Below are 72089 nucleotides of genomic sequence, written 5' to 3' on the forward strand. Positions count from 1 at the left end.
TGACAACTATTTTTTAAAAGATATCTGAGAAGATATCAGCAACCACCAAACCATATGTTCACTTTTGATCTTTGTAAAATCTTTGTGAAAATGGTTTCTGCAACCATTAAGAGTTAAAAGTATTAAATGCTGCAGAAACCAAGAAGTATAGAAGCTGAGAAGGGATCATTAGACTCATCCACTAGGAGATTACTGGTAATTTTGAAGAGAAAAGTTTCAGTTGAATGAGGAGGTCAGAAATTATATTGTAGAAGTTTTAGACAAGAGTGAGAAGAGGTGTGGAAGCTCCTTCGGGGAGGAAAGATATAGGACAATAGGTTGTGGGGATGGTAGGATCTAGTAAAACATTTTAAGGACAGAGGAGAGAGAGATAAGCATGGTTGGAGGCAGCAGGGAAGAAAGTAGGCCAGAGGGTCAGATTAAAGATTAGAGAGTGGGGATGACAGTGGTGGCAATCTGCTGGAGTAGATGAGAGAGGATGGAATCTAGGTATGTGTAAGGAAATAGCCTTGGCAAGAAGAAGGACCACATTTCATCAGAGACTGGAGTGAAGGAAGATATGGAGGGGATGATGTTAGAGAGATGTCATATGAAGAAAAAGGGAGAGTAAGGAGCTCTTGGCAAACAGCCTCAGTTTTCTGGCTAAGTATGAAGTGAGGTCAAGCACTGAAAATAGATGATGGGCTGGTCCTGAATTGAACAGGCAGAGGAGATCAGGCTATATCCTATTTGAGAAATTGAACTATACTTTCAAGGGTTAAAATAAAAATTGCTTGCTGCCAAACACAACAAAAAACCCCAATCTTCTCTCTAAAACACTAATTTTTTTGGATGTGGTTATGCAGTTCCAAATCATGGAGCATGGCGATATAACAAAAAAATCAAAATCACAAGTAACCCAAAGCACAGTATAAAGATATACGCTGGGTGTAAGTAGACTGAAGTTTATAGTATAGTAGAGAGCATGAAACAAATATGTACATAATTATAATAAAAGTTAATAATGTACATGATAAATATAATATTTATGATACACAAAATGATATATAACAAAATACCATGTGCCTTTTATTGTTTAGTCATGCCCAACTCTTCATGACCCCTTTTGGAGTATTCTTGGCAGGGATATTGAAGCAAAGTTTTGCCATTTCCTTCTCCAGCTCATTTAATAAATGAGGAAACTGAGGCAAAGAGGGTTAAGTGACTTATCCAAGGTCACACAGCTAGTAAGTGTTTGAGGTCAGATTTGAATTCAGGGAAATGAGTCTTCCTAATTCCAGTCCTAACACTCTACCCATTTCACCACCTAGCTGCATAGTAGAAGTTCAAATAACTACTTTATTTGGTAGCTTCAAGAAAGCACAGATCATTAGTAATTGGGAGGATTAGGGGAGGCTTTATAGAAGTAGAATTGACTTCATAGGAGATAAGAAGCTCTTAAGAATGACATTCTAGAGGCAAATGAGTCCAAAGAGGAAGAAAAGGGGAACTGTCTGTGGAAGCATATTTTTAAAAAACCCCACTCCATTTTTAGTTTCTATCATTTTAGTTTAGTATCATTTGTCCAGCCCCTTTCCAAAAATTTTCCCTTTAGTCAAGTGGGAGGAACAAAAAAGCAAAGGCTTCCCTTTGAATGGAGGAAGAGTGATAACCAAGCTTAACTCTGACCTTAGAGAGTGATCATTGCCTTCCCACCCACCTGGAGTGATTGACACCATGACCCACCTAAGGACATCATCTTTTCTTTTGAAATTGAAGATTAAGATATCATCCACAGGGTGAAATTTTTAAGGAGAAGTGGTCTAGGTCAAGGAACTAAATAATTCTGGAATGTTAACTCACAAATAACCCCTTGATCAAGAGAGGACCAGCTCCTTGGGCCTCATCACCCTGAAATCCCTGACCCCTAGGCCTCAGACAAGTAGGAGCCTCCACCATGGTTCTAACCACTTCCATGTTGGTCCCATCCCAAACCCCTCTGCCCTAATACATTTGCAGCTGGGGGCAGTACTGTTCACCTGGGGCTAGGAGGGAAGCCAGACATGCTCTCTTATCTAGATCCTGGGGCACTGCCACATCTCAATAGCACAAACCTATGGGGAGGGGTAGAGGGAATGGGATGGACTGCAGCTCTGAGGAGTAAATCTACCCGGAGGAGTTAGTGCCCCAGACTCAGACTCTTCCACTCTCAGCCTCTGGCTCTTCCTGAGAAATTCCAAAGAGGGGTGGGGAAAGAGCTCATCGCACCCTCTACTACATCTCAAAAGCATAACCTTGTCTCCTTTGTCCTTCCCTTCCTTTAATTGACCTTGGTCCTAGTAGCTGGTTTCTGATATAACGGATAGTGGACACATTTCAATAAACTCAATAAACATTATCATTAGTAAGTGCCACCTCCCCCCCCAAAAAAGTATGTCATGAGTACATTCTTTTTTTTTCTCAGAGAGCCAGTTATTAAACATTTGTCAGCATACCCCTAGGTTAGGGTCATTCCTCAGGGTAGATGGGACAGTGATAATGGATGACCAAGAAAGCAAAATTATTTGATCCTGAATTTGTTTTTTTGCCAAAGAGAATTATCTTTGGACTGGCAAAGAGACAATAAACATGGTTAGTAGGAAGTTGAAACCTGAAATAAATAGAGATATGATAAGAGATCACTCTCAGTGAAGTCAAGTCTTTAATCCTGATTCAACTGCATTCCAGGGTAGTGGAAAAAACCAGCAGAAGTATTAGCTGAGCTTCTGTCAGTGATCAAGGGCAGGTCTTGGGGGAAGATGACAAGTTCACTTTGGGAGATGTTAAATTTGAGATGATGGAGGGAAAAAAGGACATCCAGATGGAGATTAGTAAAAAGGTGGAAATGGAAGACTGTCTTAATGCTCTAAAAAGTCATCATAATTGAGCCTTAGGAACAGAAAGGCAATAGCTCCTGGCAGTGGCCCCAATAAAGACCCCAAAATTTGGGATGGGCTGAAGACAACATATTAAACCAAGGGAAGCCCAGGCTTCTAGGCTGGTTTTCCTCAATTGGTCCTTTAATATGGCTACTCAGCTAAAAGTATTGACAGAAAGCAAGAGAGTCAGGTTATTGAACAGCTATGTAATTCTGGGAAGTCTGGTTAAGTGATTTTCCCATCATGCCTGGGTAAATGTTGCCCTATGTTGTATATGTTCAAAGGAAAGTCTTAAGCATTGGGCTGCCTCATATTATAGGTGAGGGTATACCAAAAGATTGAGCTATAATGATCAAGGGCAGCTGGTCTTTGCAATATCTCCTAGCTCTTGCCTGTTTTCTAAGCCACACTTTTGTTAAAGGTCCTCACCTTTCAGGAATTCACATTTTGGGGATATGACAAAACAGGTACATAAATAACTACCATTTAAGTTAGTGTGGGATAAGTGCTGTAAGAATGATATAGATATCAAGTCCTTTGGTGCTATAGGGGTTTGCCATTTCATTCTTTAGCTCATTCCTTTTAACTTCTATTTGGAATTTTATTTTTCCCAGTTACATGTAAAAACAATGTTTAACATTCTTTTTTTAAAACTTTGAGTTCCAGATTTTCTCCCTTCTGCCTCCTCTTTCCCTTCTCCCCATTGAGAAGGCAAGCAATTCAATAGTTATACATATATAGTCATGAAAAACATATCCATAATAGTCACGTTGTGAAAGAAAACACAGATAAGAAAAAAAAAGAGAGCCCTGTGACCTTCCTTGCACTCCTTTCTCATTTGGATGAAACAGAAAATCACATATGATGAGCAGGTATGGAGGGATTTAGATCTATATCACAGATCTCATTACATTATCTTTCCTCTCAAACCCACCCTTCTGCTAAAATTGCTTCTTCCTCTTGAGAGCATCGCCATCCTTCCAGTCACCCAGGTTTTCACAACTTTGTTTTCATCTTTGACCCCTCACTTTCATTTACCTCATTCACATTTACATATCCAATCAGCTGCCATCTTGCCATCTACCCCCACATCTCTCATATCCATCCTTTTCTCTCCACTCACACAGGCTCTCACCACCTCTCACCTGGAATATTGTGACAGCCTCTAATTGGTTTCTCTGCCTCAGGTCTCTTCCCACTGCAATCCATTTTCCACATGGCTGCCAAAATGATTTTCTTAAAGAGCAGGTCTGACCATGCCACTCACATACTTAATAAACTCCGAACACTTTATTATCTCTAGGCTCAAATATTATCTCATCTTCATCTCATCCTTTAAAATTTATTTCATCTTTATTAGGTTTATTTTCATGTAATTTTCTAATATGCATAATTATTAGCACAGTAGTACATGTATATACTTTATAAATAAATAGACCAATTATTAGCAGGGCTTACTTGACCATGATTTTTTTTTCACTGAGGTCACTTAGGTGCCCTTGTTGGTAGATTACATTATGCTGTTTGTGCCAAGTCCTGGACCATGGCAGAAACTCCTATATGATATCTATAAAGATTCAAAGGGGTTCAGCCCAACAATCCATTCAGGAAACCCAAGAATGCCCTTAACACTAAATCTACATTGAGGGTAGAATTATATACTATGAGAGCTGTAAGAGACATTACTGATCATCTAATTCAAGTCTCTCATATTACAAATGAGGAAACTGAGGTCCACAGGTCTTACATGGTCACACAATTAGTATAATGTACTCAATACTATGTAATTTCCCTTTCCTTCTCTAAAGAACAACTCTGGTGACTTTGAAGCATGTAGGTATCACTGAGTTGTTAAAAGTCATGCCAATATAATAGGAATGCCAGCAGGTCCTACCAAGCTAGAAAAGCTTCAGGTACTAATTTGGTGTTAGGTTGTTTATGGTTTGACACTAACCTAGCTAAGTGGTGAGAAGCTCATCATTGGAAGGTTGGTTACCAGATGATGAATTCATTTGGCCACAGCAACTTGTGAAAGTTTGCTTCACTATGGAGGGCTGCAGTCTTTACCAGTGGAATGAATGCCCAGGCAGATGAATTCATGGCTCTTTTGATGTATTGAACTACCTTTGCATAATTCAGAAGGTATATCAAGATCTTGATGAGAATCTTTAATTACTGTTGTAGTGAAAAGGTCAAAGATTACCAGTGAATGAGAGGGTCTTCCTGATTAAAAGAATACGTGATAATTTGTTTCATTTTCAGTCGTAATCTTTTAGTCATTTACTTCACATATATACAAAGATATAAAAATATAAAATTTATATTTTATAATATAAATAATACAATATATGTAGTTATATATTATACATAATATAAAAATAAAAAATAAATATAAAAAAGATATATAAAGACACATACATATAGTAGGGAAATTATTTAATGCTGATTTTACTTCCATTGTGTCAGGTATACTTATGGGGAGGAGTGTCTTTCACTTATGCTTGTTTTCTGTCCTTGATCATTTCTATGAACACCTAAGGCTCCAGAGTTGAGATTATTTTAAAAAAGAAAATTCTTGATCTTTGATAATTCATATGACTTCTGAGGTCACTTCTAGTTAAAGATCTGTGATCCTACAAACTCCAAATGTGGAAGCTTCCTCCACTGGCACAGATTGGTAATTCTGTAACTGACTGTCTTAGAAAGCTGTTTGCTCCATTAAAAGGTTAAATGATCTGCCAATAATCTCACAGCCAATGTATGTCAGAGTCAGGGCTGGAGCCAGGTCTTTTTCATTCCCGAGGCAGCTTTTTATTCCATTTTTTCTTTCTTGGGATTAATCAGGTAAATGGAGAACTGAGATAATTATATGGATAATTTGGGCCCCAAGAGAACTTTTTTTTTTGTTGGAATTATCCAGGAAACCAAGCCAAAGTTGAGGCATCGTGGATGAAACTGGAGTTTGTATCATTCAGATAGTCGTTAAGAGTGCCCTTTCTCCCAATTTTCACATGATAAAATCTTTCTCTTCCTTCGAGATCTGATTCACATGCCATTTCCTCTACGAAGCCTTCCCTAATTTTGGCAGCTAAAAGTCATCTTCCTCCTCCTCAGATTTTCTTAGAGCACTTTGCCTCTCTCTCCTAACACATTTTACTTAGTATTATAGTTACTTGTCTGCAAGTTGTAGTTCTCATATATATAACCCCCTGGAAATAAGAACTATATCCTTTTTTATCTTTGTTTTTGAGTGAACAGATTAGTATCTGGTAGATAGTAGGCCCTTAATAATTTTTGTTGAATTTAATTGCCCAATTTTTCACTTCATCATGTAGACCTTTTACTATTAGATCCAGAAATATATGGATACTCAGGAACATGAGCTAAAATCACAGAACATTTGAGAGGGCAGGAAATCGAAGATCATTTAGTCCAGTCTCATCATTTTATTGTGATGCCTGAGTCAGAAATTCTTTTCTTGACACAAAGGGCTTGGGCAAAGGTGCTTTGGGCACCTTCTCTGGCTTGTTGGACTCATCTGGGAAATTCAATATCTGGCACCCCTCAACTGTACTATCCAGCTTCTCTTAGGAGCACATAGAATCACAAGACTATAAACATAAGTAATCTTAGTTAAAATTTAATGAAGACAGATAGACCATAAGTTCCCCAGTAGCCTTTAGAGTAGGGACTGTCTTTTATCTTTATTTGGATCTCCAGCACTTAATATTTGACTCCTGGTACACAGAAGATGTTTAATAAATGCTTTTTCCTTCTTTCTTCTCTCCTTTGCATCCCCAGTGTTTATCATAGTGCCTGGCCTATAGCAGGTGCTTAATGAATGCTTGTTGACACACATGTACGTTGACTCAATAGAATGCACATCTATGATCTTAGGAGATAATGATTTTACTCCTCCCCCCTTACCCCCAAACACACACATTCACACACAGGAAATGAACAGTTCTCCTCAAGAGACCTACAGGCATAATGCGTCTTCATCTCCATGCCATATTGACTTAGGTAGGGTTCCAGTCAAGGAGGGCCAGAGTTTGCCTTCTGTCAGTGCTGGTGTCCTGCTCTTCTTGGGATGCTGTTTCTCGCCTCCTGTAGCTCTCCTTTGCTTCCAGTAGGTGGCAGTCCTTCCACCACTGTCCCTCAAAGCCTCAATTTTTTGCTGCTCAGCTTTCTACTTCCTTGTGTTCTACAATTCAGCTATCTTCCACCAGATGGTTCTTTGTTGACAACCCTATGTTGTCTCAATCGTGTGTCAGCACAGTTTGCCTCCTCTCTCTCCCAGAACCTAGACAAGGTCTCGTTTGCTTAATAACATACTACATGTTCTCCCTCTGATGAAAGCATAGGTCTGGTTTATTCAAATTACCTGTGGCTGAATTCCAGAAGGGAAGGATTACAGAATAAATCCTCTCCAGCTGGGACTTGAACTCTGGTCTTCTGTCTAGAGGCATATAGGTGTCATAGAGGATAGAGTGTTGGACCTGACCTGAGTCTGGCCTCCGACACTAACTAGCTGTGTAATCTTGGGCAAATCACTTAATCTCCTTCTGCTTCAGTTTCCTCATCTGTAAAATAAGGAAAGCAATAGCACCTATCTCCAGGGTTACTGGGAGGATCAGATGAGATATTTGTGAAGTACATAGTACCTGGCACAAAGTAGATGTTCAATAAATGTTTGCTCCTTTCTCTTCCTCTGAATCCTTTTCCAGTGTTCCTTCCACTATAACACAACTATCCATGAAATAATGATATACTTCGGAAATCTGCCTCTTGATATGTCTACCTTGCAGTCTGGGTAGGGCAGCAATTCCTGTTAGGATTTATATCTGGTGGATTTTCTCACTCATTTTTATTTGTTCCACCCAGTATTTTGACTTCTAATTAGTTCTAAATTCATTAAGATAATTTTCTGAAACATAGTCATTAATGGCCCTTTTAAAAACCAGTTAATATTTATATAGAACTTTGTGGTTTGCAATTAGATTATTGGAAATGCTCCTGGAATTTGCACATATTTAAATAATGCCCACAGTTACTCATTTCACAGACATTCAGAGTTGGAAGGGACATCAGAGATCATCAGACAGGAATCATACTTGAAGAAGGAATCCCCCTCTATCTGACAAAATAGTCATTCAGCCTCCATATAAAGACCTGCAGTCATGATAAATGTAATAGCACTACTAGGATCTGAGAGGTGAGATAGCATCAAAGAAAGAAGACTAGACTTGGAATAGGGAAAACTGAGTTTCAGATCTTATCACAGATACTTGCTGACTCTGGGACATGGCAAATTTTTTGGTCTTTCTGTGCATTTGGCATCCTCATCTGAAAAAACTCAATGGTCTCTAAGGTCCTTGCCCTCTCTAAATTTATGATCCATTTTTGGACAACTCTAATTGTTAAGGAGTTTTTTTCTTATGTAACCCAGGCTTCAATTCTGGAACATATTGTATAATACTCTCTTAATTGGTGGAAAGAATGGTGGCCTGTCTGCCTGAGGAGCAGAGTTGATTGGAGAGTTTTGGAAAAGAGAGTCGCACATGTGGTTCTAGATTCTCTTTGGGACTTACTCCAGGAGGGGAAACAGGAAGACATTTTTGCAGACATGTAAGGGAAAGTTGGCTCCTTAATGTTTCCATGATTTCCAGTTTGCTTCCCTAGAGAGGTCAGAGAATTTCTCTTGGATAAAATTGGGACATTGTTCTTTGCTGAGCAAAATTTCAGCTCTCTTTCATCTAAAGAGCTTGTGTATTTTCTGGTATAGAAATTCCCTTATTTTTGCTTGCATAAATGGATTTACTCACTATTCACTACCTGTGAAAGACATATAATTAGCATGTGGTGGGAAGGAATCAAGTCTACTAATGTAATCTAGTAATCTTCTTTAAGAGATAGTGATCATGGAAGCTAGTGGCTTTGTTGCTTTTGAACCTAAAAAAAATCACACTCTTAGAACAGAAATATTTAGAGTGCTGGGTAGATATTCTAGTTTGGTACCCTTTTCAGAGAACAGAGAAATTAGCTTCATGGTTTTTTTTTCACTCCTCCTAGTAGGAATCAAAGTGTCCCTTAGGAATAGGTAGACAAGAACCCCTATTCCCCAAGATATCTATCCAGGACTCCCTGAGGGCTGCATTTAGACAACTTACATGGACATATACATCTTACATGGGCAGTGCACATACCTATAAGTACATCAACTAGAAACCTGCTTCCTAGCAACTTTCACCTATTTCTTCTAGTTCCACTTCCTAAGGCTATGAAGAATAAATTTCATCTCTCTTCCATATGATAAAGAAAAGTTACTAAAAATCAATGACTTCTCTGTTGGTTTCACAAGAATTGAAAATGTTAATCTTACTATTAATCCTTTGCCTATTAAAATGTTCAGACTTATTTTACTCTTTATTATATATTATAATATATTTTTAAAACATGATATAAAAGATAAGGAACAGGTACCCTTCTTAAGTAGAACTATTTTGGGCCTAAAAAGTTCACATCTATGGAGCTTTTTAAATTGTTTATTGAAGCAAAGTGACGAACTATGGAAGAGTAATATGTTAAAGCCACGCGTTAAGAAAAAGATAAGCAATTCAAGAAAAAATACTGTGTGAGCTTTGGATCACGAACATTATTTATCATTTATGATGAAGATTTGGAAATGCCTTTGCTCAAATTTTCCTAAGACATTCTATTCAGGGAAGGTATTGACCAATGGTACTGGAGGTGAAAATTCAGAGTTCTAATTTCATCTCTAATCTGACATGCTTTCTTGACTTTAGGTCAATCCCCGTCTCTCTTTAAACACAGAGCAAAGCGTTTAGCTATTCATCCTGCTTTTTCCTGCCTGCCTTGACAAGATTAACTGGATAACTGCCAAATACATATCTGTTACTCAGAAACAGTACTGAGATCAAAATTGTGGGTTCTGCCTAAGAAACAAATGAGTTAGTCTTGGCAATTATGATTACAGGGTGTCTCAAATCAAGCAGAATATATAGATAGAATCAGACAGAGAGTGAACAACCTCTGCCCCAGGATCAGAGTTCATGCTGTTTACTAGTGCCGCTCTTGCTGACTTTTCCCCGAAGCTTAGAACGCAAAACATTGGAAGGGACTTTAGTTATTACAGCCCAGTTCAATTCATTACTTGAAAAGAGGATGAAACAAGCATAGAGGTAGTTTTAGCTCAGCCCCTCTTTCACTTTTGTTTTTACATCATCTTCATTTTTAAATATATTCTTCTACCCTCCTTTAACCAGTGAGTCATTTGCAACAAAGAATAAAAAAGGACAAAAGATAGCAGCTTAGCAAAACTTATCAATATATTAACCAAATCTGAAAATGTGTGCAATGTTCCACACCAATCAGAATTCACCTACCTCTGAAAAGAAATGGGAGTTCATTTTATCTTCTTTTCTCCAGGATCATGGTTGCTAATTATAATTATCCAGCTTTTCATTTCATTTTTCCATTTTTCCCAAATACATTGTTGGAGTCATCGTATATATTAGTATATGAATTTACTTTACTTTCTTAATTCTTCAAATTTGCAATTCTTACAACCCTAATATTCTACTACATTCATTTACCACAATTTGTTTAGCCTTTCTCTGAATGATGGGCATCTGCTTTGTTTCCAGATCTTTGCTACCATAGAAAGTACAGTTATGGTTATTTTGGTATAGAGTTTTTCTGTCTTTGAAGTCTTTGAGGTATATGTCTAGCAACAGGATCTCTGAGTTATCAATAACATTTAGTTAGTTATTTTAGTTAGTTATTTAGTATAATTCCAAATTCCTTCCTAGAATGATTGGGCCAATTTGGAATTCCAGCCTCAATATATTAGTGTTTATCTTTCTGCAGCCCCCACAATGCTGACTGTTTTTATTGTTTGTCATCTATATCAATTTGCTACTAATCACCTCATTTTACAGATGAGGAAACTGAAGACTAAGCAAGGGAAGGGTCTGGTCCAAGTCCATCCAACTACTTAAATCTGGAGTTGGTACTGAAATCTGGGTCTTCTCACCTGCAGTATTCTTTATACCAAGCTGTCAGAATTATGATATCTGATTTTGGACCTCAGAGTTGATTTATTATTATTATTTATTTTAAACATTCTTTCCTTTTTAAATTTCAAGTTCCAGATGCTCTCCCTTCTTCCTACTCTTCGCCTATTCACTGAGAAGGCAAACAATGATATCAATTATACATGTGAAATCATGCAAAACATATTTCCATATTTGGAACTATTTCTAATCTTATGTTTCAGAAGATATTGAGTCTGTAATGGGAGAGAAAGCCACTTTTTTCTCAGTTATCACCATACCTCCAGGTGTCAGATGTCAGGCATACCTCTGGCATATCTGCCACACTTAAACCTATAAAACAATTGCCTTCATTATAGAACCTAATGAATAGAAGAAATGGACAGGAAGGAGAACATGCAGTAATGATGAATGCCAGAGCTAGAAAAAGTCTAAGAGATTATCATCTAGTTCAGTTTTCTTGTTATAAAAGAAATAAGCCATATCATACCCACTGGTGAATTAGATGAGTCCTGCTAGTAACATCTGCCTCCATCTCTAAACCCATTCTTTACCACCCTCAACTGGGCTAGATAACTTGATATTTTGCCGAAATATGATTAATTTCCTCCCAGCAGTAGGCTTTGGGCAGATAGTGGTCTTTGATGGGCTCTTGCTTCCACTTGAAGCATATATGACACTTCCTGTTTGAGTTATAAATGACTTAGTTTTACAGTTGTGTGTTGGACATGTTATGCTCATTGATCTGATTATTGCCTTGTTTCTGACCTAACTGCCTTTCCCTTATTTCTGGTTCCTGTCCCTTATTCTTAAGGCTCTTTTCTGATCATTTCCCTAGTTTAGTTTGCTCCCTGGTCTTTGGTTTCCAACCATGCCTCGATTCTCTTTCTGCTTTCCCCCCTGCTCTATCTGTTTGAATGGAGATCATCCCTGGTCCCAGCATGGCACTTTCAAATGTCTAAAGTTACTTCTGAGTCTTGTTCAGTTGAAATTCAATGTCAGTTTGCTCTAGAAAACTCTCAGCTTTGGTAAATATCCTTTGTACAATCAATAAACATTTATTAAATGGATATTGTCTTGGGGGAGAGAGGTAAAATAGACACAATTTCCATCCTCAGCAATTCCAGTCTCTAAAACAGGGAAAAGACAGAAAAAATAACCACAATACAGAGGAGAATGGAAAGAAGTAGTCCCTGTTTCGAAGACAGATCTTTGCATTTCTCTGGTTTTTACCTGGAACTATACATTTTAAGGACCCTAATGATACTAAAGGGCTGAGAGGAAGTAAGAGCTGAAAATGAAAGGAATGTCTTGAACTGTTGTGATGTTTTATTATATTTTTATTTTTCTCAATTAAAAAACATCTATTTTTATTTTCTACCTCTTCCTTCCTCATGGGAAAAAAACCTAAATCTTTGTAACAAATTTCCACATGGAGCATATTATAAAATGTTTGCTCCGTTCTGTGTATTATTTCAGTCAGGATGTTCATCACAGGCCCTTTGCGATCATTGCTGATGGCATTAAGCGGAGTTCTCATATCTTTTAAAGTTGTTTTTCTTCTAACAACCACAGTATTGTTATATAACATACTCTCCTGGTATTTTACTCCACGTTAGTTTTCATGATTTCTTATGGTGCAGCAGTATTATTATAATTCATATGCTATAAGTTGCTCAGCTGTTCTTCAGTTTATGCTCACCTTCTTAATTCCAGTTCTGTACTGAGTTTTTTGTTTCTGTTTTTAAAGAAATAATTTGTACTCCTTAACAGGATCAAAACACCACATGCAGCAATATATTAACAATAGTTAACATTTGGATAGCACTTTAAGGCTTTCAAAGAGCTTTTACATATATTATTTCAACTGAGATAATATCTGTAAGAATGTATGACCTAAGAAAGAACCAACTAAGCAGGAGTTACCCTGCCTGTGAGAGACTTTGCTCTCTCTTGGGCCAGAGATTTGTCAGAGCTCAACCAGTGATGGAAAGAAGATATTGTAAGGCTTTCTGTTGAGAGGAGACACTAGAGCAAAGACAGGGAGGCTTCCTAACCCTCACAGTCTCCTTCATGAATTATTGTGATATTGGAGTAGGGATGGGAAGATAAGCAATTGCTCTTCTCTGCCAGTGGCTTCCTGGAGAACTCATTCCTAAGAAAAGCAAATGTGAGAACCCTGGTCTTTAAGGGGGTGACAAAGGCTGGTCATGCCTCCACTTTATTTATGTGAATGACGTTGGTTGAAGTTTTATTATCGCATCATTTTAATTACAATTTCTTGCAGTAAAGGTATCTTTAAAGATGCTGTGAGCTTATTTTCCTTCTGAGTCATGCAGAACGGAGAAGCAGTTAGGAATCTTAATAGGAAATGAAGCAGGAACTTTATTTTTGGACATTTTCCCAGAGAACCAATCAGGGGCACAACAAACCAAATCTACAGCAAATTGATGAAATGTTATATGTGATTTTATTTTAACATTTACAAACCATGGATTGGAATCTGGAGGAACTTGGGCCAGAGTGGTAGTGTTGGGGGAGGGCCAGGTGCTTGCTGCTGTTAGTGGCGATTCCTAGACTATCTGTAGCTACATCAATCAGCTCTTTGCAGGAGGGATGAGGATACTCTTTGGGGCATCAAGGGTACAACCCTTTCATACTTTACAGGTGGAAATCAAACACAGTTCCCTCTCTCTATAAATATTGTGCAATTAAAAAAGTTTGAGAGGCAGAGTTCTAGGTACTTTAGTTATTTTATTAAGGCCAGCATATTTAAGATTCCTAAGAAAAGCAAATATGTCAACCCTGGCTATCTCTCTTAAATCAAAGATAATCATGGGGGGGGGCCGGGGGGGGGGTTCAGGGCTTATATATTCTTTTGGAAGAAGAGTGGCAATCAACTCTGATTGTTTAACAATTAATGAGAGAAAGAATATTACAAAAAGGGGCTGAGGGTGACATCATGTCACCCTTGAACATAGAGACTATCTCTATACCCATACCACCATCAGCCTGAAGTAATCTACTCAAAGAATGCCCCACCCAAACCTGAGCAGAACACAGTGGCTTACCCCACCAGTCTGAATGAGAAAGCTAGTCCAATTTCATTATCAGCAAAGTCCTTCAAGAGACAACTTTTAAAAATCAGGACTTTAGGAAAAAGGGAGAACTCTGGATCTCCCCAAATCGTTGGTTATTAAAAATCATTTCTCTTAACATGTAAAAAATAGCTATAAAGTGTTATGAAGAAGACAATGATCTTTCTTCAAACTCTCTAATACATTGAATTAGAACATAAGTATATTACAGTTGCATGAGCTTGTGTCTTATCCCCATACCAGAATACAAAGGTCTTTAAAGACAAGTACTAGGTTTCATTTAATTTTTTCTTATCTGGTACCTAGGTAGATACAATTCTCTGCATACAGTTGGCTCTCCCTCCCTCCTCCCCTCCCTCCATCTCTCTCTCTCCCTCCACCTCTCTCTATCTCTTTGTCTCTCTGTCTCTCTCCATCTCCTTCTCTCTCTCTGTCTCTGTCTCTCTCTCTGTCTCTGTCTCTCTCTCTCTCTCTCTCTCTCACACACACACACACACACACACACACACACACACACACACACACACACACACACACACAATGTAGTACAGATGAGAAAGGACAATCACTGTAAGTTGATAGAATTTGGAAGTGGAGATCAGGGTAAAGTTCCATGAATAAAGTTTCATTTGAACTGGGCCTTAAAGAATGATTAGAAATTAGATAGTAAAAAAACGGAAGGAAAGGAAACTCTAAGCAAAAGGAACTGTGTGAACAAAGACACAGTAGTGGGAAAGTGAGAGCCATTCTGTAGAGGGAATTCTTGTTTGGGGTTAGATTGGACTAAATAACTTTCTAATGCTGGAATGCTGGGATTTTGTAAATTAGGTCAGTCCAAGCTATCCAGTTTGTTTGCAGTCACTGACCAAATGAACTCGATAATAGGATAAAGAACTGAAAGGTAGCTTAGAGATAATTTGATCCAATCTCTTCATTTAAGAGATAAGTCAACCTAGGTCCAGAGAGTACCTGCCAGACCTTCACTCCTTCTGTCACTATATAGAGACTATCATATAAATGTGACTATACACAGTTGCTGAATTGGTGGCATCATGGATGAGAATAATAAAAGGATGAGATTATTTCTTTTTTTTAAGCACAGACATTTTTATTATTTTTTTCAGTTCCAAATTCTCTCCCTACTCCCTCCGCTATGCAATGTGTAGACAAGAAAATTAAAGCCTATTATTCTTTTCCCCCAAAATTTATTCATTTATTTGTTTTCAGTCTTCAACAATCACTTCCATAAGTTCCAAATTTTCTCCCCTTCCCTCCCCAAGAAGGCATGCAATCTTATATGGTCTCTACACATACATTCCTATTAAACACATTTTAAAAAATATTATTAATTTATTTGTTTTCAGTTTTCTACAATCACTTCCATAAGTCTTAGATTTTCTCCCCCTCCTTTCTATTTTCCTCCCCCCTCCCTCCCCGAGATGGCATGCAATCTTATATGGGTTCTACACATATAATTCTTATTAAACACATTTTCCCATTGGTCATGTTGCCTAGAAGAATTAAAATGAATGGGAGAAACCATGAGAAAAAACAAAACAAAACATAACACAAGAGCAAATATTCTGCTTCATTTTGCAATACCATTTCATAGTTCTTTTCTGGATGTGAAAGGTATTTTGCCTCAAGAGGACATTGGGAATGTTTTAGGCCCTTGCATTGCTGTGAAAGGCTAAGTCTACCAGAAAAATTCCTCGCACACTGTGGTTTTTACACAGTACAATGTTCTCCTGGTTCTGCTCCTTTCACTAAGCATCAGTTCATATAAGTCCTTCCAGCCTTCTCTGAAGTCTTCCTATTCATCATTTCTTATAGCACAATAGTATTCCATTACATTCATATACCACAACTTTTTCAGTCATTCCCCAATTGATGGGTATCCCCTTGATTTCCAGTTCTTGGCCACCACAAAAAGGGCTGCTATAAATATTTTTGTATACATGTGTCCTTTTCCCATTTTTATGATCTCTTTGGGATACAGCCCTAGAAGTGGTATTGCTGGGTAAAAGGGTATTCACATTTTTATAGCCCTTTGGACATAGTTCCAAACTACTTTCCAGAATGGTTGGATCAGCTTATGACTCCACCAACAATAAATTAGTGTTCCAACTCTCCCACATCTTCCCCAACATTTATCATTTTCCTGGTTTGTCATGTTAGCCAATCTGATAGGTGTGATGTGGTACCTCAGAGTTGTTTTGATTTGCATCTCTCTAATAAGCCTATTATTCTTATATGTATAGTCATGCAAAGCAAATTTCTGCATTAGCCATGTTTAAAAGAAAATAAATAAAGAAAATATATTTAAAGTTGTACTCTGAGTCTATCAGTCCTCTCTCTGGGAGTGGTTAGCATGTATCACAGTGAGTCCTCTAGAATTGTGGTAGGTCATTGTGCTGATCAGTTACTAAGTCTTTCAAAGTTGATTATCTTTATAATATTGTTGTTACTGTTAGATTCTTCTTCAGATTCTGCTCACTTAACTTTGTGTCAATTCATCTAGGCCTTCCCAGGTTTTTCTGAAGCCCAGGTTTTTCTTATAACACAATAGCATTCCATAACATTCGTATGCTATAACTTGTTTAGCTTTTCCCCAATTATGAGCAACCCCTCAAGTTTCATCTTTTTTTGCCATCACAAAAAGAGCTGCTATAAATATTTTTTAATCTCTTTAAAAGTACAGACCTACTAGCAGTATTGCTGGGTCAAAGAGTATGCACAGTTTAGTAACCTTTTGGGTATAGTTTCAAATTACTTAAGGATGATATTATTTCAATCATCTTTATAATTAAAAATAATAATTTTAATCATCTGTTCCATGATTTGATCCTTCACTTTGATGACTTAGTTTGTTTATGCAATACATTATAGAATCACTGAATTTTAGGATTAGAAGATGCCTTAGTAGCCATCTAGTCCAACCCATGCAAAAAAGAAATTCTCATGGTAATGTCCGATTTCAGCACTTTCCAAGGCAGCCCATTCAACTTTTGGACACTTCTGATTCTTACGCAGGGGTGTGTGTGCGTGTGTGCGTGTGTGCGTGTGTGCGTGTGTGCGTGTGTGTGTGTGTGTGTTTTCATCAAATCTAAATTTTCCTCTATGTACTTTTTGATATTATAATGAAATAGCACATGTAATGGGGCATTCTCTGGATGGTTAAATCATCAAAAATGGAGGTATCTGTGTCGGAGATGGTAGAAATTAGCTTCTGAAGGAAGATACCTGGTATTTTCCTACATGAGGAGCAGCCTCTTTTCAGTGTTGCCTAGCCAGAACAGGCAACCAGACTGGTATAGTCTCTTTCTCTCTTTCTAGCAGTATCTAGGGGGTGAAGATCCTGTTCAACTAAAGCTTAAGCACTATGCACTGAGCAGGGTATGGAGAAAAGTTTACTTTTCCTCTCTCCATTTTAGGCCCTGCAGCCCTAAGAATTGGGTTTGGGATCTGTTTCATTTATCCTTTTCTGTTCTAGGAACAGGCAGCAAAGTACTTGGATCTTGGAGCTTGAGCCATGTGGGGACCTTGGAGGCAGAATTTCAGACCCTGTATTGCTGTCAAACCAACAGGAAGGCCTTGAGAAGTCAAGGTACTGGACTTGAGCCTGGGTGGCAGGCCTTTGGATTTGGAACTTGGTGGAACTACACTATATGAGAAATAAATTAACCTGTAAACCTAATCCTCTTCCCTTCCCCAGAGCTAAGGGGGATTTAAGGAAGAGATTATGACCCTAAGTGTTGAGGGTGGCCTTTTCTATGTTTGTTCTTGGTATACTTTTAAAGTAAATATTCCTTTGTAAAAGTTAATTTGGCTGTTAAGCCAAATTGGGGCTCAGGGGACTCCTAAAATTGGGAGAACGCTAGCAGTGAGGCTTTAAGTCAGTGGTAGACTAGATAACCACCCCACATCCCCCTTAAGGCTATTGGGAAACCCTGAGGCAGGAGTGAATTTAACATACCTGGCCTTAGGGTAGTGGAAGTCAGAGGAATTAGAAGGCATATTTTTGTCCCTGTTCCTCCACTAACCACTTATATGACAATAGGCAAGTCATTTTCCCTCTTGGGATCACATCCCTGTAACATGAAGGGATTGGACTGGATGACCTTGTGATTTGATTACCCACTCTCTGAAGTGCACCCTGCCACATACTCTGTGGTCTAACCTCAGAGGATTCAGCTAAGGATTTAGTTAGGTTTTATTTGTATGGACATCAAAACAAATGGCCCATTCCATCAACTCAGGCTTATTTCCTTTTTTCTTAAACTCAGCAATTCAGCAGGGGGGAAAAAAGCTAAGTCAAGTTGGTTGTTGGATATCCAAAAAAAATAAACAGCTTACCAGCTGATGATGTCTATATGATGGCAAAACAACTCAGAATGAGAAGGAAGTAGCAAAGCAGAAGGAAATCCTAAATGATGCAGAAAAGTATTTGTTTCCAAGAAAGGAGAAGGAAGGAAAATGAAATACTGGACAAGTTAAAGAAGGGTCAACTGTATTCTTTACACTGACATGGTATCTCCTGGCTTCCCTAAGTTCTGAGAAGGGAGGAAATGTGAAGAAAAAAACAAGTCTTAATACAGGAAATGTGATACTCTGACAAGAGAACACTGGATTTGAATTCAGAAAACTTGGACTTAAGTCCTAGATGATTTAGTTTTTTCCAGCCTCAGTATCTTCATTTGTAAGCTAGAGCTAACCCTTATATCAGGATCTCTTACTCCAAAGGATCTAGGTTTACTTTGGATGACTTTTCACAAATCTCTGATTCATTTGTTCCCACCCTACAGGGACCAGGGAACCTCAGTATCTGACATTCTCCCCATAGTTGTGTCAGTTTCCCTTAAAAGCATGAAGACTCACAAGGCATACAGCAAGAGACCATTGAGCTTGACTTTGATCTATAGTCAATTCTAAAGCATAGTATGAAAAGGATAATTAATAAACACTGGGCCAAATTTAATAGCAATAAATATAAAGTTTTACTTGTTATATGATGTATGATATAATTAACATTTATTAAGTACCTCATACATGCCAAGTACTGTGCTAGATGCAAATAAGAAAAAGAAAGACAGTCTGTGCCCTCCAGGATCTCACAATATAATGGGGGGAAGACAATACATGAAAAGAAACCAAAAAGGCTTGGAGGGAGTCCCTGAGGGTACTCAGCTGAGGGGCATGATGAAGATGATGATAGAGTCAAAATGAAGAATTGGCTGTCATTTTGAACTCTTTATAAAGGGAGGCTATGGGAGAAGCTTTTTTCCCTCCATTCTTCAGTTCTCCCATCAGAGAAGCAGAAGCAACTGAAGATATTGATGAGGTGTGATAGTGAAGCTGAAGTAATCTCCATAGTGGTTTCCTGGTGATGAGTTTATCCTGAATGGGACATAATAAGGACAAGGATGGAGTCCAAACCAAGCAGAGTGGCTGATGGCAAAAATAGGGTTCAAAAAGCATCTTAATAAATATAAGATGGGGTGAGTGTCTAGACAGCAATGAATATAGGAAAATATCTGGGATTGTATTTGCCTGCAAGCTCCAAATGAGTCAATAACGTAATGCAACAGACAAGAAAACTAATGATTTCTTAGTCTGCATAAGGAGAGGCTAAGAGCCCCACTGTATTTTGCCGTGCTCAGATTACATATTATATTGAGTTCTAAGTGCTATAATTTAGGAAGGACATTGAGAGTTGAAGACTATACAGAGGACCTTGAGTCCATGCCACAGAGGGATTAGGTGAAGGAAATAAGGATGTTTAGCTTGGAAAAGAGAAAACTATGGGAGGGCATGATAGTTATATTTAAGTATTTATTTGAAGGAATAAAAGAATTACATTTGTTTGGTTTGGCCGCAGATGGCAGAAGTATGAGCTTGGAAGGAAATCTCACCAAGGCAAATTTTGGATTAATGTAGGGAAAAACTTTCTAACAATTAGAACCAATCAAAAGTGGGCAGATCTGCCTTAGGAGGTGGTGGGGTTCCCTTCCCTGGAGGTCTTGAAGCTGGATGATCACTCATTGAGTATGTTGTGGAGTGGATTCCTGTTCATGTCCTGTTGACTAGATGGCCAAGAAGATCTCTTCTGACTAGCGTCTATGATTGTGGGCCACAGCCTCAGCATAAGAGAGTCTCTGTGAATATACCTGGCTCAGGCTGCAGGTCAGGGAAAATGCCTGGGACTCAGTCCTCCAAACTGGAGTCAGTGCTTGAGGACTGCTTCCTGGGTCTCTCTTCAATGTCAGTTTCTAGTCACTTGCTATACTGTTTTGCTACCACTCTCCTCCAATTCCAACAAGTGTCCCAGGTGTGTTGACAATTCCAAAGTTCCTACCCTCTGCTTGTGGTTGTCACCTTGACCCTTCTGGCAGCTGCTGTGCCTACCGTCAGTTCTGCTCTGCTGATTCATGGCATTTGTTCTCTTCCTCATGAGATGGTGCCAGTTCCCAAGCAGCTGGACCGTGGAGGAATTACATTGAGAGAATGCCTCTAGGCTTTTTGATACTTTCCAGCTCAGTCATGCCAAGGGTCAGAATGCCCCTGGGCTACTTAAAATTTTCTGCTCTTTATAATCTGGCTGCATAGTCCTAGATCCAAAGAGTCTCCTCAATCAGTTGTGGAAACCACCGCTACTTACTCTATGACAAAGAAATTTCCATTCCCTACACCTGGTTGGGTTAGGATGAATCTCTCCCTTCTCTCACCTTCCCCCTTCCCCAGTGCCTGTTCAGGATGGCAACTGTTTGGTCAACACATCCCACTGTGCCCTTTGGTGGCTTGGAAAGGAACTCTTTCCTTTTGCTTTTCTACTTGCTACTTTCTTCTTAAGAACAGCGAGGTGGCACAGTACAGAGTTTGTTGGACTTGGTTCAACATGAAGGACTGAGTTCAAACCCTGCCTCAGTGTGGGACCCAGGGCAAGTCACTTAACCTCTCTCAGCCTCAGTTTCCTCACCTGTAAAATGAGGATAATTATAGCATCTACTTCATGGAGTTGTGGTTAGGATCAAATGACATAATCCATTTAAAATGCTTTGCAAAACTTAAGGCACTATTTAAAATGATGCATTATTGTCATTATTCTCAGCCCCTACCCCCCAAAATGTAAATTCCTTAAGGTCAGGGGCTATCTTATTTTTATCTTTGTATATTTAACAGCTAACATGCTATCTGGCACATAGTAGGTCCTTAATAAATGCTTCGGATTGATTGATTTAATGGCAGCTAACCCAGATCACGCAAATTAATGAGGATACATCTTAAATTTCCCTAAGGAAAGGAAGAGGGGTTGTATTATGAATGTATTTTTAATGTAATTGATATATTTTTGCATCATGAGAAGATCTTTCCCATCCATTAATAGGCCCATGTGACCTGATTAAGTCACATGGAACAGGAAGAGGCAGAGCAAGAGCAGAGCTGAGAGGAAGTTAGTCAGAGAGCAATCAGAGCTGGGAAAGGCAGCTGGCTAGCGTGAGTGAGAGCTTGTTTGTGATTTGTTTAGGGGAGCTTCCCTAACCAAGGGAAGGCTTGGGGATGGTATTGCTTATTGCATTGCTATTGTGTATAGATTTCTTTGTTACTATGATGGATTTGGCTTTCTGGTGTCTAATAAATGTTTTGGTTCTGTCGTCCATATGGAGAGTCTGTTGTATTTCATCATTCAGAATTACCCCAGGATATTCATGGCCACAGTAGGTGCTGTGATTATCACATTGGTGCTACAGGGGTAAAGCTAGTGGCTATTCCCAGGGCATTACATCTGTTATTTAGAGCAAAAGGAGAAAAAATTCATGTGTCCACCACATAAGAATAAAATGACTCTCATAGATGTTATTAACCCATAACATAGTTGTTCAGTTGTGTCTGAGGCTTTGTGACCCCATTTGGGGTTTTCTTGGTAAAGAAACTAGAACACTTCACCATTTTCATCTCTAGCTCATTTTACAATTGAGGAAACTGTAGCAAACAGGGTCAAGAGACTTATTCAGGGTCACACAGCTCATAAGTGTTTGTGGCTAGATTTGAACTCATGAAGAGGAGTCTTCCTGACTCCAGGGCCAGTGTTCAATCCATTCCACCATCTCTATATAGTAGGTACTTAATAAATGTTTATTGATTGATTGCTGTGGTGAGGCACAAATGAGATTATCTATGTAAAGGATGGTATAAACTGCAACGGGCTCTATAAACCATCTTACTTTTTTTCAGTCCAGACCTCTGATTACATTTATGCAGGGAACTGCCAGTGAGGAAGCCTCCTGTACTAACACCAATCAGCAATTGATTTGCTTAAGTCAAAGTCTTAAGTCTTTGAAGTCTTAAGCAGGATAAGTAGGGCACTGAGAATAAAAGTGAAGTACCTAGTATCACACAGACAGCAAATTTCATTGGCATGGTTTTTTTTTCAGGTAATCAGGATTAAGTGACTTGCCCCGGGTCATACATGTAGTAAGTGTCTAAGACCAGATTTGAACTCAGATCCTCTTGATTCCAGGGCCAGTGCTCTGCCTACTGTGCCACCTAGCTGATTGACATATCTTAAACCTATGTCTTTCTGAATCTTAATGTTCTACCTCCTATGCTTTATTTGTAATAGGAAAAGTCCTGTATGTCTCTAAGATGGAGAATAGCAGAAAAAAATTAAAGTAAATTTATATAACATAGTCAAAAATGGAAAAATGTGAAGAATACAAGTAAACATGGAAAAAAACATGAAATGATGCAAAATAAGATCAAGAGAGCCAGAAGAGGATGTGTGTTGGCTAACATCTTTGTCAAAAACAAAGCAAAGGTCAGTCGTGAAGTAATCTGGCAACATGCAATAAAAATTACAAAACCAGTTACATCCTTTGACCCACTAGTAGAATTTTATCCTGATGCCATTACTAGAAAGAACAAATGGGCTGCTGTATAACAAATATACAGAATAGCTCTATTTGTAATGGTAAAAAAGTGGTAGTCAGGTACCAGTTGATGGGAGTCAGTAATCACCAGGAGTAAATTATTCAAATTCTCACTATTCAGTTATAACGATGTAAAATATGGACATGACTGCCAGCCCAGTGGAAATAGAATTTTGAATAATGTAATCACTCCAAGGGATTCTTCATTCATGCTCATTAGGACCGAGCTGCACAGAAATATTATGGAATATCCAACCAAAATGACAATATGAAGAATATCAACTATATGAGAAACTACCCCAGGTCTGCTACTTGTGTATGACCTTGCCCAAGTTAGATAACCATGGACAAAACCCTTAACCTCACTGGGCCTGGTTTCCTCATCTGTAAAACGAGGGAGTCAAACTCAATGACTTTTAGGATTTCTTCCATATCCATAATCCATATCCATATCCACATTCAGTGACATGTGAAAGGATGCAGAGTGATGAAAGCAGAATTAGAAATGTTCATTTTATTTGGTGCTTGTCAAGTTCAAAATAAAAAATAATAAAAGTGAAGTACCTAGCATCACACAGACAGCAAATTTCATTGGCATGTTTTTTTTTTCAGCTAATCAGGGTTAAGTGACTTGCCCAGGGTCACACATCTAGTAATTAAAAAAGCAACCAAAGTTAAAGTCTACAGATGAAAAAAGGTACAAAGGGAACCCAAAAGCAATATGATGGTCTCATTATTCTGTTCAAGTTTACATTTATACATTTTATTTTGAGTTAACCAAATAGCTTGGTAGCTTATAGCTTCTTACATATTATAGTTTGCATATTTATTTGATTATAAATGTTAGTGGTTCTTAAATATATGATTCTAGTTCTTTTTGTCATTTATATCACGGAACCAAACAAAGGAAGACTCATCAGAGTAACCTAAAAGTAAACATGTAGAATGTGTTTGCACAGAAAATACATTTTAGAAACCTTAAACATAAAATCACTGCAGATTACATTAATATACCTTTGAGAAGCAGTGGACCAAGAGTACAGAATATCTGGGTTTGAATTCCAGCTTAGGTACTTACCAGCTGTGTGACCTTGCGGGGGTTCTATTTCCTAGTCTGTTAAATAAGAATAAGAATCCTTGCATTCACTGCATTATAAGATTGTTGGGAAGAGAGCACTTTTCAAATGGTGTATAAAGGCATTGTGTAATATTGCCTGGTTACTGTTTAAAAAGTATCATTACTTTTTATTTTGAACTTGACAAGCACCAAATAAAATGAACATTTCTATGTATATTGCAGTGAAGAGGAGGAGTCTGTATATGAAACTGTGAGTTTTTGTTATGTAGAGCTTGTTCTTCTTTTTATCCATGTAATAAATACAACATGGGACTTCAAAGTTGTCTTACTTTTTTGTGATTCCTTCTGGCCTCCCTTCTGTTCTTTCCTCATTTTTCTTGGAATTCTCTCTCTACTTCCTCTTTCTTTCCTTCTTCCCTGTTGAAAAAAAAAAGAAAATGAAAAGAAAAACCCTTGCAATAAATACGCATAGTTAAGCAAAATATATTACCACTATAGTCATGTCCAAAATTGTACGTCTCCTGCTGAGTCCCCAGTGATTGCGTTGAATCAGGCAGGGCTGATCAGAGTTTCTAAGTCTTTCAAAGTTGTTTGTCTTTACATTGTTGTTTCTTATTCTATACTTTGTTCTCCTGGTTCTTCTCACTTCACTCTGCTTCAGGTCATGTCAGTCTTCCCAGGTTTCTCTAAAATCATCTTTTTCATAATTTCTTATGACACAATAATATTCTTATACACTTATATACAGCAATTTGTTCAGCCCTCAATAAATAGGAATCCTTTTTTTCCCTTTCAGTACTTTACCTCTACAAAAAGAGCAGCTCTAAATTTTTTTTTGATAAATATGGGTTCTTTTCCTCTTTCTTTAAACCCTTTGGGTATAGGTCTAGTAGTGGGTCAAAGAGTATGTGCAGAAAAATGATATTTTGAGCATAGTTCTAAATTATTTTCCAGAATGGTAAGGTCAATTAATAGTTCCACCAACAACACGATAATGTGCCTATTTTCCCTCAGGACCTCTAAGATTTGATCCTATATAAATATAAATCATTATTATTATTACAGTGAGAAGAGAGCTAGAGAGGAGAAAACATTTTTCTCTAAATTTAGCAGCAGTATCATTAAGAAGTCCAAAAAAGTCTGCTTAAAAAAATGTCTGAATAAGTTAATGAATCATTTAAAGAATAAGTGGTTACTAGAAATTACATATAAATGTGGTACCTAGTTATAAGTGACCTGAATCGGATACTTAATGGATCTGAGTTATGAATAGAAGACTATAAAGGCAAAATGAAACATCTTTTACTTAGTAATTGAGAAAAACAATATACTTTTCCTCATCATGTGGCTTAACTACAGACATTCTTCAAGTTTGGTATTTGCTTTTCTGTCTCAATCATGCCTTTCAGAGCTCACAATTTCATTTCCCTGAGTTGTCTCTGTAACCACCCAAGAAAGATTCTGGGTATTAGCAGATGAATAGCAAGACTGAGGAATAAAAGAGCATAGCTCCAACCAAAATCCAACCTAGGATTTGGTAAATTATTATGACATCATCAGAATCAAAGATCTTCTGAAGCAACTGGAACAGAGGGTTAGGCAGAATCTTAGGGTCTGAGAATAAAAGGTTCTAAGTTGGTAGGGGCAGTGAGGGGCTTCCATGAAGCACAATCAGAAAAATACCACACTGAGGGGAAGGAAGCATGGGACATTAAAGACTGAGTTTGTTTCATGTAAGAATAACGGTGTAGTTGACATCCTTTTATGGTAGTGGCTTGCTAGCCATACCTGTTGCCCTTTGGCTATATAATCTATATGTAATTAATCTATAGTGATCGCTCAAATAGCTATAAGCCTAAATGATTTCTTTGCTTATACCTCTATATGTACAGTCCTAGGACTGTGTTAAAATCATAGGATGCTACATTATGAACTGGAAGGAGGTCATCCAGTCCAACCTTTTAGTTTTAAAGATGAGGAAACTGAGACCCAGATATTAAGTGTAGTATAGTAGAAAAAACAAACACTTAACAGATGTGGGTTTAATGAATAGCTATAACTAGGAATTTTTGTACTCAAGATAAGTGGAATGAAAAGTATCCTTAGTTGGTGATAGGAGTGGGGGGTGGGAGGAGGGTCAAACAATGACTGGTCTCTTGGGGGAGAGTCAGACCTTGGGATCTGACAGAAAACTTGGGGCCCTATGAGTGCATTGCTTAGGATGTATCTTTCCTTCTCCCTCTTCCCAAGCAGATTTTCTGGGACAGAGATGGAGAACCTGTGGCCTCGAAGCCACATGTGGCTCTCTAGATCCTCAAGTACAGCCTTTGACTGAATCTCCACTTTACACACAATAGGAAATAGAGGTCCAGAGTTAGTATCAGAATAGGGATTAGTATCCATGTCTCCCAATGCTCTTTTAGCCAGGCTCAAGGGTAGGTCCCTTAGTGCTTCCAGTATCTGAACTATGCTGGTGACATCAAGAATAAAGACAGGTAGGATTCAATTCAATTCAGCAGGTATTTATTGGGAGAGATAGTATGGACTGAAGTGATAGGACTTGGGAAAATAATTGGATACTTGGAAAGAAAACAGAGATATGTCAAAGGTAACTCAGAGGTTGGGATCCTGGGTGACAGATTAAGTAATAGTTCATAAAAGCCTTTTCTAAATACCAAAAATACAGAAACTCTAATACAGTGCAATATAATACAAACGCTTTTTAAAAGAACTTTGCCTAATTTGTTTTCCCAAAAGGTACTGACAGAATATGCTCAATAAAAATTTATTAGAATGAAACTAGCCACTAACTAATGGGAAATTCCTCATGTGTAAAATGAGAGTTGAACCACAGGATTGATTCTACAGATATTGCCAGACTAAAGATTCCATAAATATATTACATAACAATGTTTGAGGTGGGAAGGGTGGTTCACTTTTTGGGAGGGAGAGGTGGTGGACAAATGTGATTTTGACATCAATATAGTTTAGTAATATGGCAACCTAGAAACTGATCTATGCCTTCTAGTCCAGATATAGAGAACTGCACGGGGCACTGAGAAATGACTTGCCCAAGATCACAAACCTAGGATGTATCAGAACCAGAATTTCTTGAATCTAAGGAAGGTCCTCTGTCAACCATGCCTTGCAACCACAAACACAAACCTATGACTCCATAAAGGAGTGAAGCATGATAGAGAGCAAAATAGCCATGGCACAGTTAGCAGGAAATTACAGTTATGACCCACCTCTTCCCTACCACTCTATGTGACCCTAAGAAAGTAATTTTACCCCTTTGGGCCTCAATTTTCTGAGCTGAAAAATGGAAATTTTGACCTAGATGATCTTGAAGCTTTTCAAGGGATTCAGGGAAAGGAGGGGGCTCCCAAGGAGGAGTTTAGGGTGTCCTGGATCTGAGTTTCCCTGAAGGTGAGAGGGCTAGAAGGTCAAGGCCCAGCCAACAACATCTCCAGCTAAGTGGCTCAGTTGATGAAGCTTTGAGCCTGGAGTCAGGAAGACTTTTAAAAGTTGGCCTCAGAAACTTACTAGCTAGTCACTTAACCTCTGTCTACCTCAGTTTCCTCAGCTATAAAATAGGGATAAGAATAATACCTACCTCAAAGATTTTTTTTGTAAAAGTTCAGATGAGATAATATTTTTAAAGAATTTAGTATAGTACTTGGCACATGGTAAGTACTTAATAAATTTTTATTCCCTTCTCTGCCTCAATACCAAGTTTTTCTGAAGGTCCCTTCCAGTTCTAGCTACTATGATCCTAAGTATGGATATCTTGTACTTTAAAATGTTTCCTGTGCGAAGAACTGGGGCACAGTAATACAGAGTCTAGAAATAGCATCATGTGTCATCTATGGGACAAGATGTATCTGAAACTAGGGTGGGGCAACTGGGGCTTTGTCCCAGATGTGTTCCTCAATAACCCAGTCCTGCCATCCCTCTTATCTCAACCCAAAGTAGTTACTTGTTTTTGAACTAGAAGGAAAAAATATATGTGAACTATATTTTTAAAGGGAGGTTAAGACTTTCCTTGTTATGAGACATTGAGCTGGAAATTAGGCGCTTGGGACAACTGCATAATGACAGCTTTAGAAACTAGACTTTCTAGCAGAAAAAGAAAAACTAGATTTTATGGAAGTAAGACTGCTTCTATTTAAAAATTTTTTCAATGCTATCATGACAATTGCAGAAAGAGAGAAGATAACCCTACCAGGAGGAAGTAGAAAGAGAAAAGAGGAAGTAGATAGAGTAAGGAAAGAGCAAGGAAGGAAAACTTGGGTTTGCAGATTTGGGGGGTTGGGTTTTTTTTATGTTGTGGTTTTGAAACCTGGGGATTAAAAGGAAAAAGAAGCAGAATGTTTTTGACTAACAGTGTAGGGAGATCTTCCACAAATATTCTCTCTGATACTTCTTTAAGGCATGGAGCTGACTCTGAGTTCCCAAAGTCCGGTAGCAGCCCAAACTATTACAATGGCTCCCTAATGCATCTCCCTGCTTGAGGTCTCTCTACTCTCCAGGTTATTCTCCACACACACAGCAACCAAAGTGATTTTCCTAAAGTATAGGTCTGACCAGGTTGCTCCTTCTCTTAATACATTTCAACTATTCCTTATCCCTTCTAAGATATAAACTCTTCTGTATGGAATTTAAAATCCTTCCCAACCTGGTCTCAACCTACCATTCCAGAAATTGTACATTTGTAAGCAAAGGGGGTTTATTTAGCTTAGCTCGATTATTTTGTTTGCAAAGGTCCCAGAGTTTTCTATTGACTCAATCAATTGATTAAACAAAGATACAAGCCTGGCAAGGGAAAGTCCTTAATCAATTTAGAACAGAGATGTACTGAAGCCAGATCCAACTTGCTCTAGAGAGTTAATTATTACATTTTCAGTGTGAACATTTGCATATCAGACCTTGATTTATTGTTTTGTTGATTGTCTAGACTAAGAAAGTGTTGGAGAAATTATTAAGAACATGGATTTAACTGAAAAGTGTACTATGAGAATTTTTTTACTAGAGTTGGTTGTTAAATGTTTACTAGCACCCACCAAAGTACCAGTGACTAATGGGAGCATCTGCACTAGGAGCTGAGAGGCATGTCAAGGACAAACTAGGAGACTCTATGAGGGGGACAAGAATCCTGCAAAGAAGATAACCAGAAACGATAAGTTGCTCTTTGGCCACACGTACTAAGTTTGAGCCTGCTCTCCCTAAGGACATTGTGTATGGAAGTTCCTATCACTGGTTTAAAGGGAATATTTTGTTCTAACTGTTCTTATTATACTACCTATTTCTAAAAATCAATTAGCTCTGGTTTACTAATTGACAGACAATGAGTAACACTTGATCATGTGCCTAGCTTTATGGGGACTTATATATTAGACAACCCTCAGCACTATCCCTCAGCTCTTGAGAAGAATACTTTTTTATTTTTTAATAGTTTATTATTTATTTTATCATTCTTTTCTTTTAAATTTTGAGTTCTAATACTCCCTCCCTCCCTCTCACCCCTCCTCCACCCACCGAGAAGGTAAACAATATGATTTCAATTATACATGTGAAATTGTGTAAAACATATTTCCATATTAGCCATATTGCAAAAAAAAAGCAAAAAATAAATAGTGAGAAAATTGTACTTCAATTTGCACTCGGAGTTTATCAGTTCTCTCAGTAGAGGTGGATTATATTTTTTCATCACAAGGCCTTTGGAATTGTCTTGGATCACTGAGGATCTCTTTCAGGAGGTGATTAGTGAATTCTTTTGATTTCTATATTACCCTCTCATTCTGCAGGATTGGGGTAATTTTCCTTGATAATTTCTTGAATGATGATATCTAGGCTCCTTTATTCGTCATGGCTTTTAGAGAATCCAATAATTTAAAAATTCTCTCTCCTAATTCTATTTTCCATGTCAGTGGCTTTTCCAATGAGATATTTCACATTTTCTTCTATTTTTCATCTTTTGACTTCATTTTATTGTTTCTTGAAATCTCATGGAGGTGCTAGCTTCCACTTGTCCAACTCTAATTTTTTAGAAATTATTTTCTTCATTGAGCATTTGTACCTCTTTTGCTATTTGACCTAGTCTGCTTTTTAAGGAGTTCTTTAATTCACTGAATTTTTGTGCTTCTTTTACCATTAAGTCAATTCTGGTTTTTAAGGTACTATTTTCTCCAGTATTTTTTGTGCCTCTTTTACCAAGCTGTTAATTTTCTTTTCATAATTTTCTTGTGTCACTCTCATTTCTTTTCCCAACTCTTATCTCTGTCTTTAACTCTTCCAGGAATTCTTGTTGGGCTTGTGTGCAATTTACATTTTTCTTTGAGGCTTTGCTTGTAGATGTTTTCACATTCTTGTCTTCTAAGTTTGTCATGGTGTTTCCTGACATTGTGGTACCTTTTTATAGACAAGTTCTTTTTTTGTTGTTTGCTCATTTTCACAGTCTATTCCTTGAATTTAAAATTTATGTTAAAGTTGGGCTTTGCTCACCTGAGGGTGGGGAGGTACTGACCTGAGCTTTAGGCTTTATCATGTTGCTATTTTCAGAGCTATTTCTGCAAGTTTTCAGTGCTTCCAAGATAGTGTTATCCTGGGAGAGGTGTGGTCACTGCTCTCCTGGTCTATGCTGGGAAAAGGAAAGGCTCCTGCTCTCCTGCAGCCACAAGTGTTGGTGTTCTTCTTGGTCCTGCAACTATGACCAAGACATCTGCTCCCTTGTGACTGATTACAAGACAAGAAAAGACAAATCACCCTGAAACTGTAACCCAGAACTGCTTATGAGTTAATCAGTACCAGCTGCATTAATTTCTAGCAAAGAGTTCCCTGTAATCTCTTTCTAACCAGTTGTCAGACTCCCCTTGTCATCTCTGGACTGAGGTCTCTTTAAGCTGTTGCTGCTGTCCTGTCTGCCTCCAAGGCCCACTGCTAGTGCTCCTGCTATACTATAATCCTGGATCTACTCCAATATTCTTCCTTATGGACTGCTTAAGTTGTTTTAAGCTAGAAAAATGTTTCCTTCTAACCTTTTGTTGGCTCTGCCATTTCAAAATTTAATTTGAGGTATTATTTTAAAGTTGCTTAGAGGGGAATGTTGAAGGAGTTCAGCTGGGTCCCAGCCTGTACTCCACCAACCTGGCTCTGAGGAGAATAAGTTTTTATTAAGTACCTTACTAAGACCATGACAAACTTAGAAGACAACAATGTGAAAACATCTACAAGAACTCATCTGAACTTTTACAACAAGATTTGTGATATAGTTGCTATTTTTATCCCCATTTTACAGTGGATAAAACTGAGGTTAAGTGACTTGCCAAGGATCACACAGGTAGGAAGTACCTGGGTCCAAATTTGAACTGAGGTCCTCCTGACTCCAGGGTCAGTACTCTATCTACTTCACTATGTAGTTTTCTAAGGGAAGAAGTAGTCAGTCACCATTTGGGGCCTCAGCCTACCAGTATGAGTGGGACCTGGGGAAGTGAGCCTTTCCCAATTCCCCTTATTGTTTGGGCCTTCTCTCTGCTAATTATCTCCAATTTATTTTGTATGTCTTTTTCCCCCCTTTATATATCTTGTTTGCATCATGTTTGCATATTGTCTTCTCCATTTATAAGCTTCTTGAGAGTAGAGATTGTCTTTTGCCTTTCTTGATATCCCCAGTACTTAGAGCAGTGTCTAGAATACAGTAGATACTTAATAGATGCTAGTTGGGTGTATAGGTACTTAATAGATGCTAGCTGGGAATATGGGTATACACATGGGTGTAAGATGGGTAAATGGATCTAGGAGACACATGGACAGATCAAGGTCTGATGATATAATTCTGTCTATATGTTAACCTTTCTGCTTAGATTAGACCTGCACAGTTCAGGGAGGTCAGTAGGCAGGGATGAGGCAAGCCTGGATAACTATTGTACCTAGATAATTACATGGACAAAAAGGTGGAATTTGGATTGGGTGGTGGCTACTGCCAGGATTCAGTGTATGAGTGTAGTCAACATAGACTCAGTAACCAGGGTAGATTCTCTCCAGCAAGACAAGAAAATACAAGTCAGGGGCACCTCCACAGATGGCTTTAAAGGGTGCTTGCTTTTCCAACACCATGCTGGACCAAATACAGTAAGCTGACTTCATTTATATTGTCAGTGACCTTCTGATGCCCACCAACTTCCACATCAAAGTGAAGCCTGAATAGATTAATCTTATTTGCTTTTCTCATCAAACCATTTCTTGAAAAGCACTAAGTGGGAAGAAAGGAGAAAAGAAGAAGGGGAGGATTGATACAGAAATCTGGCTAGCCAGTCAGTGGAATTAGCAATAGGGAGAAATTGTAAAGAGACAAAAGCAAGCTTACTATTAAGAAGAACTTCCTAATTAAAACTCCAACAGTGGAATGGCTGTGTCCAGCAATAGTAGGTTCCCTATCACTCGATGTTATAGGACCATAGATTTAGAGCTAGAAAGGATCATAGAGGTCTAATCCCCTTAATTTTCAGATGGGAAAACTAAGGCCTGGAAAGCTAAAGTGATTTGCCTGTGGTTCCCCCAGGGCATGAGGGGTGGGATTCAGTCTTTTTGACACCAAATCTGTACAGACTACGACACGTTCCCACTTTAAGCAAAGGCTAGGTGATCACATCGATTAGTGGAGAATTATTTGGAGGCCTGGATTGGATTCAATAGTCACTATAGTCTTATCCAACTCTGAACGATGATTTTGTAATACTTAAGACATGCCTATTCCTACCCTCATGGAGCTTACCATCTAGTAAGGCACAGAACCTTAGAATTAAAGCTGGGAGGTACCTTAGCGGTTATCTAGTCCAAATTATTCATTTTATAGATGGAGAACCTGAGACCCACACAAATGAACTGACTTGTGCTCTTTTCACCACACTAGAGATATGACCCAGGGCAAATTTGCAACACCATCCAAATAATTATCCAGAAATAATACAGTAGAATAGAATGTAATGGGAGGAGAGCTATGCTCCATATAATAGGAAAGGTCTGTCCAGGACATCTTAATATTTGAGTCTTTGGGAAATAAAAGAGTCTTGGGTGGGTTTCCTACCTCCTTGGCAGGTTTCAGTCCTCCCTCAGTCCTCCAGAGTTCTCTTTGTTGAAGTCTTCCTCCATAGCTGATTTTGGTAGTAGAGGGATTGTCATGCTCACCTAACATGTGAAAAGTCCTCAATCTGAAACTGATCAAGAGGACTACCTCCTTTCTGAGAAGTGATATGATACAAGAAAGTATGATGAAATCACATTCTGACTCCAGCTTGCTACCTGGGTAACCACAGGCAAATCCTGCAACTTCCCAAGGCCTCATTTCCTCATCTATAAAATGAGAAGAGGTGGGGTATGTGTGTGGGGGTCTGACTAGATGGCCTCTGAAGTCCTTTTTGGCTTTAGATCTGGGATCCTGCTTTCCTCTGGGACAGCTAGCAGTGAAGATTCTGGCAAAGGGGTGCCTGACATGGAGTTGGGGTCAGGTTGGGATGACATTCTCCCATCTTGTTCAAACCGGTGGAGGGATTCCCAGTAAACCTTATAGTCTGTATCCTCACCAAAGAATTAGAAGATACCTAATCTATCTATCTATCTATCTATCTATCTATCTATCTATCTATCTATCTATCTCTTCTGATTCTTTGGTAGGGACAATATATAGGTACTATGTATGTATTATCTACATTGAATATATATATGTATGTATGTATGTATGTGAATACATACTAAATGACTGAACACAAATATATTGTGTGTATACATACCCACACACAATATTTGCTTTTTAGTTGCATCTGACTCTTGGCCCATAGTGTCTATAGGGTTTTCTTGGCAAAGATACTGCAGTGGTTTGCCATTTCCTTCTCCAGTGGATTAAGGCAAACAAAAGTTAAATGGCTTGCCCAAGGTCACATAGCTGGCATGTGTCAGAGGCTGGATTTAAATTCAAGCCTTCCTGACTCCAGGCCCAGCACTCTGTCCACTGAGCCACCTAGTTGCCTCAACACATACCATATTATAGATAGATATAGATATATTTATATATATGTGTGTGTATGTATATTATATATATACATGTTAATATACACATTATATATAACATATTTACATATACAATATACATACACACATATATATCTGTGTGCATATATCCTCTCAACCAAACGACCTTGCATTCATTTTGTATATATACTATCTACACACATTTGTCTGTGATATCTCCTTTATTAGAATGTAAACTCAGGGCAGCTAAGTGGTACAGAGGTTAGAGCACTGGAGTCAAGAGGACCTTAGTTCAAATCTGCCCTCAAACACTTGACACTTACTAGCTGTATGACCTTGGGCGAGTCACTTAACCCCAATTGCCTCACACACCAATCCTCCCAAAAAAGTGAACTCCTTGGAAGGACCCATTTTTACCTCATGTAGTTAAATGCTCAATAAAGGCTTGTTGTTTGATTGATTGATTTTATAAGAGACAGGAGAGACATGTGGCTTTGTGGTGGGAAAAGACTGGGTTCGGGTCTCACATACTTCACTTCTGAGTGTCCCAATCAAGTCTCTTTTCTGAGGCTCAGCTCACAGTTGTTATTTTCTTCTTTTGAGTTTTCCTCTTGGATGATTCATGACCAATCATTTTTCATGGTGTTAGGTATCTTAGTCTGTTTACTCAGCTCTAGTCTCAGTTCTTGCTTTGAGATTTAGTGCCAGGGCCAGGGGCTGACCCGTTCCATACATTTGCATGGGGATGGTCAGGCCCTGTTTGGGGCTGTCCTCTATTTCCTGGGTTTCTACTGCTGGTTTCCACTTTGCTTTCTGTGGTCTATGCTCAGAGTGCTGACAGATTTCAGTATTGAACAGATTTCTGTGTTTGGTTGTCCTTTATTAGGGTAATCAGTGGTATTCTGTTTCTTCTGGGACTTCCTGGATCTGGACACTGATTCTTCTGTGCTCCCTGAAGGCCTTTTTCATTCCTGGTGTGCCTACCCCCCTATCTTTTGAACAGTTGATTGTTCCTCCCCACTTGGGTTTTCTGTGACTCCAGTGGCCTCCCTTACTGAGTGTTCAATTCTTCTCTGTCTGTCTGTCCTCTCTCTCTCTTCTCTCTCTTCTTCCTCTCTCTCTCTCTCTCTCTCTCTCTCTCTCTCTCTCTCTCTCTCTCTCTCTCTCTCTCTCCCTCTTTCTCTCTCTCTCTCTCACACACACACACACACACACACACACACACAGGGGTTTTTCCATCAGAATGCTTTTCAGTCAACTTTCTAAGACTATAAATGGCATAGATGGTACAGTAGCAGAGATGGTGGAAGCTGGGAGCTCTCTACACAGATAAAATCCACAAATCTGGCTCAAATACCTATACACACATATGGACATATCTATATCCATTTCTCTTTGTAGGTATATATTTGTAATCCTCATAGAAATACTACTTGTTCTGAAGTCCAAGGCAAGACTTTGGAAGCTTCCTTTCAAGGAAAAACAGCCCCCAAATTACAAAGAAAGAATTTCAGAGAGGAAATCTAAATTCCTACTCCGCGTCATCCAATGTCTGCTCCAAAGGGTGAGTGAAGTGTCTAGCCAAGCCACAGACCATTTTCACATCTGGATCTGCCCCACTTACTAAACTGCTTCAGGCTGTGGTGCACTCTCTCTCTCTCTGCCCTCCACCCTCTCCTGCCACCCAGTACTGTGCTCATTATGCTGGGAGGAAGTAGCTCTTGACGGAACTAGGAAGGGCACACTTTCTCTAATGCTTGTGAAGGAACAATATGTTAAAACCACAGGTTACAGAATTTTTCCCACTCATAACATTGCCTGAACTTGACAGAAAAAAGGACTCTGACTAGGCCAGAGTGCATGTAGATTGTTTACTTTCCGTAATAGTCAGAGGGTAAAGTCTCTGATGCCAGGAGGGCTGTTTTTGAAATCATTTTTGTGGAGAATAGAATACTTTCCATGCAAAAAACAAAAAACAAGCTAAAAAAAAAAGTCAGCCTGGCTTCCTACTTCCACTGTGAATTTTGGTAGAGAGAATTTCATTAGACTCAAGATAAACCCAGTTTGCCCCAAAGACAGGCTCACATTCTTGGCAGGAAGGGTGGGTCCTTCCTTCAATATGAAACAATTCTTCTTCTTTTGAGGACAGGCCCCTGCAGGGGCCTCCATTTACCAGTGCTTACCGTGAAAGAATACTCCTGACTCCAGGACTGACAAACCTTCTCAAAGCTGTAACTAGCCTAGAGCTAGGAAGCCTTAGCCTCAGCACTCCTAACAACAAGGGGGACAGGCAGTGCATTCACCTTCATTAATCTTTTCACTGACAGATGGTGCATCCTTTTCTAGTTTGCAAAGACAGTCAGTCAACAAACAGTTATTAAGTGCTTACTGTGGACCAGGTGCTGTGCTAAGCACTGGAAATGCCCTTCTCCCTCTCAAAGAGCAAAATCAGTCCCTGGCCTTAATTTTATGGAAAAATTAAAAAAACAGTCCTTAATAATATGGAAGATAACAACCTGTCAGTAACTAGGCATATGTAAACTATTTGCAGACTAGAGGGCAGCTAGGTGGTATAGCGGACAGAGTGCAGGACCTGGAGTCAAGAAGAGCTGAGTTCAAATCTGGCCTCAGATACTTAGCTGTGTGATCCTGGGTAAGTTGCTTGACCCTGTTTGCCTCAGTTTCTTCATCTGTTCTAAGGAGCTGGAGAAGGAAGGCAAACCACTGCAATATCTTTGCTGAGAAAACCCCAAATGGGATCACAGTTGGACATGACTGAAACAACTGACTGAACAACATGAGTGAGAGGTTGTGAGTACCTGCGCTAGGATTGTGGTTGCATGAGTAGAGAGGAGAAAATGGCTACCAGTGATATAAGGAAGGTACAGTTATCCCTTCTACAGCTCAGGGGTAAGGGTGTGGGCCCCTCTAGATCTAGAAAATCCATGCAAACATTTTGTGGACCTCCCTTCATAACAGAAAGTCTGATTTTTTTTCTTCTTCTTTTATAGGATATTTATGTACTATACATATATTCTATGCATTTCTGAGTTTCTAAACTTTTTCTGTGTTGTCTGTAGCTTCCACAAAACTACCAAAAAATTCCCATTTAATTTCTTATGCTGACCCATAATATATCAAAACCATGATAGGCAAAGTCATGATGTGGAAGGGATAACTAAATACAACAAGATTTAGTGACAGATTGGATATATGGAGAAAGTCAGAGTCTGGGAGGACATTGAGGTTGTGAGCCTGGGTGACTTAGGAAGATGCTGGTGCCATCAACAGTAAGAGAATTCAGAAGAGGGAAGGTTTTTTTTTCTTATTTTAAAATAGTATTTAATTTTTTTCAATTACAGATAAAGACAATTTTTAACATTCAGTTTTTTAAAATAAAATTTTGAGTTCTAAATTTTCTCCTTCTCTCTCTTTTCCCTCCCTCCTCCCTGAGACAGTAAAACAATTTGATAGAGGTTATATACATGCAATCATCTAAAACATAGTTCCATATTAGTCACGTTGTAAAAGAAGAAACAGAACAAAAGGAAAAAAAACTATGAAAAAATAAAGAAAGTGAAAATGCTTCAATCTGCATTCAGATTTCATAGTTCTTTCTCTGGATGTGGATAGCATTTTCCATCATGAATCTTTTAGAATTGTGTTGGATCATTATATTACTGAGAAGAGTTAAGTCTATCTATCCATCATAGGTGATCATTGCCCAATGTTGTTACTGTGCACAATGTTCTCCTGGTTCTTTTCACTTCACTTTTCAGTAGTTATGTTAAGTCTTTCCAGGTTTTTCTGAAATTTGCCTGCATGTCACTTTTTATAGCATAATAATATTCTATAACATTCATATACCACAACTTGTTCAGCCATTCTCCAACTGAGAAGAGGGAAGGTTTGGGGGAAAAGATAATGAGCTCTGTTTTGGACATATTGAGTTTGAGGTGTCTAAGGGACATCCAGTTGTATATGTTCATGAGGCAATTGGTGGTGCCCACTGAAGCTCAGGAGAGAGACTGAGGTGGGAAATACATATAGAACTGGCATTGTTCTTGAATTAAAAAAAAAAAAAGCAGTAGACTAGTGGAAAGCCAGATATAACACCCTTCTGCAAGGGCTTCTGGGAGAACATATGAGGAGAAACTATGTCTTCTAGAGAATAATACCTTATACCTGTTTTAATAATAATACTCAGTTCAATACTTCAAGTATCTATGAATTTCATTACTGTGGGTACACTCTTCATAGTCGTAGATTATATAAGCTTTCTCAGCTTACAGTGAGGGAAGTTTCATGAGTTTCATTGTGACCCCTTCCCTCAAAAAATGCAGTAGATAGTGATCAAAAGACAGTGTGGTGTAAGGGATAAAGCACTGGGCTTTGGAGCTAGAAAGATCTGGGTCTCTCAGACTCATATTCTCCATGTGACCATGGAAAAAGTGGGGGAGGGGAATGGTACAAGCATTTATTAAGTGCCTACTGTGTGCTAAGCTCTTTACAGGTATTATTTCATTTGAACCTCATAACAACCTTGACAGGTAGGGTTCTGTTAGGATCTTCATTGTTACAGCTGAGGAAACTTAGACAGACAGAAATTATTCAGTCACCCAGCAAGTGATAGAACAAGGGAGAAAAGGAGGGAACAAGCATTTATTAAGTACCTCCCATGTACCAGGCATTATACTAAGAACTTTACAAATATCTTACTTGATCCTCACAACTCTGGGAGGTAGGGCTCTGGTCTGATCCCCATTTTTACAGTTGAGGAAACTGAAGCAGGCAAAAGTTAAATCAGTTACCTAGGGCCGCACAGCAAGTGACATAATAAGGAAGGAGCCGGGGAAACAAGCGTTGTTAAGTGGCTACTATGTACCAGGCACTATGCTAAGTGCTTTACAAATATCTCATTTGATTCCCACTTGGCCCCAGCTTCCTCTTCTGTAAAATGAAGGAACTGATTGGACTTGACCACTTCCAAGGACTTTTCCAGTTCTAAGTCCATGATTCAATGGTTAGAACACCACAAACAAACAAGACTCATGAGCTGTGGGGTAGGGATAGTGTGGTGGACAGAGAGGGCCCAGGTGTGAGTCACCGCTAGGTTTGACACTTTCCGTCTGCATGACCACTGGCAAATCACCGAAAGTCTCCACGCCTGAGTGAATAATCTCCGTTCTTATTTATGGAACATTTTAAGGTCTGCAGAGCACTTATACAGATTATCTCATTTGATCCTCACAACTGCCCTGTGAGGAAGGTGCGATTTTTACAAATCTTACTTCCATTGATGCCTTCTGTTCTTACCTCGCCTTTATTTCTGAAGGCAATCTAGCCTTCCCACCACCCCTGCCCAGTGTAACAATGATTAAGAAAGGCAGAGAAAATAGCAGTTCAAGAAGACTGATCAATACATCAACCCTGTCTGACAGGCTATGTAACTGTCTATGCCCATCGCCCTCCAACTTCTATAAAGAAGGGACAGAGTGGCATTTCTGAACTCTTTTCTGGAGGTTTAGCTCGAGGGTTATAATTCTACAGTGTTTGGTTCCATTTTATCATTCTTTCTGTTTACATTGTTGTAATCATTATGTCTACTGTTTTCCTCATCCTGCTTACTTCACTCTGCATCAGTCTACAGTCTTCCTGTGAAGCCAGGTGGAGCAGCAGATAGAGCACCAGGCCTGGAGTCAGGAAGGCCTGAGTTTAAACTGAGCCTCTGATGTTTACTAGCTGTGTGACTCTTGGCAACTCACTTAACTGCTGCGTACCTCTGTTTCCTGAACTGTAAAATGTATATAATAATCGCACCTGACTTCCAGGGCTGTTGCAAGGATCACATGAGGTAATTAGAGTACAGGGCCTGGCGTACGGTAGGTACTTAATATATGCATGTTCCCTTCCCCTTTCTGAAGCCTACATATTAATCATTTCTAAAAAGAAAGTAATATTCCATTACATTCACGTACCAAAATTTGTTGAGTCATTTCCTACTAATCAAAGGGCACTGTAGGTACTATTACTACCTCCCTTTTACAGACAAGGAAACCTAGGCTCAGAGGGATTAAGCAGCTTGCCTAGAGTCATACAAGTAGAAGGTACCTGAGGCAGAAATGATCTTCCTAACTTCAGTCCAGCACTTGGGTCAGTAGCCCACACTCTTACTCTAAGACAGGGATAATGATCCATGCATTATCTCCTAGAGTCATTGTGAGGAAAGTACTTCGTAAACTATAAAACGCTATAGAAATATGGGCTAGCATCATTATTATTAATAAGTTCAAATATTTTTATACAGTGTTCTAGGTATGGACTTTTCTGAAAAGTGGTTTGGGGATCAATAGGAAATAAAAAATGCAAAGGAATTTGTTTTTCTATGTATAGGGTGAATGCTGATAATATGCTGAGCCCTCAGTCACCTGGTCTAGAAAATGGAGGTTTTCATTTTTATATGACTTGCCCCATATGTTTATTCTGAGTAATGATAACAATACATTTGTATAGTGCTAGAGAAAGTTTCTTCATCAGAGAGTTCTTTATACTAGTAAAATCTCAGGTCCAGTCTTTATTCTTAAGGTATGTTGCTAATAAGTGAGCAGCGGTGCCTCTGTTGTGGTGTTATGGAAAGCTATTCAAAGGTTTGATTAATAGTCAGTTTTCTCACTCAATTTTCCATTTTTTTTAGAAATACAAAATTGTCTCTATAAAACATTTTTAAAAGTTAAAAATAAATATTAAAGAGTGAGTTGACCCATAGGTGATGTGGTATATTAGCAAGATTATTGGACTAAGAATCAGCTGAGTTTTTAATTCCATGGTTTGCTATTGGCAAGTGATCTTGGGTAAGAGTCTTAACTTCTCTCCACCTAAATTTGCTTGTCTATAAAATGGGAGGTTTGAATTAGCTAATTGCTAAGGTACCATTCTATGATTCTATGACTGTATAGCTCAATTCTGCCTGAATTATGGGCTTCCTGAAAGATATCCCAGGTTAAAGGTATGCTTTGGGTGAACATCTAGTCAAAATCATAACTCATAAGTCTATGTCTACATTTATTTTACAAAATACTCAAGAAGGCCTATTAGTTCAAAGCAAAAAACTTTTAATTAATAGCATAGCAAGAAAAATGACAAGGAAAAATCCTTCCTTTCCATACAAAACAATACAATCTTCCACAGAGTCTTAATCCAATAGTAGGAGAGTCAATGTTCATGGGAGAGAACACACATGGGGAATAAAACATAGCTTCAGCAATTTATACCTAGGATTACAACCCAGCTTTGGAAGTCTTTGTAGAGTCACTGATAGAATCTGCTAATCTAGTGATGTCATTGAGTTGTGGGCTGCAATTTAATGGTGTCCACTGCTGAGATATTCCCCTGGCCTCTGCTGTCTCTAGGTATTGCATAAAGTGGTCATCAATTGATGGTTTTACTAGATAGATCTATATAAGTTCTTTGTTATTATCTCTTAGCATTTGCTGTTCTTAGTTGTCCCTAATTTTCTAGTCTATGGTAGAATCAAAGAGAGAGGAATATATCAATTCTTAAAGTTCAGAGTCCTGTGGGCTCTTTTGTGATCAGCCACCCAGCCTCCAGTCATCTAGCCATTTATATACTGAAACACTTTGTCCTTACATTTATTTTTTGTACTACAATTTGCTCTGCTCTTTGTGTCACTGAGAAATGCATTTCAGTTCCTTTAACTCCCATTGTAATTTTATTTAATCTCCATGGTGGACACAAATTACTGGGAAGCTTCATTTAGCAAAAGTGAAATGACCTGGGTGGGATTGGTGATCTTTGTGTTACTTTCTTGCCACTAATGAAGTCCTTACCCTAGGTTCCTTCCAGCATTTTTAAAGTTTTGTGATTTTATTCTAGGTCCTGGCAAAGATGGACAGGCAGCATCTGTAAAAACAAGAAAGATCATGGAATCTTGGTCCTTGGAGGTACATAATAAACATTTCATAAACGTAGGACTTATTGACTTGAATGGTTTATCAGCAGCTGCAAACCTTTATTAGCAGCTACTATTCCAAACTCTGGGCAAAGTTACAAACAATATTATCATGCTGTAGAAAAGCTTACTTTTAAGTAAATGAAATAGGTTATGCACAAAATAAGATGAATAGCGATGCAAAATAGCATGGGCTACAATCTGTAAAATAGTGCAGCAGGAATTAAAGAAGTGAGGCAGAGGAGTGACCTCTTGAGAATACTTCCAAACCAAACATCCTTGTACCTTGCTATGTGGATTTGGAGCATGTAGAAAAGTGGCCTGATTTACAACTATTCTCTCTCCTCTATGTGTTCCCTGGAGCCACAAACAAGAGGAAACTCTTCTTTTTCCTCTCTCTGTCTTGCTCTGTCTTTCTCTCTCTCTTCTTTCTCCTCCTCCTCTTTCTTCTTCTTCTTCTTCTTCTTCTTCTTCTTCTTCTTCTTCTTCTTCTTCTTCTTCTTCTTCTTCTCCTCTCTCCTTCTCCCTCCCTCCCTCCCTCGTTCTCTCTCTCTCTCTCTTTTTCTCTCTCTCTTTCTCTCTCTGTCTCCCTCCCTCCCTTCCTCCCAGATTTTCTACTGACATCAGACTTTTGTCCAGTATAAGCAGAAAATTGCTCTAAAGCAACTGACTGCCATATTTTGAGACTGATTTTAAAATAGTACAAAAAGGTTTGGGGTTAATGGGAAGCCCCCTCTGAGTTATGACTCAGAAAATCAGGTGCTGTGGTCCTCCATTTAAGTAATTTTAATTGAAGAAATATTTTATTCAGCACATCCTGTGGGCAGAACACTGAGCTAATCACTGGAGTGAGACAAATATCAGATGAGCTAAAATCCCTGACCTCAAGAAGCTCTCAGTAGGGAGGACTGATACATATCCAAATAACTATAGTACAAAATAAGACATGATAGAAGAGAGTCAAGCAGAGGGCTCTGTAAGGTCCAGAGTGGGGAGATGCTGTAGCATGGGAAAGGGACAGAGATGATTACCAGCCGAGAGAAATAGGACAAACTCCACAGAGTAGGTGGCATTTGAGATGGGCTTTAAAGAATGAGTAGAATTTCAACTAACAATGATGAGAGATAGTACAGAGAATGGCCTGAACATGGGTAAAAATCAATCAATCAACAGGAATTTATTTAGCACCTACTATATGACAGACTGTGCTGGGTGCTGGGGATATAGAGATGAAAATGAAATAGTCTTTTCCCTCAGGGAACTTCCATTTCTATGAGAGGGAAGAACATACACATATGTAAGTATAAAGACAGAATAAATACAAGGTAATTTGGAGGGGAAAAGTCACTAATAGTGGAGGGATCAGTAAAGACTTTGTGTAGGAGATGGCATTTGGGGGTGAGAGATGGGTTCTACTTTCATTGTGCTGAGTTTGAGATGCCTACATGGAACAGCTGGGTAGAGAGGTCTAGCATGTGGGATAAGAGCTCAGCAGAGAGACAAAGCCTGTATATGTAGATGTGGGAGTCAATAAAGATGGTACTTGAGCCCATGGGAGCTGAAGATATCACTGGCAGAATGAAGAGAGGTAGAAACAGAATTGGAAAGAGTCCAGGACTGATGCCAGGGGCATACCTCTGCATAAAGGATGAGATATGAATGCTGATCCTGCAGGAGAAATTCAGGAATATCTGAATAGGGAGGAGGAGGGCAAAAAGTGTCACAAAAATTCAGAGAGAAGAAAAGGAAAAAGCACAAGCAGTGTCAGTCAGGCAAGAAGGATGTAGACTGAGAGGAGGTCATTGGATTTGTCACTGAAGAGATCACTGGCGATTTTGGAGCATAATGATTTCAGTTCAGTGGTGGGTACAGAAGCCAGATTACAGGGAGTTAAGAAGTGTCTCTGAATTCTAAAAGATGTATTCTTCACCCTGGAGGAGGGGGGGAAAGGGGACAGCTATGTGGCACAGTGGATAGAGGGCCAGGCCTGGAGTCAGGAAAACTCATCTTCTTGAGTTCAAATCTGATCACAGACATGTACTAGCTGTGTGACCCTGGGCAAGTCACTTAACTCTGTTTGCCTCAGTGTCCTCATGTGTGAAATGAGCTGGAGGAGGAAATGGCAAACTACTCCAGTATCTTTGTCAAGAAAATTCCTAATGGAGATCATAGAAAGTTGGACATGAATGAACAACAACAAACATTTTTTCCTGTATTCCGTTCAATTTAAATCCTGAGTCACTGTCAGTAATACTTTGAAAAATTGGCAAAAGATGGCAGGAGTCACATAACTGAATAGGGGAAAGTGGCCCAATGTTTTTTAAGAAAAGGGAGTGGTGGAGAAAGAGGGTGAAGTCTTTAAAGTGGAGGTCATTGAGTTTGACTTGGATTCCTGGAAAAATTCAAGAATGTATTGGTTGAATGGTTTCTGAATATTTAGGAAGGGGAGTGGTCATCATTAAGAGCCAGTATGGGATCATTAAGAACAGGTCATCCCTGAGAGTTCAATGAGAATTAATAGAAATGACATGACAGCCAAAAAAGATAAGAGACGCATTCTTAGACTACATTATATATAGTGTAAAATGAGGGAAGTAAAAGTCCTGCTGAGTTTGGCCCTGATCAGACCATATCTAGAACACAGTGTCTAGATCTGAGAGTCAGATTTTAAGGACTTAATAAGCCCCAAGCAGAGTTCCCAGGATGGTAAGGCAAGTGTATGCTGGTAAATATTTAAGGACCAGTTCTTTAAAAACACACGATGCACTTTTAAATTTAACCTGCATTTTCTCCATCATTTTCTTGAGTCTACAGACAACCAACACCTCATTAAAGCAAGCCTCAATTTATAGCATTTACTGATTTCTAAGGCATAAGTGCACACACTGTAAACTTAATAACAGATTTTATTTAGGTGATTTGAGATGGCTCCAGCATACCCCTGGCAAGAGGACAGGCCAAAGTGATGATTAGCATGAAGAGGTGGAGACCTAAGGGAACAAAATATCTGTCTTTAAGGATTTTGTTGGACTTTTATGTGGCGGAGGGACTAGACTTTTTCTACGTGACTGAAGGACACAAGTAGGAATAATGGGTAATAGTTGCAGAAAGGCAGATTCTGGTTCATTAGAAGGAAAAACTTCCCGACAATTAAAGCAATTTCCTAAAATGACATGGACTGTTGCTCCAGAAGTTATTTAGTTCATCATCACAGTAGGTCTTGGAGTAGAGATGGAATGACCATTTACCGTTATATTGAAAAAGGGATTCCTATTCAGACACAGGTTGGACTAGATGACTTCTGAGATCCCTTGACTCTTGGATGTTCTGTGATTCTCTTATTCTTGCTTTTTTTTCTTTTTTTTTAAGTTTAGACTGAGTCTCCCTGTCTTACCTGGGCTGGAAGTACAGTGGTCACTCATTGACCTTCCTTGCCACAGAGCTGCCTGGGAATTTTGACCTGCTCTGTTTTTCTGACCTGGGATGGTTCACCCCTTCCTAGGCAGTTTAGTGGCTCATGTGCTCCCACTGGGAACTTGCTATGAGTGCCGAGCCTAATTACCCTAAGGCAACTCAGAATGCCAGAGCCCAAGTGATTCATCAGCTCAGCTTTGTCAGGAGCAGAGATTACAGGTGTGTACCACTACGGCCCATATACAGAAGAATTATTCTGCTCCCACCCGATGCTTTCGATTTGTCTTTCTTTTTCTGGTCATACTCATTTTTTTTCCTCTGGCTCCACATACTCTTTTCGAGTCCATTTTTTCTCAAACCTAACAGTCCTAACCTCGATAATGAAGCAATGATAAGACTCAATAAACTTATAAACATTTATTAAGCACCTACTAAGTACCAGGCACTGTGTTAAACCTTGAGGATACAAAAAGAAGCAAAAGACAATCCCTGCCCTCAAGGAGCTTATGTTCCAAGGAGGAGACAACATGTAAACAAATATATAGAGATCAAAATAAATACAAGATAAAGAGAAAAAAATTAACAGAGCAAAGGCCTTAGAATTAAGAAGGGGTGGAGAAGGTTTCCTGCAGACAGTAAGATTTTATTTGGGCCTTAAAGGAAGCCAGGGAGAACAGCTGTCAGAGTGGAGGAGGGAGAATAAGAATGTTCTGGGTATGGAGAACAGAAGAGAAAGTACCTGAAGCCTGAGTAATAGGAGATGAAGAAGAGGGGAGAAGAGGAGTTCACAGCAAATATCTTCATTTTTTTTTCTGTAAACTATGAGGCTAGGTTCTCAGCTATGAAAATAGGGGAGATGGAGAGCCATGGGAAGTTTGAGGAGCAATGAAAAGGTTTGGAAGAGCTGCTATGGAGAGTAAGATAGTGAGTTGATAAAGGAGGTGTAGTAGGATTGCTTAGCAGTCATGAGGGCCTAGTTGAGGTTATATAACAAATTTCTAGGGGCCCCAGTCAGAACAGGTGCAAAGGTGAATGGTGGGAGTGATCCAAGGCTGAGACTTCACTGGATGTGATAGACTATATGACAAGGGGGCTAAGGACTCAAGAGAGAAGGACAGTGCAGAAGTGAATTGGTTCATCAAGGGGTCAAGATGGGGAGAAGAGGAGAGAGTGGCTAGTGCAGGGGGAATGGCTTGGGATACAATTGAGGGGTGAGGATTAGAGGTCACAACAGTTGAATGTAGATGTGGGTCATGCCAAAATCTAGGTTCTGACCACTTCTGTACGTGGCTGAAGTTGGGTGGAAGAATGGTTTATGGAGGGAGGATAGGTTGAGGAACTGAGTAGTTAAGGTATTGGAGGAACAATCAGTGTATGTGTGGAAATCCCCTAGTGTGGGGAGGAGAGAAAAGTTGTAAACCAGGTATTGTGGTTGTTGTTTGGCCTTCATTCTCAGAGGACCATGATGCCATGACAAAGCAAGAGAATTGGATTGAAGTGAGGCAGGGCTGTGCAAAGTCACCAGCCTCACTCTCTCCTCCGGAGCCATCTGGGTCCAGTTGCAAGATATAGATCAGGACAACTGGAAATGACCCTGAATGCAGAGGGGGGACCTCGGCCTTTTTAAGTTAAGGTCTTTAACAGGTCTCAGCCTGACTGAGGCAACACTCATGCAGTGACTAAGTATTGCACTCATTGAGGAAGGAAGGGGAAGTAACCTGGGGGGTTGGTAGACAAAAATCACCAGGATTTTGATTGGGTGTAGATCTGAATAGCATGTGCCTCAAAGGAAGAGAGATTACTGAGTAATGGAGGAAGGGGAAAACCTGGAAGAGGCAGTGGGGAGCAAAGAGTATTCTTCCCCGCTTTACCAGTGAGCTAAGGAGAATGAGCACAGTCAGTACTGGAAAGGGTGGGCAGGGAGGTTGTGTCATCAGGGGAAAGCCAGGTTTCAGTAAGCACTAGTAGATGGAAGGAGTGGGAGAGGAAGAGTTGAGGGGAATAGGAATGATAAATTGGGTGTGGTGTGGAATGGGATTTGGATGGTTATCTACAGGAGTTCAGCAGCACTGGGAAGTGAAGGTGACCGGATATGTGAATGCTCATCACTGAGTAGAGAGCCACTCTACCCTCCAAGGACAGGTGCAGCAGGTGAAGGGAGGTATGAAGAGTCACTCTCCTCTGCCCACTGTGATCCACTGGGTTCAGTCTCCATGTGTTGTATTCGCATATATGACATTTAGTCACATTTTCAGGGCTTTATTGTATTGTTTGCTAAACTACCAGGAGAACTGCGAACAAAAGCCATGCTTTAGGTGGTTACCTTACCTTCAACTTCTGGTCACTTTAACTCTTTTGATGATCGTGCCTGAATACTTTCAGCAGGATAGTCTGCTAGGTTTCACATCTCCAACAGACCTCAGGGAACAGACTGTCAGTCAAAACAATGTGCTCTGGTTCCATGGCAGGCAATGACTAAACTGGAAGTCAGGAGACTTGACTCTCCTTCTCAGCTCTGCCACTAATTAATTCATTGGTGACCCTGGTCGTTCATCTCTTCAGGCCTCAGTTACCTCATCTGTAAAACAAGGCAATCAGATTAAATGAAATGATCCCTAAAGTCCCTTCTACAGTTAAGCATCCTATGTAGGCCAACAGGGGGAAACACACACAAATGAAGTCCACACTGCTATAGAGCAGCCAGAGCCAAGGGAGAATGAGTCAGAATCAGCAAAAGCCTTGTGCCAACTGTGAAGCCAAGAGATAAGACAGCAGCTGTTAAGAGGCACCTAATAACCCAATTATCAATTGAAACCTCATTACTTTCTAGTTGTTTGGAGTGGACTACTGCCTTGCCTACTTTCTAGTCAGAAAAAATAGGGCATTGATGATCCATATAACTATATTGAGGAGGTCCCTCTATACTGAAAACCCTTTTAAAAAAAGGGAGGCACCCTTCCCCCATCTTGAATTTAAGTTGTTGTTACACCACAGTCCATGACCACAGTCCATGGAGGAGATCCCATAATTCCAGGGCTCTGCTGTTGATGCTATTGTGTTCAATTTTATTCTATTTATTTTGCCAACAACTTTGATGAGGCCATAGATAGGCTGCTCCTCAATACAAAGCCAGGAGGAATAACTAAAAACATTGGATGACATAATCAGAATTCAAAAAAGATTTTTGGCAGGTTAGGACAACAGGCCAGATCTACTCATTAAATAGAAATCTAAGGTCCTTGGGGTCACAAAAGTCAACTTCACAAACACAGGATGAAGAAGCTGCGGTTAGAGCAGTTCATGAGAAAAAGACCTGGGAGGGCTTTGGATGGTCTCAGTATGACTCAGTATTGTGAAGTGATAGCCAAAAAAGGTAATGAAATTGTTAGGCTGCTGAAGAGATGCGCAGAGTCCAAAATGAGAACCTAGACATACTGGGGTCCAGTTGTAGGGCCCAGATTTTCTTAAGGATATGAACAAATTAGAGCACACCTTAGGAAAGAGAATCAGAATGGTGAAGGGATTGGAGGCTGTAAGAAAATCAGATAAAATAACTGAGGAGTTTTGTCCTAGAGGAGAATGTGGCTGAAAAAATATCACTGTTTTCAAAGGTTTGAAGGGCCATCACATGGAAGAGGGATTAGCTTTGTTTTGCTTTTCTCTAGAGTGTAGAATTAAGATAAATTACTAGAAATTACAGAAAGGCAGATTTGGGCTCAAAATAAGGAAGAACTTCCCTGATATTAGAGTTCTCCAAAAAGAGGAAGGGGTTACCATAATAGGCAGTATGTTCCTGTCATTTGAAATTTTCAAAAAGGCCCTTGGAAATCACATCATTATAGTAGTTGGTATGTAGGTATGTAGTAGTTGGTATTCCTGCCTCAAGGCCCAGTGGGGGATGGGGTGGGGATCAGACTAGCTGACTTCTAAAAACCCTGACAACCCTAGGATTCTACAATGTGAAGTCAGTGACTTTGAGATCTGACCAAGAGTTTGAAATGTAAAATGTATGATTTTCCTTCCAACCTCTAGGGAGGTGAGGATCAGGCTTCAGAAACTCTAATAAGGGGAAAGGGCATTTTTAATGAGTTCTCTTACAAGTCTCCTGATGAGATGGGAAGTAGTGGAATGATTATATGGTAGATACATGTGGGATTCTTTCTGCTTCTGGTTCTCCATAGCACCTGCAACCACATGTTATGCTCCCACATCCTTTTCTCCTGAGAGGTTGTCATAGTAGGACACACCTTGCTCTCATCCTCTAAGTTCTTTTTGAATTGGTTTTTCAGTTGTGGCAGATTCTTTGTGACCCCATTTGGGGTTTTCTTGACAAAGATACTGGATCGGTTTGCATTTCTTTCTCAAGCTCATTTTACAGATGAGGAACTGAGGCAAATAGGGTTAAATGACTTGCCCAGTTGAGCAGTTAGTAAGTGTCTGAGGCTAGATTTGAATTTAGGAAGATGAGTCTTCCTGACTCTACTGCACCACCTAGCTGTCCTTAGGACAGCATCTTGAGCCCAAATCATCTTATTCTTACCAGGCTGCTTTATAATTTCTTGTTCTTTTTCTCACTCCCTTCCAGGTCAGAGACCCAATTATAACCTGATATTCTCTCTCTCTGTCTCTCTCTGTTTCTCTGTCTCTCTTTCTCGCCAGTGTCCATCTCTGACCTTCTCTGTCCCTCTCTCTCTGTCCTTACTATGTGTCAAAATACTATATCAGATACTGGGGTCCCAAAGACCCCCATCCTCAAGAACGGCTACATTTTATTGTTCTATTTGAAGTTGTCCTTCAGCATTACATTTTCGTTTTACGGAAGTTATTTACAATAGATTTATTGAGCTGGACATTTCTCTGAAAGTTCATTTTCTTGCAAGTACTCATTATGTACTTCTGGTTTGGGTAATTTCTTTCTCTTTCCTTATTCTTTTGGAGAAATGTCATGTCTATATTATTTGTATTAACAACTCTCTCTAGGCTGAATCTAAACAATCTCAAGAGTTACTGGCTAGGAAAGAGATTTACATTGTTTGGAATCCCATCCCACAGTATAGCTCAAATGTATCTAAGATCTCTGGTTTTCCCTCCAGTGATACAGATTGCAACCCATCTATTGGGCCTGTCCATCCTGTTTGATTCCTGTGTTCTCCTATAGATTCTCCACAAGAGGTTCACCCAACATTCTAGGGGCTTTCTTACTTTCTCTTGACATTATGAGGGTATAGATGAAGCAACTATTAGCTTCAGCTCTTGTCATTTGATCAACCTATCTTCTTTTTTCAGTCATACTTTTCTTTGATGACCTCTTTTATACTCCTTCTATTTTATAATTCCTTGTTTATAATATGTTGAAATCTGTTCCTGCTTACTATGTACCTCTCCATTGCTCTCTGAAGATGGTAGAACACCATGAGTTGCATGGATGTAGGAGTACCAGAAAAATATTGATATTAAAAATATAGGCCTTTGTTTTAGAGAGAGGCTTTAGAGTTATTCAATTAATTTCACAATTTTCCTAAGGTGATCCAATCCACTCTCCTTCTTCTGTCCAATTTTGGGCCCAAATGATTATTTGGAATATTCATCCAAGGCATAGGTCATGATGGATAAGCTTTATAGGTTGTGGATTTAACTGTATGTCAAAGTCTGAAAAAAAGTTATTCCTTCATGTTTGTACCTTCATGATCTGCTTGCTGATTCTCTATCCTTTCGAGAAATGTCATATGTCATAGTAATATCCATGACTCTCTCTTGGCCAATTGTAAACAGTCTCAATAGTTCTGGTTGAGTATGGGAGTCAAACTAAACTTTGAATCTCATCTCCTATTAGTGTTCATAAGGCAATCTGACATCACACAGATAATGATTAGAGTCATGGTATAAAGTAGTTAATAAAAACAAGCAGTATACAATTGATACTACTCTAATTTGGTTTTGTTAGTCACATATCATATACATGGAGTACATGGAGTTAATGTATCATTTTCTGCCCTAACAAATAGTAGTAAACACTCTTTTTCACTTTTCATCTGTCTAAGTGAAACTAAAGGTAGCTAGGTGGTACCATAGATAGAGTGCTGGGCCTGTAGTCAGGAAGACCTGAATTCATATCTGACCTCAGACATTTACTAGCTGTGTGACCCTGGGCAAGTTACTTAACCCCGTTTGCCTCAGTTTTTCATCTGTAAAATGAGCTAGAGAAGGAAATGACAAACCACTCCAGTACCTTTGCCAAAAAACAAAAACAAAAACAAAAACAAATGGGGTGACAGTGTCGGATACAACTGAAACAACTAAACAACCACAAAGTGAAAGTCATGCTAACTTGGTGGTTTATGGGGGGAGTATATATTTCTGGTCTCTGATTCTGTTCACTTTCAATCTGCCCTTCCAGCCAGTTTTGTGAAACATGGAGTTATATAACCCAATATCACATGTTCTCAGGTTGCATAGTTTCTAGATCAAAGTAGGTGAAGAGTCCAGGTATCTCTGCTTGTCAGACTACATCTGAAATTTGGGGCTCAGGCTCAGTTTGGGATGTGGCACTTTAAGGAAGGTATTGACAAATGGGAATTTGTCCAGAGGCAGTTGAGCAGGATGATAAAAGAACTGGAAATCATGTAGGCAAAAACTATTTGAAGGAAGTGGAAATGTTTATCTTGGAGGAGAAAATAATTTGAGGGGGGCTAATATGGTTTTTATCTCTACATATTTGGGGTTCTGCCATGGGGGATGATTAGATTTATAGATGAGGAAACTGAGGTCTATAGAGGCAAAATTACTCCTTATATACGCGATCTAGAATTTAATACAATCATCTAGACTTGGTCTTCTCAGGGAAGGTTATTATGAGCCAAGTATCTCCATCATGGAGAATGTTATATATTTTTTAAAATCAAATTTTATTTTGTAAAAATGAAAATCCATTCTCTCCCCCTTGTGGCCCTCCCTCCCTCATATATTGAGAAAGCAAGAAAAACAAAATCCCTGTCATAAATATGAGTAGTCAAGCAAAACAAATTTATGCAAAGGCCATGTCCAAAAAAAAAAAGCTTCAATTTGTACTCCTCTGAGTCCATCACCTGCCAAGAGGTGGGCACCATCCTTCCTCATGAGTCCTGTGGAATCACTCTTGATCACTGTGTTGAGCAGAGTTCCGAAGTGTTTCACAGTTGTTTTTCCTTACAATGTTGTTGTTATTACATAAATTGTTCACCTGGTTCTGTTCACTTTAATCTGCATCCATTCATATAGGAAACCATGAAACCATCCCCTTCATTTCTTATTACATAATAGCATTCCATCACATTCACATACCACAACTTGTTCAGTCATTCCCCATTTGATGGCTGCCTCCTTAGTCTTCAGTTCTTCGACACTACAAAAAAAGCTGCTTCAGATATTTTTGTACATTAGTCCAAGTTAATGCAGTCCAAGTTCACAATGAGCAGCAATGTGGCATACTGGATAATGGGCCAACCTTGAAATCAGGGAGACACTGAATTCAAGTCCCTGTAGGCAGATGAAATGCTAATGTGCACAAGTGGGTCTTACACCAAAAAAATAGAAGATTTGAAAAAAAAAAAGATCAAGTTACTGTCTTTGGTGCTGCAACATAATGTTGACTAATATTAAGCTTTCCAGTTCACTAAAATCTCCAGATCTTTTTCACATGAAGTGATACCTGCCTATGTTTTCCCTATGTAATTAATTTTAAAAATCCAGGTACAAAACTACACCAGATCAGAGGCTCAAAGAACTTAAGAGTTAGAGGAGACTTTACAGGTCATCTCTTATAATTTCCATACTTTACACATGATGAGACTGAGTCCCAAATAGGTTAAATGACTTCTTTTGAATCCCTAGCACTTAGCCCAATTTCTAGAACACATTGGGTGCTAAATAAATGCTTGCTGATTGATTGACTGCCCAGTATCACACAGGTACTAAATGTCTGAGTTGGAATTTGAACCCAGGTCCTCCAACCTCAAATCTAGGGCTCTTTCCACAGAACCAATCTCTATTAAATTTTAGTCCACCATTCCATCCCATTGAGAAATTTTTGGATCCCAGCCAAGAAAAATCTTTCTCAGTGGATGAGATAATTATACTCTCACACATAAACACATATGTACATATACAAGTTTTATAAATGACTTTACATGTGTGATCTCATCTGACCCTTGGAACAACCCTATAAAGTACATTGTTCAAGTGTCATTCTCTTCATTTGAGAGATGAGGAAATTGAGGTTTGGGAAGTTTTAGTGACTTGCCAAGGTAATATAATTAGTAGGTGCTGGACTTGAGCAGGAGGAGGAGAGAAGGCCAGCCTGTCTCTGGGAATTTGCACAGTGCTTTTAACTACTCCAAGTTTGTCTATAAAACAAAGGCAGACTTTCTTTCTAACACTGGTATTCTTTGGTAAAGCCGTGTGCCTATAAATCAAGGAATACCTGAGTTTCTGAAGAACTATAGGTCAGTCAGAGGAAAATAAATAGGGGCATCTAGGGGGTGGATTGAGTGCTAGGCCTGTCAGGAAGACCCCAGTTCAAAATTAGCCTCAGACACTTACTAGTTATGTGATCCTGGGCAAGTTACTTAACATCTGTTTGCCTCAGTTTCGTCATCAGTGAAATGAGGATAATTATGGCATTTACCTCACTGGGTCATTGTGAGGATTAAACAAGATGGTATAGGTAAGGTGCTTAGCAGAGCACCTGACACATAGTAGGTGCTTTATTAATGTCAGCTATCATTGTTATTGTTATTTTATATATATATATAATATATAATATTAGATCATATCATTATGCTAGTGAAGAACACACAGACATGTGTTGACGAGGAAATTATCAGAGAGAGGTATGATTGGGAAGGGATGTGTGTGTCAGTCATGTGCTCTACTGGTATCCACACAATGTCAAGAGATTGAGAGAAAGATTCCAAACACATTGAGTATACTACCTGTGGAGGGTTAATGAGAGGACGCAGACACACAGACTAGAGTCACATAAGATAGAATATAATCTGTACTGCCCATACTGTTGAGCTCATGGATCCATCAAAGAAAGGACTTGAAGAAGCATTTCTATATTGAGAGCCATGATCTAGGCTCAGAGTAATCCAACTGCTTGGTTTTATGGACAGGGAAAACAAGGTCCAAGGATTTTCCCAAATCCTTGTCCTTAAAGACATCTAGTAAGTGGTAAATGAGATCAAATGTGATAATATTTGTGTAATGATTAGCACAGTGCCTGAAGCATTGTAGGCACTTAATCAATGTTTGCTCCTCTTCCCACCTCCCTCTCCCACGCCAAAGAGCTGCACACTAGACCCTAGGTCTCCCGATCTCACTTCAGTTGTCCTACCACTGCACAAAACTGCCTTCCTCAGAAAAGACAAGTTTATTCTAGTTATTGGTGACAGTCATTTTGTTGCCATGAAATATTCATTATGCAGTCAGGCTAAAGGTATAGATAATCTTGCCCTTGAGGAATTTCCATGCTAAAAGATAGATCAAACTGACAACAGTCAGAAAGGAATATCCCCACCTTTTTCCATCTGAAGATGACATTTCTGAAAATGATCATTATCTGCATGTCTGGGTGGGGCGGAAAAAATCGATAATGAAAAAAATCAGCCAACAATGCTATTGCCCATGTGTGTGGTACATGCAAAGGGCCTTTGGGGGATTGGGTGCAGTCATGCTTTGCAATGGAAAAGCACAGAAGTTGGAGTCAGAGGACTGCAGGCTTCAATTGTCAGGTCTGCCATTTACTACCTGTGTGACCTTAAACAAAGACAACCTTTCTGGGCCTCAGCATCCTTATCTGTAAAATAAGGAGGTTGGACTACGTAATGATAGTAGCTAACATTTATGTGCTATTATTATATGTTATTATTTATTACTATTATATGTTACTATGTGTCAGGCACTAGGCTAAGTGCTGTAAAATTGTTATTTCATTTGATCCTCACAACAATCCTGTGAGGTTGGTGCTATTATTATTCCCATTTTACAGGTAAGAAAAACGGAGAGGCGAAGTGACCTGCCCAGGGCCCCACAGCCAGGTGTTCTGAAATCAGATTGGATGATTTTTCAGTATATTCCACTGACTATCTGTTATATATGACTATCTCCTCTGTCTCTTGGTTTGCTTTATTCCTTTTGTTGTGATGGTGGCTATTCAGTCATTTCAATCACATACAATTCTTCATGACCCCATTGGGGTCTTCTTGGCAGATATACTGGAGTGGTTTGCCATTTCCTTTTCCAGCTTATTTTACAGATGAGAAAACTAAGGTTAACCTGGTTCAATGACTTGTCCTGGGTCACTCTGTTGGTAAGTATCTGAGGATCTGAACTCACAAAGATGAATCTTCCTGATTCTAGGGCTGGCACTTTATCCACTCTGCCATCTAGCTTGATCTCTGCTATTGGTTTTTAAAAAGAATCTTATACTTTTAGTATTAGAAGGAACTTTAGAGATAATGTAGTCCAGAGTTCCTTCACTTCACAGGTAAGGGAAACTGAACCCTAGAGAAAGAGAATATGTCTTGCCTAATGTCAAAAGTAAATTAGGGGGAGAATCAGGAATTGAACTCAAGCCCCTCTACTCAGTCTAGCAGATCTGGTGTCTTCCCAGGACACCAGACTGCCTGTCTCCTGAGGGTAGCATGCCAGCTGGGTCTGTCTGCTGGTGGAGTTTCCCAGGAGTGCACACCTACGCTGCTTCTTTTGAAGTCATGTTCCAGCTAAATTTGGAAACATTTCTTCCATCCACTTTCCATGTAGTCAACCTTCTCAAGCTTGGATGTCCTGCTGATATTCATTCCCTACACCTGCCAAGCCCAGTGGGGTTGGGCTTCAGGAACACCTTGGAAGAGTGTAGTCCTACTTGGGTGTTGTCTTTTTTGATTCAGCTTTCAGACTGGAAACTCCTTCAGGGCAGAGATTATCTATACCTGTTAGTGACTAGAGTCTGACTGAATAATTAAAATGTCATGGCAAGGAGCAAGTTGTCCCCTATGTCAGCTCCATTTTGCTCTTTTGGGACCAGACCTAAGCTTTCATTGGGGTAGGATTTCGGTACCTTCTCTGCAGTTTATAGTTTTAGAGGGTTGCTATTCATTCAGGACAGTACAGATTATTATAACTCAAATATATCTCTTTTTTTTTAGCCTATACCTCAGTCACATTTACTTGTGACTCTCTAAAATGAAGACTGTTGGACTTGGAATTAGGAAATCCAATCATGCCTCAACCACTCATTAGCTATGCCCTGGCACTTAGCACAGTGTTTTGCACATGAATTTAATGAATGTTTATTGACTGATTGACTGACATGAGCAAGTCATTTAATCTCTAAGAGGCTCTTAATTGCCTTCACCTGTTTAAAAAAAAGGCCCGTAAATTTAGAGCTATAAGGGGAAGGAACCTTAGAGGCCATTTAATCCAATCCCTCATTTTACAGATGAGGAAACTGAGGTCATCTCCTTCATTTAAATTTTATTTTAAATAAGAACATTGAAATTGTGAGACTTCAAGTGACTTGCCAAGGTCAGAGAGGTAATAAAGTCAGCCTTTGAATCCAAGACTTCCAATTAGAAATCCAGTGTTTGTTTTTAATCATATCATGCTATTAATGATACTTGTACTATCTACCTTACAGCATCTTTGCCAAAAAAAAACCCCAACACTTTGACAATTTTTAAAAATTATCATATAAATGTGAATTATTATCATAGATCTTAAAAGAAGTTATAAGTATTCAGAAAATAAGATCTTGCATTCTCAAGGATTAGATGAAGTCACATTGTCCTTCATACAAGGTTAAAGCAGGAAGTAACCTTGGAGATCACCTAGTACAATTGCTCTCAATTTTCTTTCTTTCATAGCAGTGAATCCCTTCACTTTAAACAAAACCTCTGGAATGATTTCTTAAAAATGCCTATTACTAGTGGTACTAAATAACACAGAGCTAATTTTTTTAAAAAATCTTATTTTTTGGTAAAAAAAAAGAAAGATGGATTACTGAAGGGAAAAAAAACCTGTCTTTATTAACATGCATGTTTTCCCATGAGTACATTCTCTTTTTAGTAGCACTAGAAAGAACCTCCCATTGGAGAAAGCTATCAGCACATTTGCCTCTCTTCTATGTTAGGAACGGGGTCTTAGAACTTGGTTTGTGGATGCTTGTTTCACCATCAAAGTCTGATATTAACATTTTTGCTCTCTTTTTCCTTCATATTTATCCTTTTAATCCCAAGTAGCCTTAGTAACAATAAAGGATGGGAACAAGCAGCCTTTTACAGACATTTCTTGACAACAGACTCCATCTTCACAACCACAAAATGGACTGAGAAATGTAGAGTCATCAATACAGGTATCTTCATTGAGAGTATTAGTAGGCAACAGGTAGGCTTTCACTAGCAGTACTGAAAAATGAACCACATCTTTACCATTTCACAACTAAATGAATGATATAGAGAAAATAAGATCTCATTGGACTTGTTCATTGAGTAAGAAAAAAAAACACATTTGATTCCGTAAACAATGCTACCTTACAGGCTCTTTTCTACAAGGGGTCTCCCAGCCATATAACAAAATTATTCAAGGCTCATTAGAAAATATAAAAACAGAAATAACTCTGTTCAGTGACTCTCTGAAACATCAGCCAGGGAATAAAAGATGGAGATGTGTGCTTGTCTAAAGTATTCACTACTGTGGTGGAGGAGATTGAGCACATGGTACTAGTGGAAGAGAAATTCCTTGTGAATAGGAAGGTCTTCCAGATCCTTGGGTATAAGGTGTTGCTTGCCTAAAGCCTCAGAATATTGCAGTATTTCCTGGAAGAGATTTGTAACCATTCAAAGGAATTTGGCTTGCCCCTCCGCAAGGGAAAGACTAACAGGATGGAGAATGTCTATTACCCAGATTTCAACATATATTTGGATGAAGAGCTTTTCCATCAGTATGTATATCTGGAACAAACAGTACAAATGGACAGTGATTTAGGCCAAGGCCTAAATAGGAGGAGAGCAGGATGGATTGCTTTCAGGAAATTGCAAAGCTCCTTTCCTGACCCCAAGTTTCCCATGAAAGCAAAGGCCCTTTTTAAATATTAACTTATATTAGCATTGTTTTATGGCAGTAAGAAATGGAATGCAATTATCTCCAAAGGATTAAAAAAAGCAGAGGGCAATGGAGAGGCAAAGGTCCTCTTTGCAAAGGGCAAAGGACTAAGGGCACATGGTAGGTGTGAGTAGACTACAGCATGTAACCAATAAGGAATTTCAAAGAAAAAACGATGTGACATTTAAGAAGTTCAAGAGATATAGCTTTGGGTAATTAATCATTTTGTTAATTATTACAAGCAGGTAATTAATAAAAGGGGCTAATGGTACTCTTGAATGCCCTCATGGAACCCTTTCAATGCTTATATACCCTTGCAAGAGTGGTTGTTTCTTAGGGTGAAAATCAACTCTGATTGGTAAATAAGTAATGAGAAAATGAATATTATAATAAGAGGTAGGCTTATTCTAATGAGGGTCTGGGGAACATGACTGATCAGTCAGTTTTAGTCAAAGAAACTTATCTATACCCATCTAGAAAAAAAGGGGAATCCATTACCCCTCAGACTTCTCTGACTAAAACACCGTGGGCTAGATTTCACCTGACTAGCGTGTCTTTACATTTTGATCAGATCTAAGTTTTCCCAATGGGTGTCTGTCCAAGATTTCATCTCTTTATCAGCCCTGCCCTTCAAAGGCTGACTGAATAATCTACAGGGAATGAGCAATTAGAAGGGGAGAAAACCTAAGTCCTAATTCAATAACTGGTTATTAATATAAGAGACAAATAATCATTTGTCTCAGAAAAAAAAGAAATTTAATGTTACAAAGAGAAGATGGGTGATAGGTGGGCAGCCAGAGTGCTCCAATGGTATCTTCACAATGTCAGGAGAAGTTGAGAAAGACCTCCAGTGTAAAGGGTGGATGCCTTGTGGAAAACTGAAGGGAGGATGTGAAGAAGAATCACCTAACATGGGCAAGTGATTTGAATCAGTAGAATTCCCAGATCAATGAGATCACAGTCACATTTGAGTATTTGAATATATTTTCACATAAAATTTCAAAGAGATATAATTCAAATCTATCATTCTTATGACATAGTAGGAAGGATATAATTATTTGCCATCAATGTGCTTAACTAGTAATTACAATAAATGCAATACTTTAAGGTGCTTCACAATTTTGGCTTTCCTCTTTACTTTTTTATAAGATAGCATATGTGGTAGGGAGAATTATTTCAGTTTATCATTTTTCCTTAAAAATTTTGAGAATTCTGTTCTTAAGTGGGCTGGGTTTTGTCTGGAAATGCCTTTGTGATTTTCTTCCGGAACTCTGTTAGTATCTTTAAAGATTTGCCAAGGTACATTCTTTGTATTAGAAGCACTAGAAAGAACCTCACATTGGAGGAAGCTATTGGCACATTTACATCTCTTCTGTGTTAAGGATTGGGTCTGGTTTGTGGATGCTCATTTCACCATCAAAGTCTGGCTTATTAACATTTTTGCTTTCTTTTTCCTTCATATTTATCTTTTTAATTCCAGGTATCCTTAGTAACAATAAAGAATGGGAGCAGGCAGCCTTTTACAGACATTTCTTGACAACAAACTCCGTCTTCCCAGCCACAAAATGGACTGAGAAATGTAGAGAGTTAAGACTATGCTGTGGTTTTTGGTCTGATTTCACAAAAGCATTTGAGGAAAGAGTAAGAAGACTTAAAAAATTTCCTCCACTGAGAGTATCTCTCATGCAGGTGCTAAAATCACATAAGATTCCTTGATAGATGTAAGCACAGAAATAATGTTGTTCAGCTATGCTTTGAGGCTCAAGCAAGGCACAAAACAGAACAAAATATGCTTTCCAAAGGCATGTATAAATCAAATAAACACTTACAAAGTGCCTACTATGTGCTAGGCACTGGGTTAAGCACCGGCGATATGAAAACAGAAGTCATTGTCCTCAAATGACCCTGCGTCAGGCTTCAGTCTGCTCTTGGCGGGCTCAGCTCAGCATCTATTCCAGTGGAATGTAAACTCTAATGGAATGTAAGTTTCATGGAAGACTTTTCTGTGAGATAATAAATCACAGATTTAGAGCTGGAAGGGACCTTAGAAGTCATCGAGTCCAACCTCATTTTATAGAGGAGTAAACCGAGACTCAGAGTCCTTAAGTTACTTGCCCATAGTCACATGGGGTCTTCTGACTCCAAGTCCAGCACTCTATCCACTCTATCCACTACACAATATTGCTTCTCAATAATGGATAAACATTTATTAAGGCTTTACTATGTGCTAAGGCTTTACACTGTGCCAAGCACTCAAGATGCAAATACAACAACAAAGATCAGTCCTACACTCAAAAAGTCTATATTCTAAAAAAGGGAAACAACATAAGCAGGCATAGTGGTCAAAGAGGAGCACTTTAGTCTGGAAAATTACAGACTTGATGAATTGTGCCATAAGGGAGGAGACTGACACATCCCATACAGAAACAATGGCAGAGTTGATTAGATAATAGTTCATTGTTTCAGAACTGAAATAGGGGGTAGGAGGGGAAAAGGGGAAGGGATAGGAAATTAGGAAAGGGTATTCTGGATGAAGTGAAGTGACTGGCAAGCAGGTTGTGGAGGAGGCAGAGAAAAGAGTGAAGAGAAGCATGTCTAGAACTTTCCAGAAATAATGTTCCAAAAGAGGCAGCCACCAAACAAGAAAGCAAGGCTTTAGGATGGGAAGTTCCTCCTGAACATGGTCTCAGAGTTTGATGGAGAGGTACCTGGAGAAGAGGGAGTTCTGGGTACACTAAAATTAAGCCATATGGATCTACCTGCTCTTCCTCACACAGGATACTCCATCTGCTATCTCTGGGTCTTTGCATTGGTTGTCCTCATGCCTGGAATACTCTTCCTCCTCATCTTCATCTTTTAGAATTCTTGGCTTCCTTTAAGTCTGAGTTCTCAGTCCCCCTAACCACTAATATAGGAGTTCTAATGCTTTCTTTGTACCAGGAACCCCTTTGGTAGCCTGGTAAAGCCTGTGGATCCCTTTTCAGAATAATGTTTCAAATGCATAAAATAAAAATAAAATACTTAAAATTTCCAAGGAAATCAATTATATTGCAATCATAAAATATATGTAATATTATATGTTATATCTGTATCTGTATTTATACACCTGTTTCAGTCTAGATACCAGTAGCAGCTATTAGCACTGGAGCATATTTTATATTTGATTACATTCTAGATTGCTGACTCCATAATGAGAAGATAACCTGGTCTATTTGTTTGGATTCAGGAGACATTTTTATCTCCTCAACTACCATTTTTATACATCACATCTTAGGATGGGTTACTTTTGAAGCTGGCTAATCTCACCTGTTTTATATTGAGCCTGAGTGGCTGGAAGTGTTCAAGCAGGTCTAACTTTTTGTCAGATATGTTCAAAACTTAGTTCTGCCACTTACTAGCTATCTAATATGGGACAAGTCACTAAATCTCCCTGGGTCTTATTTTCCTCATCTGTAAAATAAGGGGCCTGGATTAGAATATTCCTCTGGTTCTAAACTAATGATCCTCTGTTGTAAAGATGACTCCTGCATTGGAGGAATGGGAGGTTGGACTAAAATAGAGTTTATAGATGGAGAAACGCATCTACTTTAATCCCTTTGTTTTATAGATGAGAAAACCCAGTCTACAAAACATCAAAAGACTTGCCCATAATCATATAGGCATCAAGTAATGGAGCTGGATTTAAAACAAACTCACCTCAATCAAAATCCCATGCTCTTTTTCATTGTATCATCATATGACATGTAGACAAGAAACTAAATATATATTTATGCACATATACATATACATGTGTTTACAGTTGGAAAGGACCTCCAGGGTCAACTAGTTCAACTGTCTCATTTTACAGAAGAGGAAACAAGCCTAAAGTAGTTAAGTAACTTTTCTAAAGTCATACCGAGGCAGTAAGTGGAAGAGCAAGAATTTAAATCCACTTCCTCTTATTCCAAATCCAACATTCTTACTAGTGTAACACCCTGCTTTCTTAACTACCAAGCTCTTCTGCAAATCTAAGATTCTACAATGTCAAGAGATTTTTATGAGCATAGATAGTAGGTGCTCCTAATGACATTATTTTCAGACTCTGCAGGCTCCAGAGAGTTACTCCCTCCAGTAAGTTACTCCATCTTACTTACCACTCTTTGGCACTCATCCCACCTGTCCCAATCTCCAGGTCCAGCACTGTCTCTGATGATTGGAAGCACATGAGACATCGATTGTTACCACATGCTTAGTTTTTAAAGACCTTATGAACTGACCATACAATTTAGCATAGATTGTCTTGTCAAATATCCCTGTTATTTATAATTTTTTTAATTGCAGAAAGTTGCTAATTCATAGAACAATTCATTTTATTGTAAAACTTCTTTAGGAGCCCAGGGATGGAAGTCAACTTGCCAAAATCCATGGCATAATGACAGGCATTATTTCTGAAACCTAAGAAGGTTTTGTTGATAATTATGCTTCATTTCTAATCTAGTCCAAGTGCTTTTTAAACATGATTGACTGATCTTTTAAAACAACCCCATGGGGGTAAACTTTGGAATTACAATTAAACAGATGAGAGAGTTCAAATAAAGAGGTATTAAGGGACTTTCCCTCAAGGACACAGAAAATTGGTAAGGCTTAAAATCCTGGTTCTGGGTTTCCTCACTTATGCTAAGACAACTAGCTAATTCTCTGAATGAATTACTCATACAGCTCCAGATGTTCCATGTACCATTGTCAAGTGCTATAGTAATTGATGATATTCAGACAGACAGGCAAAGAGAAAGAACATTGGCCAAGATGTCTGGAGACCTGGATTCTAGTCCTGGATCTTCTAAGGGCTAGGTAATTAACCTTCTCTCTGGGCCTTAGTGAACTCATCTATCAAGTCAGGCAGGTGGATGAAGTATTTTCCAAGCTGTCACACAGAACATTGGGGTTCTGCAGAGCAAACTAAAGGTTCCATGAAGAATAAAGTTGTACTACTGAAGAAGCACATGGGAAATCTTCGTTTTTGCCTGTATTGGATGCAGCCATTCAGTTAATAAACATTTATAAGTACTTGCTATATTCCAAGTACTATGTGAAGTGGGGACTGAGGCGAGGTTAACAAAGAAAGGCAAAAATAGTTCATGCTTTCAAGGAGCTCTCACTCTAAGAAGGCAACAACTTGTAAATGTTGTTTGCACACACACGCACACAATTATAATTGTAATTATAAAATTAATCCATCAATTAATTACAATTAATGGACAAATACAATTAATCTATCAAACTCTCCCACCTTGATGAGAAGAGCCTTTTAAAATGACCACTTTAGAATCAGAGTAATATTAAAGCTAGATGAAACTTAGAGATGTATGTCAATACCTCCCAATCCCATCTATTTGCTCCCTTCTTCCCCCTATAACCAGGTTAGAGATCAGGAAAGTAAGACCCAGGCAGATTAAGGCACATCCATAGAACTCACAAAGTTAGTAAACAGTAGAGATGAGATGAATTCAGGTCTTTTTACTAGAGAAGATTTAAGGGAGATATAAAAACTGTCTTCAAATATTTCACAGTTTGAAAGATGAAATAGGTCTCATCAAGTCAAATACTTTTTTATTAGAAGAGGAAGTTGAACAGAGAGAGAGAGATTCAGTGACCTGAACCAGCATTCTAGATCTCAAAGAACAGAATTAGGAGCAATGGAAGAAAGGGAGATTTAGGCCGATATAAGGAAAAACTTCCTACCAATTAGAGCTATCTAGACCTTGTTCACACTTAGTTTATACTCTGGTTCACTGAATGATTCAATCAGAACACTTCCCTTTTAATGACTATCATAGTCAGTTCTTGGTACTGTACTAAGCCCAGGAGATGCTGAAAAAAAGACAAAATATAGTCTGCTCTCAAGGAGTTCTCAGTTTAATGGGGGAGACAAGATGCAAAAAAAACTATGTACAAACTATGTAGTATACAGGATAAATTGGCTATAATTGACAGATTGGAAGCATTAGAATTAAGGGGGATTCACAAAGGTTTCCTGGAGAATGGAAGATTTTAGCTGGGATTCATCAGAAATCAGGGAAGCCAAGATACAGAAATGAGGAGGAAGAGGATTCCAGGCATGGGGGATAGTTCATGAAAATGCCCAGAGGTGGAGCAGGAGCTTTTTGTTAATGGAATCAAGAAGCCTATGAAAATTTGAAAGGATCTGTAGAAATCATCAAGTTTGACACCTCCTTCCCATTGCACAGAGAAGGAAATTGAGGCTCAGAGAAAGGAAATTACCCAAGGACATACAGGTAGTTAGTAGAAAGAGAATTACTAAACCTCATACTTCCTCTCTATAAGTCCAAAGTTCTCATTAGAGCATCTTCCCAAGCCTAACTAGAGCAGCTAGGTGGCACAGTGGATAGAGCTTCAAAAGTCAGGAGGAAATGAGTTGAAATCTGGCCTCAGACACTTCCTAGCTGCATGACCCTGGACAAGTCACTTAACTCTGTTTGCCTCAGTTTCCTCATCTGTAAAAATGAGCTGGAGAAGGAAATGGTAAACCACTCCAGAATCTTTGCCAAGAAAACTCCAAATAGGATCATGGGTAGTGAAACCTAACTGAAACCACTATAACAAGAAGCTACTAACTCAAGACTTGATTGACTGAAACGACTCAGCAACAACAAACCTAATAATTATCACAAAGTTTTAAAATTCACCTTCATTGGCTTAAGGGTCAATCCTCAGCTAAGCAGGGAAGCTTAAATACTTATGTGTCCACCCATATTCGGCGCCATCTAGGCAGAGAATCACATTTAGCACCATCTATGCAGAGAATAGCTGTTCAGTAAACAATAGTTAAACAAAAACTCAAAGCTTGTGTATACCCAGGTCTCCAACAACGAACACATTAATGACACATTCAATCTTACTATTGCTGACCAAAGGTTAGATGTCTGTTCAAATCAGGTGACATTTCTTGAGATTTTAGAACCCTACTATGTCTAAGTTGAAAGGGATATTAGAGAATACCTAGTTAAGGAAATGTAAGCTTGGAGATGTCAAATTTTATAGACTATGGAAGAGACTTTAGAGATTCTATAGTCCACTCCCCTCAAATTATAGTGCTTTTCAGTGTCAGGGATGACATTTGAACACTGGTCTCAAGACTCCTGGGGCAATATTTTTTTCACTTTACCATGAATATTAGCAAAAAGCGTTTCACAGAGACACTCCTTTGCTAAGTTTTTGTGCATTTGAGCCAAGGAATAGTTTACTCAACACTGACTCATTTGTTTGTTTTCTATACACTGCTTGGCTTTTCCCATATTTGGCCCTGGGTGATGTCCCTGAGCAGACTCCTCAAGTGTCTCATTGGTCAGACTTTTTATAGTATTTTGGGAATTGTTGAAAAAAATCCAATTAAATGTCAGGGCTTTTCTAATAATAATACAGAGTTTAGTTGTTGTTTTCTTTTTAGTGAGAACAAATTCCAAATTAACTTTAGGCACTGAGATTTCACAGCAACAGTGTCTAAACCTGAATTCAGGTCAAGTAAAATAGCAGAGCACTAGGTCATTAATGGTTTCTAATTCATGTACATGAGACATACAAAGTAGCTCAGGCCCACAGGAACAGGGCTTAGGGAAATTAGGCCAAATCAAGCTAAAAGAAATCAGGCTACAAGATGCTGTCTATTCACTACTCTCAGATGTTATGGCATGGTTATGCTGTATATATATATCTATATATATATATATATGTGTGTGTGTATGGGGAATGGGCATCACCTACAGGGAGAGTAAAGATTCCAGGAGGCTCCATCTTGTTTAGAAATATAAACATTGCAGCACCTCTTTTCAGATTCTAGTTTTGCTACTTATTTATTTTGTGTGAGACTTTGGGAAAGTCACTTAACCTCTCCAAGATTAGTCTCCTTATTTGTAGAGTGAGGGCATTGGACTAGATAGCCTCCAAGGTCCCTCTTAGTTCTAAATTCAAAGATCTGGTGGGATTTAGTAAAAAAACTCAGTTCATAGAATCACAGAGAGGATTTCACAGGCCATTTAATCTGACTTGTACCTTACCAACCATTCCTTTTACAACATTAGCCAGGCAGTCAACAATCAATAAGCATTTATTAAGCAAGTAGTACTGGTGTGCCAGGTACTGTGATAAGTGCGGGGGTGGAGGGGGTGGGAGGGGATACAAAGAAAGACAAAAACATGATCTCTGCCCCAGGGAGCACATAACATAAAAGCAGGTGCTCTTCCCACAAAATTATAGAAATGGAAAATAATCTTAGAAGAAGGCCCTGGGTGAGTAGGAGTGACACTGGACGGGTAAACCAAGACTGAAAAGGCTTTTTGCAGGAGGTGATACTTGGGCTGAACTTTGAAAGAAGCCATAGAGGTGGAGGAGGAGAGCATTCCAGGCTTGGGAGACAGGAAGTTCAAAGATATGGAGTGTGGAGATGAGCATCCTGTTCTAGGAACTGCACCTGGGCTAGCATAGTTGAATCAGGAGGGGAAGTAATGTGTAGGATTGTTTGTCACCGTTTGTCCTTCATTCTGGAAGAGGACCAATGATGTCAGGGGGAGGATGTCTTGACTTGCAAGTGCATTGGATTCAAGGGAGGCAGGGTTGTGCGAAGTCATCAGCCTCACTCTCTCCTCCAGTCATCAGAGTCCAGTGGAGAGATGTAGGTCAAGAAGACTGACACCAGATGCAGTGGGAGACTTGACCGAAAGTATAAGGAGACTAGAAAGGTAGGAAGGGACCAGGTTGTGAAGGGCTTTAAAAACCAAACAGAGGATTTTATATTTCTTTAATCCTGGAGATAAAAGGGAACCACTAGAGTTGACAAGAGTAGGTAGTGACATAGTCAGACCTGTTTTTCAGGACGATGACTTTGTCAGCTGAGTGGAGGATGGATTAGAGTGGGAGGAGAGACTTGAGGCAGGGAGACCAATCAGAAGGCTATTGCCACAGTCCAGGTGTGAGGTGATGAGGGCCTGAACCAAGGTGGTATCAGTGTGAGTGGAGAGAAGGGGACCTCCCTTAGGAGACATAGTGTGAAGGTAGAAACAACAAAATTTGGCAAAGATTGGATAAATGGAGCATATGCAAATGACAAAGAATCATCTTATTAAAAACTGCTAGTAATAGGTAACTCAATACTTCCTGAGATGGACTATTTCATATTTCCAGAGTTTCAGTTGTTAGTAAATTCTTCTACACTTCATCTTCTAGGCATCTTTCTTCCACTGTTCCTGCATGCCCTCTGGGGTCAAGCTGACATGATAGTCCTGAAAGTACCTGAAAACAGCTATTAGTATATTCCCCTGAGGTTTTCTCTTTAACAAATGGAATACCCCTTCTTCCTTCAGCTTCATTGCTTCAATTTGTCTGCATCCTTCCTCAAATGTAATACTCTGAATTAAACATGATACTCCAGATGTTGTCTGGCTAAGGTGGAATAGAGCAGAATGATCCACTTTCTTTATCTTGGTAATTACATTTCTAACAACGAAATCCTAAGATTATATTTTACATATTATATTTTATTATATTATTATATTAGCTTTTTTGGCTACTATGTCAAACTGTAAGTAGGTGGTAAAATGGATAGCACACCAGGTCTAGAGTCAGCAAGGTCTCTGCCCCTTTAAATCTTAATGAGTTTTCCAGGGCTCTAACAGGTTAAATGACTTGCCCAGGGTCACACAGCTAGTAAGTATCAGAGTCCAGAGGTAGGATCTGAAATTTCTAACTCAAAGCCCAGGTTTCTATCCACTATTCCACACTGCCTTTTGTAATTTATTTTTTAAAATAAAACTTTATCTTTATATAACACAGCTGATTTTTAAACCCAAATATAATAATTTTGTAGTATATGCACTTTGTATGGAATCAGAAAGACCTGAGTTTAAAATCAACCTCAGATATATTCTAATTGTGTGACCTTGGGCAAGTCACTTTAACCTTTGCCTCAGTTTCTTCATATGTAAAATTGGGATAATAGCCTCTCACAGGGTTGTTGTGAGGATGAAATGAGATAATATCTGTAAATAGCTTAGCACAGTGGATGGAACATAGTAGGTACTTAATAAATGCTTGTTCCCCTCCTCTCTTTTTCCTTTCACATCTTAAATGTCATTTTCTGAGAATTGCCATGACATTCTAGTCTGTCAAGATATTGCTTGCTATTAATTCTGTCATTTCAGATGTTTATGGATTTTGTGTAACCCACCTTTTGTAGCTATGCCAAGACTTGGACACAGAGCAAAAAGCAGTAGTAGAGATGGCCTTTTCTATGGGTCAAATAGTTTTCTTCCCAGTATTCCCTAAACTCTGAGAGGGTTTCTGACTTGTTTTGAGGACAAATTACCCAAAGTGCCTCAAGCAGAAGGCAAATTAGGCAAGTAAGACACAAAGAAGCAAGCAGAGAAGAGAAAAAAGTGAGCCACGTGGAGAGCAGATGGGAGGTTGTGAAGCAACTCCAGGAGGTCCTCAGGCTGGGCAGTGAGGACGGTGCAAATATGAACCATGTCAGGTGCAAACTCTACTGTTCTTCATAAGGCTGGAGAGACTGATCTTCCCTCCTTTTAGCCGCTGAAGACTTCAATTGTATCTTTTAAAACTGATTTTAGTCAATGGTGTTGTTTTACCTGTTTCCACAGTATTTTTGTGATAAAGAACTAAAATCCAGATGGCTTTTCCAATCTTCACCAACTCTGCTTCTTTGAATGCCAGAAGTAAGATGGGGGGAGAGAGGAAGGACCTTCCAGGAGATGGCAACTTTATGTGTCAGTATACCCAGCTAGGAGTGCCAGCCATATAGTTACTGGAGAATATAGTACATTACAGGGAGAAAGAGAGAAACCCTTGGGTCTAGATGCTTCCTGATGTGAGTGCGGATAAGAAGCCCCAGATGCAAACAGACAAAGTTCAGTGAAGCTTAATATCACTTTTCAATTGCTGGCTGGCAATGATAGTGCCCAAAAAGGCCACTGGTTGGGGAAGTGAAAAGAAAACAGTCCCTGGGGATGAGTGAACTGAAAGATAGTCCTTCATCAAGGAAAGAGGGAGGGAGTTTCCACCTCCAAACTACTGGTCTTTCCCCACGCACTGACAGTATTGGTCACAAATGCCGTTATTTACATTTTTAAAATATTAGGTCAGAAGGAAAAGAGATTAGCTGTGATTGAAGGAAGCAGGAAAGGCCTCAAAGACAAAGGGATATATAATAATGATAACTAACGGCATTTACATTGTGCCTTAAGGTGAGTAAAGAACATTACAAATATTTTCTCATTTTATCCTCACAACAACCCTGGGAGCCAGGCACTACTATTATACCTATTTTTCAGATGAGAAAACTGAAACAGACAGAAGTTAAATGACTTGCCCAGGGTCACACAGCTAGTAAGTATCAGAGTCCACATTTGAACTCAGGTCTCCTTAATTCCAGGCTTTCAGCTTTCCGATGCATCCTCCACACAATAGCCCTTCCTAAAGCATAGATCTAACCATGTCACTCCCTTTCTCCAAAATCTTCACCTCTATCTAGATTTAATATAAAAATTACTCAGGCTAGCATTTAAAACCTTCCACAGTTTAGTAATTCCCCCAACCCCATCACAGACATTTCCTATTATGCCACTTTACATACTCTGTGGGGCAGGTAGGTGGCACAGTGCACAGCCAGGAGTCAGGAACACTCATCTTCCTCAGTTTAAATCTGGCCTCAGATACTTACTAGTTGTATGGCTGTGAGCTAGTCACTTAACCCTGCTTGACTCAGTTTCCTCATCTGTAAAATATATTGGAGAAGGAAATGGCAAATCATTCCAGTATCTTTGCCAATTGAGGTCATGAAGAGTAGGACAAGACTGAAAATGACTGAACTATAACACATTCTATGTTCTGATTAAACTGTACTTTGTGCTATTTCCTGAACTTGACTTCCCATTTCCCACTTCCATGTCTTTGAACAGGCCTTTTCCTAAATGCCTGGTGTGTGTTCCTTTAATACTTATGTCTTGTAATTCTTAGCTTTCCTCAAGCCTCAGCTTAGGCACCATCTACTACAAAAAATCTTTCTTCATCCCCTCAATTATTAGTGATTTCTTCTTCATCAAGATGCCTTGAATTTATTTATTTGTACACATTATAACCTCTGCTGGAATATAAACTCTTTCAGGGCAAGCTCTGGTTTTTGTTTTTGGCTTTGGAGTCTCAATGTCTTGTATGTGGTAGATTTTAAATAAATTGATTACTGAGTTGAATAAATTACTCATCAACTAGAGGGAGCTCCCTGGGTTTTTTACATCCATAAAATGCCAAAGACCTTCTAAAACTCCTAGCTCTAAATGCTATGCTTTTATGTACACCAACCACCTTGAGCTTAGCTAAGGTGGTATAGACTGGGAGAGGTACTTAAATAATTTGCTTAAAGAACAGATTACAATTATTTGCAGTATTCATACCAATTATATGTAAACAAATGCTACTAAAATGCTTAAATGGGGCTTAAAAGTTTGTGCTCTTAAAGTCACACTGCAGAAATTTTGTCTACATCATTCATTTGCTTTGTAAATGATTTCTTTAAGAGAAGTGAAAAAGTAAAGCAGCTATGTCCAAATAATCACAAAGTCGAATTGCTAGGGGCAGAATCACAATGTTTTCTGTGTTTAAAGTGAGCTAAGCATGACATTGGCTCTAGGACAAAGAAGTCTTCTGATTGTGTATTACTGAGCAAACTCTAACCAGGTCAAAACCATTCCATTTACAAAAGCAGACTTTAAAGAGAGGGTACGCAGAAAGACGCTGTTTTAACTGCAGTGCTCTAACAAAACAAGGGAAGGAACAAGGTGCCTCAGCCTCATTCAAACCTGGACGCCTTCTTTGCATAATCAGTTATTTCAGGTCAGGACTTGCTTAGTAGGCGGTTCCCAAACATGTCAAAGATGGAGCAGTATAGTGTAATGGAAAAAAGCACCGAATCTGGAGTCTGGAGGTCTGAGCTCTATTCCTGGATTAGATCACAAATTGTATAATCTAGGTACATCGTCTCACCTCTGTAGGGCCTATTTTCTTCATTTTTGGAGGGAAATAAAAACACTTGTGGCTAATGAAATTCATAGGCATGTTGCAAAGGCAAATGAAGAGCTCTATATAAGATGCACTGCATGCATACTTTTGAAAAGGGTATTAATAATCTTGGTCAAGTATATGATTTATCTATATCTATATCTATATAACTAAACAACTATAGCTAATGTCTACTAGTGAGAATAATAAGTAAATTTATGATTCAGAATTCTGTTTACATTTCAGTTGTGAAGGATAAGTTATTGTTTGAGAGATATCCTGAAGCAGTGGCTAGAGTTGGCCTTGGAATCAGAAAAGACCTGGGTTCAAGATCTGACTCCGATATATACTGGCTGTGAGACCCTGGGAAAATCTTTTGACTCCTTAAGGTCCCCATGCAACT

At 38.9% G+C, this 72089-nt stretch overlaps 2 long non-coding RNA genes across 3 annotated transcripts in view; one reads left to right on the top strand and one right to left on the bottom strand.

The window, feature by feature from the left end:
• Window positions 1-14169: 14169 nt before the first annotated feature.
• Window positions 14170-33307, bottom strand: LOC140505063 (uncharacterized). 2 transcript variants are annotated; one of them, XR_011967337.1, is made up of 4 exons: window positions 33161-33307; window positions 30602-30810; window positions 24405-24492; window positions 14170-19467 (listed from the first exon to the last, which is right to left on the bottom strand). It is a non-coding gene; the product is annotated as an uncharacterized lncRNA (long non-coding RNA). The 2 variants fall into 2 exon arrangements; XR_011967336.1 differs by having other exon boundaries at window positions 14170-24492.
• Window positions 33308-66821: 33514 nt separating this feature from the next.
• The window catches only part of LOC140505065 (uncharacterized), a 13828-nt gene continuing 8560 nt past the window's right edge, over window positions 66822-72089 (top strand). Inside the window, exon 1 of the long non-coding RNA XR_011967339.1 lies at window positions 66822-66909. This is a non-coding gene — a long non-coding RNA (uncharacterized lncRNA). The remainder of the gene's footprint in view (window positions 66910-72089) is intronic.

Source organism: Notamacropus eugenii, chromosome 5 (assembly GCF_028372415.1).
Source record: "Notamacropus eugenii isolate mMacEug1 chromosome 5, mMacEug1.pri_v2, whole genome shotgun sequence".
NCBI lineage: Eukaryota > Metazoa > Chordata > Mammalia > Diprotodontia > Macropodidae > Notamacropus > Notamacropus eugenii.